This window comes from Gavia stellata, chromosome 27, assembly GCF_030936135.1.
Source record: "Gavia stellata isolate bGavSte3 chromosome 27, bGavSte3.hap2, whole genome shotgun sequence".
Lineage (NCBI taxonomy): Eukaryota > Metazoa > Chordata > Aves > Gaviiformes > Gaviidae > Gavia > Gavia stellata.
Genome location: NC_082620.1, coordinates 2,458,091 through 2,512,773, shown reverse-complemented (window position 1 = coordinate 2,512,773; position 54,683 = coordinate 2,458,091). Strand labels below are relative to the sequence as shown.

The 54,683-nt window shown below is 44.9% G+C and overlaps 2 protein-coding genes across 2 annotated transcripts; one reads left to right on the top strand and one right to left on the bottom strand.

Moving 5' to 3' along the window:
- Window positions 1-7,521: 7,521 nt before the first annotated feature.
- On the top strand, window positions 7,522-44,607 carry TMCO4 (transmembrane and coiled-coil domains 4). Its single transcript, XM_009810418.2, has 13 exons — window positions 7,522-7,715; window positions 8,152-8,326; window positions 13,002-13,029; window positions 15,018-15,150; window positions 18,865-18,962; window positions 19,680-19,823; window positions 20,342-20,461; window positions 22,511-22,675; window positions 23,237-23,373; window positions 24,879-24,963; window positions 28,747-28,864; window positions 31,875-31,992; window positions 44,219-44,607. The coding sequence occupies exons 1-13, from the start codon at window positions 7,537-7,539 to the stop codon at window positions 44,549-44,551; spliced, it is 1,833 nt and encodes a 610-aa protein (XP_009808720.2). The 5' UTR covers window positions 7,522-7,536; the 3' UTR covers window positions 44,552-44,607.
- Window positions 44,608-47,883: 3,276 nt separating this feature from the next.
- Window positions 47,884-51,130, bottom strand: HTR6 (5-hydroxytryptamine receptor 6). The gene is made up of 3 exons (XM_059830096.1): window positions 50,402-51,130; window positions 48,573-48,731; window positions 47,884-48,303 (listed from the first exon to the last, which is right to left on the bottom strand). Exons 1-3 carry the CDS (start codon window positions 51,128-51,130, stop codon window positions 47,884-47,886), a joined length of 1,308 nt encoding a protein of 435 aa, XP_059686079.1.
- Between the last annotated feature and the right edge of the window lie 3,553 nt (window positions 51,131-54,683).

Here is a 54,683-nt window from a genome sequence, read left to right as displayed (position 1 = left end):
TGACAGGAACTACCGCTGAGAAAGCATATTAGGGAATCTGTACAACTGAGTTGGCGAGTAAAGCAAAGAAGTAATGTGCTGGTTTTTTTCCTTGATTTAAAAAAATACTTAGTTGCTAAGAAAATATCCTATAACCCAACTAAAATTAAATTGGAAAAAAATTAGGAGTTTGCTCTAGCTAAGTTACATTTTTAAGAGTACCACCGATCTCAGTAGACCTTGAATCAGGCCTGTGGTAAATATTTGTGTTTGATAAGAATGGAAACTGATGTACTCCAGTTGCTCAGTATATAAATATACATAGTGTCTCACCAGGAGATAAACCAGATTAGACTAAGAGGGTAAGGAGCTGCTGTCCTCCTAGAGTCTTGGAAAAAACAAGTCTATTTTCTGCCTAAGAACATGAACCTTCAAGGGAAAGAAATGCTTTGGTTTTCCTAATATATTTGGACAGCAACTGACTTATTGCAAAGTACATATGTAGTAACATTTGCTAATAACTAACCAGAAAAAAGCTTTTCAATTGGGAAAAGGCAGGTAGTTTTAAACCCAAATACTGTATTATTCCAAATACAAAGACTGGACCAGATATTCAGCTGTACTGAAAATAATTTCAGAAACTCTTGCCAAGTCTTTCAGCTCATAGACAATTTTCCTGTCGAGTTCTCTTCACCAACACTAATGGGTGACTGGTACTGTAAAGGTTTGTAACAAATATATTAATACTGGCCTGAACGTAGTGTGCGTGAATGCGTCAGAGTAAGCTAGAAGGGTTAAAGGAAAATCATGTGCTAGTTGCTACAGAACACTGATCTCATTCAAAGGACCAGATAGCAAGGAAGAAATGGCTTGTCCTAAAGATAAGATGACAAAGATGAACTGAACTAGAGCCATAAAATAATCCTAATTAAAAAAAAAAAAAAAAAGATAAAAGGTGGGGAATTTTGCCTAAGAGGGGAAAAGACCAAGCAAGATACCCAACAACACCTACTCCAGAAGGGCGTATGTCACACCCAGTATCAGTTTGCCATCATCAGTCAAGAAACATAATGAAGATTTTAGAGGCTGCGTCCTTTGTCCTCCATATCACACACAATGGAGCCTGGCCAGCCCCTGTGGGCTTGTCAGCACATGGGTGTGATCAAATGAAATCAGAGAATGAATGTGAACAGGAAAAATCAGTTTGTTACGCATCACCCTGCCCTTCCAAAAGGGTGCGTTCAATTTTATTACACTAATTTCTACTGTGTCAAAAGATGGCCAACAGAAAAGGGCTTCCCTCAAGGCAGTATACACCAGTGGGAAGGAAGCATGCATGCTGTGCAATGACCAGTGAGAGACTGAAAGAACCCCGATGGATCCATACAGTAAGATCACCAGCTGTGGAAGTCCAGGTTTCCACCCCATTGCTTTGTATCAGCACCTTCCAAGCCTGCGTTCAGCAGTTCAACTGAGATGTGTCTTCCTATGAGAGCCACTAACAATCAGCTGATTCAGAGTTCATAGATGTTGGTGGGAGTCATTAGGCCCTAGAACCCGGTATCTTTATAACAGCTGTTGATTCTCATCTGACAAGATAAGGCTCAATGACAATGCAAACCTCTGAAGCAGCAACTACGTTTATGGAGGAAAGGCCAACAAAATTGTATTCCTATTCCAAAACATAAAGGGTTTGCTTGTACTCAGTTTTAATTCATGACAGTCTTTTTGGCAAGAAAGTTTCAGCTCCCAATTACCTTGCCCTGCTTACCTTATCTAGTTGGCTCCCAATTTTGGATAGTGATGAGGTAACACACTGTAGTGTGAAAGAGAAAGGTTCATAATGAGAAATAGGCCCAGGCAGTGATATTCAGCTGTACCTGACAAACGGCATAAATACCTGAGAACTGTGATTTACAAAGACAGAATCCCATTGAGACATTGGGAGCATGGTAAGACCCAACAATGGTATTTAAGGATTATAGTCTGTATAGACAGAATCCTGGACCAGAAACTTCAAAGGTGTTTTGTTTAACAATGCATGTACACAAGCCAGTTTTAATTTAAAAATATGCCTATCCTTTTGTCATACTGTGCTCCCACTCTGCCCCCCTACTCACAAGGCTCTTCCAAAAGTCACAACTTTCCCTATCCCAATCCCTTTTCAGGCTTCTCAACAAACACCATCACCATCGCCCACCACAGTCACTAGTTACTTATATAAGACAGCAAGACAGGTGCCTGAAAAATTTTGAGTGTAGGTGTTCTAAATTACTGTCAAATGTAGAAGTCTCACTTTATCTACAGAACTTTAAATTATCCATAATTGTGCTGGCTTTGATTACTATTAAACTATATAATGAGATCCCACGTTTACAACATCTGGTAAAACTCACTCCTAATTTTCATTCCACTCAACTTATGTTTTGGTCCACTTTTAACAGCTCTTTTGCGTTATCACACAGACACAAACAGGTGAAAATAAACATGGAATAAATAACACATTTCACACTTCCACATCGCTGAGATTCTGTACAAAGACAACTTTAGGTCCTCAAACACAGAACCGTCAAACCTAGGAGAATCTAATTTGCAGATTTTGGTCTGAGAGCACAGATTTGCATCCAGGTGATTCCTTGCTTGTTGTGAACCATTTGCAACTTGGCCACTGTGTTGTGAACCATTTGCAACTTGGCCACTGTGTTGTGCAGTTACCGAAGTCACAGGCAGAGTAGATACCTTCTGCACCCTAACTGGGATCAACAGAACTCACCTTCTGAACTTCAGCGTCACATTTAATGACTATATGATGATGCATAAAATACCTATGCGTAACATGAGTGTAACTTGTGTGAGTAAACCTGAGGGCATCTAGTATTAGTAACAAGCAACCAAGACAAGATTATTAGGCCAAACCAAAATCAGCTTTTAAACAGAACTTGTACCCAAATTTTTTAAAAAAATTTATTTGTTAATAAGTCCCACATAGCACATTTTAAAGCATAAACTGGTTACCCCAGCTACCAAGCAACCAAAACTAGTTTTGCTGTCGTGAAACGTGCTCATACAGAAAAAATGCTCTCCTTCATGTGCAAAAAACCCATATTTCTCCAAAAATTACTACCCATTGGACTTGAGGGTTCCAGCCTGAGACTGGTCTCAGAGCAACTGCATTTCTTAAAACCCCCAAAACACAATGCAAAAGTCTTACGCTCAGGTGGCTGAACTCCAAACCCTTAGGATTGCTGCAAGGCCAATTAACCACAATGGCGCAAAGCCTCCTGAGCTGACTGTGCCTGTAACCCCACTGCTATCAGAAGCAACACATATACAGCCCTTATATTTTCCTGATGAGTGCATATATATATGTATATACACACACTTCAGCTTCTGTTCATATGGCTTTGGGATCCCACCCAGTAACACAGCACAAAGTGCAATGCAGCACTGAAGCTTTAATTTACCTCAGGGTAACCCTCAGAGACACCAACCTGTCCTGCATTGGAGGAGGCAAAGAAGTCTTGGTGCAGCAACCTGAGAGCAGCTTCACCAAATGCACACCGCTAACTCTCTCTGTAACCCTCCCTCAGGGAGGGAGGAGTTCTCACAGGGGAAGTAGGGCTCTGAAGGGAGAAAAAAGGCCGGTACCCACGTAGGCCTAAACCCCAAGCGATGCACCAACAGGGCGGACAAGGCCCAAGACTGCAGATAAAGGTAGGCAGCGAGGAAAGAGCAGCTGTACCCATCTCATGGTGGAGATGGACCATGAAAGGCCCCAGGAAAGGGCCGGGAGCCGGGTAAAGGCCGGCCCGGAGCTGACCGCCAGCCCTCGCCATCACCTCAGCCCAGCGCGGCTCCACCCTCCGCTCCGCAATCTACGCGCCTCGCTACGCCAGTCGCGTAGGGAAGCGTAGAGAAGCAGGACCGCTCAGAGCAGCCTGCCAGCCGTACGCAGATTACGTAGTGGCGGCGGGAAGGGCAGGAAGGGGCGGGCGGGCGACGGCGGAAGGGAGCGCGGCGGCTCCTATTTGAGGCCGGGTCGGCAGCAGGTTGGGTCTGGGCCGGGAGAGGTGGGGAGAGGGGCTGGGGATGGCTGGGGTGCAGCTCCGCGGGCTGAGGGGGCGAGCGGGCGGGACCCTCTCCTCAGGCCGCTCCCTGAGGGGAGGGCTGTGGTGGCGTCCGCCTTGCTTGCTGAGGGCTGGTTTCCTCTCCTCAGTGGTTCTCAAAAGTGCTACTTTCTGTAAAAAAAAAGCCTGTATTCTATCAGCAGAGGCTTCAAACACAAAGGACTTGCCATAAAAGTGAATATCGGCAGCTGTGGAGGTGTTGGTCCTCACAGCTTTCCCAGTTGAGGTGGTTTCCTTCACGTTTTTCCCGCTGGCGATTTCTCTCTGCAGCTTTGCCCATCCTCTGTGTAATGAAACCGCTTCTCAGTCACTGCTGCTACAAGCGTCCGCCTTCACCGAATCAAATGTGCTCGGTTTTGCAACTACTTAAGCTTTTAGCTTTTACATGTCCCCGTCCCCTCAGTCTCCATTTTACGTGTAGCACACGTTTCTGCGGTGACCGTCTGTATTGCATTTGTATGTTTTTGTGGCAAGAGGCGATTTTATCTGGGACTGAATTGCATTCCATGTTCATACTTCGTATCTACTGATTAAAAGCGAAGGGCGTGGTGCCCCCAGCATGTAAGTATGTGTGTGGCTCTGGAGCCCCGCACAAGTGCCCAGAAAAACTCATCTGCCCAAATGTTTCTGCAGTCACGGTGTTGTGTCCGATGCTTAACCGCAGTTTGGCCATGCCGTCCTCTGGTGTGCCTTGCTAAGGGACTTTTTGGCCAGCCCCATCTGAATATATCTACAGCTACTTCTCTGAAGTCGATGAGATGCCTTTTGAGGGTCTCTGAGATTAACGTGTCAGCAGTTTGGTCATTTTTGTCATGGTTTAGGACAAACGCAATGCCAGCATCTCTGTATCTCTTCTTCCAGCAGTAGGGAGCACGTGTGTATTGTACAGCTTGAGATCCACAAAAGGATTATCTTTCTGCTTTCCAAATAGGATTGTGGGAGCCACTATATAGAATACACCACATCTCAAGAAAACAAAGGGCTTTGTGTGAAAAGTGTGTGCTGGAAGTGATAAAAAATTTCTCTTTCAAGTGACATCAGATTATGGCAATGCTACTGATTGCTGAATCACATTGTTCAAGACAGAGATGTGAATTCCAGTGCCACAAGCTGTAAATAACTCTCTGGATATATTTCTAGCTCTCAATTTCCTCATCTTGGATTTAGTGGCAAAACTTCTTGGCCCAAGTTTTCATTACTAAATCACATGTTGCCAATTTTTTATGCTGTGTGTCTGAAAATCCAAGCCCATTTTTTCCTAGATATTTATGAAGAAATAGATATCTGTGCTGGGGAACATCCATCGAGCGTTCTGATCAGAGCATCTTCAGAGTAAAGAAAAATATTTCAAAAACTTTCGCAGGGTATTCCAGATGCTCAGCATCATGAATTGTTTGTTGCATAACGGCAATAAAGTTGCATGTGAGAAGCCACTATGGTGTCACTCCATAATTGGTCACATCTTTTATGTTATTGGGAAACAAGGTTAAACAGTTGTACTGTTTCTAGGTCCTTTTTAGTAGCTGCTTCACTTTTCATATGAGCCTGTGTTAACAATAAATCTATTGCAGTGGGGAAGGAGATTTTATTTTCAATGCTGTTTCACATAATAAGCTCATAAATCTGTGTCCAGAGGTGAGTAGACATGCCAAGTAATTGTAAAGTTATTGAAACTTTAAGCGTTAGATTATTTCTGGGCAAATTGGTCCTTAAATCTGGACGTTTTAGGAAGATCAGAGCCTAGTGAGAGATGTGAAAGGGGTTTTGGGGGTCCAAATGAGGTCTTTGGAGCTCCTGAGGTAATAAAACAATCTTGGGATTTTGTAAGAAAGTCCTGGAAAGCGTGGGGACGTGCCTCACGCCACTTTCACAGCTGCAATTCAGCAAGTGTAAATGCCGCCCTGTGTTGAAGTTGGTACCAGAGCGGGCCCGCCGGGGGCGGGATTGATCCCAGGCACCCGCTCGCCCCGGGGAAGCATAATCTGGCCCTTCCCTTCTCTGGTTGGTATGGAAATAACAGAGTTTATTTATTGCTGCGAACTTTGTGCTCCCACGTTGCTGGAATGTGACGTTTCCATGGAAACGCACCGAGATGCCTTAGACCGGTGTGCTCAAGCCACGGATGGCATCAGGAGATACGTGTTGCAGGGGGGCTGAGCTCTCCCGGGGAGAGAGGTGCAAGTTACGATAACCGTCGGCCCTTGAGTGATGAATTTTCCTTGCGTTTATACATCAGCAGTTAAACAGTGCAGGCCTTGAGAAATATGCATTCCCTCAAATAAATTTGTGATTGGCAAGGCAAGACAGACACCTTTCCTGGAAGACCATGACAGGCGGCACGCAGATAATAAAATCTCTTTAAGAAGAGCTGCTCCTGTGCTGTATTTCTTTCTTCTGGGGCTCTAAAACTATCCCATAAATGGTGTCTGCATCCTCTGAGATTCAGTACTTGGTTAAATCCACTACAACAGGTTGTAGTGTCACGGGCTCCTAATTCCTATTTCGCCACCTTCCTTTCTACAGGGTTTAGAAGAAAGGAAAAATTTAAATAGGAAGTATATCACGAAATAGGTGGTTTGGGCCCCTCAGAAACTGGTTGAATCTTGATGAAGTCAGTAGAAATTTCAGGTAATGTAAGCGAGCTTTGGAGCAGGTAGTTACCCACGTTGAATTGTGAAATGTGCTGTTGCCACGTCTGCTTGATTTCAGTCATCTTGGTTAGTTGCTGGTATAATCGGAGCTCTGGGGAGCGGTTGTAAGGCGTTCAGCTGGAAGCGTGCAGTCGAAAGGTGCGTACACATCTGCGCTCTAAAAAATAATATTTTGGCCCAGCTCAAGGTCCATGTGGCGCAGGGATCTTATGTTTAGGGAAAAAGCAGCAGCAGGTTGTATATAGGAGAGAATGTTGCAAGCAAAGCTTAGCAATCTCCATGGGACACATTAAAAGTCCTCCTCGTCAGAGGCTGCATCTGGACTCAACTTTCTTAACACTGTCAGCAAAATGAACAGAGGAGCAATTTGGGTTGAGGATGAGAGAGGCAAATTATTTCCCAGGCAGCTGTACTGGTCCCTGCACCAGGTGCAGAGCTTTTATTCTACATGTTATTTTTGCGGTAAACATGAATGATATGCCTGAGCAGAGCCCAGTCTCTTTGCATCTTGAAGGGGACTTCTCCTTTTGCTGTGTGAAGTATTGTCCGCTCATTTTGTGCAAAACTTTTGAGAACTGGTGAACAGAAAGTCTCCTGTTGTCTTCTTTGGTCACAGCACCATGTTGTGGGGGGATACACAAGCTGGACCTTGGTAGACTTGACAATACAGTGAAAAAACAAAGGCAATTTGTTTTCTTGCTTCCTGTTTGTTTTCCAATTGTTGTTTGTTTTTGTTTTTTTTTTCTTCTGCTTTTTCCTCTTTGAACTTGCAGGTAAAAATGGCTGCAGAAGAGAATTGGAAAGGTTGGGCTTGGAAACAGCAGAGCAGGGCTGAACACGCGGGTGAAAAGGAACCACGTGTGCTTCTGGGCCAGCAGCTGGGTGAACCAGGAAGATTTGCTTATGCAGCGCTTTGTGGGATATCCCTAGCATGGCTGTTCCCTGAAGAAGAGCAAAGGTACTACACTGGGTAGCAAGGGGTGAGCAAAGGAGGTGGCTCTTGGGTAGCAGCTCAGACAGAGCTGTATCAGACTCTGTGTGGGTCTTCTGAGGTTAGGGAAGTGGAAGATCCTTTTGACATTAGGTGTTTTCTTAACTGTATTGACTTTCTCTCTTACACCTGTAAGAGTTTCATACTTCATTCTGCATTCCTTAATTCTGCAGACTTCAGAGCATGTATTGAAGCAAGGTCTAGCTCCATTCAGATTGCTTGCTTGTTTGTTTAGCCAGCCTGTGTAGCAACTCACCTTCTGCTGACTTCTGACGATGCTGACTTCTGACGATGCTTTGATTTTTGTGTCAACAGCAAGAGACTGACATTTGAAACCAGGGACCACACAAAGCTTGCAAAAATACCCAGTTACAGAGCCTTAACTGCTACTGTTGCCTTACAGCTCCTTCAGGACGGAATTCATTGAGGGCTTTGTGAAATGGCTGGACCTGCCTGAAGCTGTCTTACCTGCCATGACAGCATTTGCTAGCGGCTTAGGAGATGAGGGCACAGAAACTTTTGCCCAGATTTTGCTGAAGGATCCCATCTTGAAAGAAAATCCAGTTGTCATTACCCAAGTAAGTTCATATGCTCCCCTCGCCCTTGTTTGCTTTTGCAAAAGAGATTTGTCATACGTGTCTGTCTGCAACTGAAGTTCTGTTTGTACAGTCAGGGAAGTAAAATCAATATTTCTGATATGCATATATTTCTGAGCAGCTGTGTGGGTGGCTGGCAGTCTCTCTATCCATTAACAGCTCGTGGAAGTGATGAACGTGAGGCATGGTTACTGTCTGTGGAATTAACATTGTGTCTTTGATGCTTTTGCTCTACAGAACAGAGAACTATCAGACTTTTTACTTTGACTGTATTATTGCAGTGGTTTTGATTCATATCTGTGTTCTACAGATTTTGGTGAAACATTGAACCTGATAGGCCTGATTTTCATTTGTTTCAAAGCCCTTTCACTATACTTGTAGTACGAAACACCTCTACATACATGTTTCAAATAGCACAATTCCCAGAGTCTTTTTCCCAGAGTCAGCTTTGGCTAGAAGGAAATAAGTTATTGTGACTTCGTTTTCTTTCACTGAGAAAGTATTAGTGAGACTGGGACTACTCTGTAATGTTCTGATGTAAAAGCTGATGTGAAGATAAAAGAGGTGAAGCATTTTGGTGGCGTTCACCTTTGCTACAGAGCCTCAGCTGGGGACGATAGCTCCTCATCCAGCCTCGAGTTATGCCATGCAGGGCGAAGAGCACAGTAGGCTGCTGCTGATGCCAGGCGTAACGTGGCCACTGTCGTCTCGCACCCTTCGCTGTATGCTGCACACAAGGAAATAGCGAGGCATCCTGCGTACAGACAGTACTCTGGTATTGAGTAATAGTTACCACACACTCACCTTTAGCAATTGCCTGACAGAACAGCAGATGTGAGAACACAGCTGCGTAAGTAAAGATATGATAGGAGTGAACTTTCTTGGTCATCATGACCAGCTCCTATTATCTCAGCCATCTTTCATGTCTCCTAGTCAGTCCATAAAAGGCCTCAGAGGATCTGCTCCAAACATCCAAATGTTACAATGCCCAAAGTCCTGTAACAGTATGAGTACAGCGACAGAGAATCTTAAGCTTAATTAATAAGTGAGGACAGATCTTCTAAAATAAGAGCAGCTGTTTTGATGTTGTTTGCTCAAAATCAGTAAATCCACACTCTGTTCTTTCTGCATTTAGATGGCTTGGTATTTCCTAGGTTGTTTCCCTCATTCTCTCTGCTTCAGGATGGATTCTCTAGAATTAGGCAAGTTTTCTTGCATTGCTGCTGAGTTTATTAAGGGTGAAATTTCGGTGAAATTTAGCTTGTGCTTGCTCTGAGCTTATATTGCATAAGGGCTCCATGTGCTTTTACAAAAGCAGCTCTGGATCAGTGGGAGCGCACGGTATTTTGCTCTGAGCCAGAGAACTAAGGCATTTATCACCGGATTCAGGTGGAATACAGAAGCCGTAGATGACAATTCTTTGATTAGTTGAAAGAAAAGATCAGGAATATCTCTCAGTGTAATGCCACAACATCAATACCTTATGCAGTCATGTATATGGGCAAGGTAATTGATTTTGTCAAAGGAAAGATAGAATTAAAGGTTGTTGTAGAGCAAGGCAGCAGAGGCTTGCAAGGGTGTCTTTGCGAAAGCATACTGGCATGTGGGAAACTTCACTGTATCAAGCTTTTTCCTTCTTACGTGAAAATAAACAGGCTACAGGACAAAGCTTTGTGAATTCTTGATATGTTGCTTTATGGTCCTCTTGCTTCTTTGTATTCAGCTGCTACTGACACAACATTTACTGTTTATTTAACAAGTACACACTTTAATTGCTCAGTGTGTTCAGTGGCAGGGTCCTGTCGGCACTAGTGCCTGCATTTTTGAATGCCCTCCATTTCAGCGGTGCTGAAAGGATGATACATGAGGTCAGGAGATTAGAGGTGAGCTCACCATTGAGTCAATGAAAATTTGAGGATTATGGATTTTTATCTTTGTTTGCATTCATTGCAGATGACTAATACAGGCAAATGTTAGTTAACTGAATCCTTTAAAGACAGTAGTCATAACACACAGGCTGTGGGTGCGGTGTGAGAAGGCAGTGCAACAAAAAGAGGTGAAGAAGTGATGATAGGTGAGAAAATGTTGAAAGTTCTTGTTATGAATATTTTTTTTTTTGCTCTGAACATACTTAGAATGCCCATTTCCCTGTGTTTTTCTACACGTATCCACTGCAATGTGGATTGGATGCTCTCTCTTGTTGAGGAAGTGGGTTTTGAACTTGCTGCAATTCATAAAAAGCTGGCAAAGACTCTAAATAAAGATAATTTCCCTTCCTTTGTAAGGTTTCTCAATCACATGGGTGGGAGTCTTGTGCACAGAGTTCACAGGGAGATTCAAAACACCAAAATAAGACTGAAATATAATAACTGCTGCTTAGAGGAGGAAAACAAACTACTTGTGAACTAATCTAATCAATGCTGACTGAATTCCAGATGACTGCACAGCAGTACATGCAAAGCCTAAACCAATTAGAAGTACTTGGGAATGCTAAATGGCATAGATGCAATAAAAACAGTAGTTGCAGTTTATCAACTGATACCTGTATCCATCCCTCATCTTTTGAAATATGTGTATATAAATGCTTAGGCCAGATTTTTAAAAGAGATTATTTGGTATTAGATGCCACAGATGATACGGGGCATATCGTACAGGACCCGAGTCAAGACCCACGGCTCCCTTTGCAACACACAGGGAGAATTTATTGCCTACAAATCGGCTCTGCACAAACCAGTAACGCTGTTCAGGAGGCTGCTTACATTAGTCCATGGAAAATGATGGCAACAAGTTCACAAGCTTCACCTTATTCTAGACTTCAGGCTCTTTTTTTGGTCAACGTTCTGCTTGGGACTTCCAGCCCTGGACCTTCTGCTGGGCTTTGATACCTCTATGCCAACCCTTCCTCACAAAACTGCAGCCAGGGAGGAGGTGATGGTGCCCATGTATCTCATACTTGGGTAGTTACAGTGCTCGAGCTCTGGGAAACCTGAGTTACATTCCTCCCTCTGCCTATGGGGATTAATGTTTCCAATTCCCACATCCCACCAGCCAGCCTGGGGAACAGTCTGCAGCATGTGTGCATGCACAGAATACTAATCGTGGCTGGACCTAAAAAAAAAGCCCTTTTTTTTCTGCAACATGGTGACTGGGGGAACAGAGGAGACCTGATTCAGTGATTAACTTAAATTAAAAGGGTTATTCACACACTGGAGATAGCAAACCAGGACCTTACTTTTCTCGGGTTAGCACTCTGGCCATTGGGATGCAGGGTGAAGGAGCAGTGATGACTGCTTTTGCAGAGCCCAGCCCAACAGATACCTTCTGGAAATCCTTATCCCATTAGGATTTGCAGGACAGGCAATTAAAAGCAGGCTTCTCTGTGGATAGGAACAGCCACCCTGATATTCAACAGTAGAGGCAGGGGTGTGAAAACATTAGGCAGCAGTGGAGTGAAAGTTTTGGGGCTATACCTTGTGAAAAAGCACCCACAGGTGGGAGTTCAGCTGCCCTAATCGTTTTGTTTTCCTAGTCCTATGCAAAAGCTCTCTTCTCTTTTATGAAATAGCAGACACTTCTCATGTTAAAATGATATTCAGAGTCCAGGCACCTTCTTTTGCCTGGATAATATCTACAGGTTGCCCCTTTTCTAGTAGGAGCTGGTTAAGGATGGCTTGTTCTCAGTTCTACACTTCTCATGAAGCAGGGAAAAGATTAGAGACGTTTTTACGATACAAATTTTGCTTAGGAGCTTACGGGACTAATAATCATAAACTCTTTGGCAGCATCCTACATCTTTGGCTGCATTTTTTGTGTTCCCAAAGGGCTGAAGGATTCCCTGTAAAATTCAGCTGTGCTTTATTTGTGTGTAGAAGAGGGAAGTAGCTAGACTGAGCTAATGCTTAGTGTTGTAGTTACATAAAGAACTTAAAATTTATCCAGTGATAATAAAAGAGGAGAACATAGTAGTAAAAACACTGGTGTCTTTTTTCATGGATTTGTCCATAGAAACCATCTGGATTGATCTGTTTTTCCGATTTTTTTATGATGAAGAGCCAACACAGAAGTCAAGTCCCTCAATCTTGACAGATGGCCATAAATTCTGAGTTTTCTATTTTTGAGCATTTAATCCAAAAGAACTTCTTGCCAGTTCAGCCTTACCGCCTAGAGCTATGAATTCCCAGAATGCCAAAGAAAATAGGGGCCAGTCGTCCATTAGAGTAGCGTTCAAATGTGTTACTCATGTTGAAAATGGGAGTCTATATGACTATATAGCGAGCAGAAGGCATTAGAGTGGTAGGATGATTACAGCCCTGTTTCTCCAAACTTTGAAGTACGGTGTAATTGTGTTGCTTTCAATTGCAACAGGATTGCTAATAACAAAAAATATGGGATGCTTCAGCGTATACCAAGCAGGCGCTGCCCTCCCATCCTGTGCTTATCTACTTCTGTCCTGCAATTTGTACCTGCATATGGAGAATTTTGTACTGGAAGCATCTGGCTTTGCTCTGTGCTGCCCAACTAAATTGTAGCTTGCTGGCTTCCCGTGTTTATGAACTGATTAATTAAATCATAGTCCAGTGGGTTTTCATGCCTCCATTTTGAGACCTATGGGCATATGTCATCAGTTTTAACCTGAATGTACTTTTTTTCTTTTTAGGATCTTCTATCCTTCTCTCTTAGAGATGGTAAGTTTACCTAGCATTTGTTCTTTGTAAGAATAATGTAGATGAGTTTACATCTGATACTTTAAAAAGCTCAAAAAGCTCTAGGTACCATCCTATTTTATCTTAGCTTCCTTTATAGCAAAAGCAGCACACTCTTCCCCTGCATCCACTACGGGAAAAGCAACTATTGTATTAGGAATGATTAATAATACCTGTTAAAAACCTGAACTGTTCACCTCCTTACCTTCACGTCGTGTATTGGCATGCAAATGTATGTGATGGTAGAACAGTTCTGAACTGAAATACCTACAGTGGGGTGGGTTTTATCCAACATTTCCAGGGAAGCAGGTGACCTCTTCCTTTAGGAAGCCAGTGAAACTGTTATGAAAATCTCAGCTTAGCACAAGATAGCTTGTTGCCTAAAAAGAAAAAAATATATTCAGGGAATAAACTCCAGAGTCTCCTGTGAAGCCTATTATAAATAAATGTGATTTTACTCCTATGTTATATTACGCATAAAACAATTTTCTGGTTTACAATCCATAACATGGATCAGTGTGATAAAATTAATGAAATAAAGACTGCCTACTGCACAAAATGTTCATTTCTAAAAGAAGCTTGTTTTATATCGCTACTAGCATTTTTTCAATCTCTGTGTTTTAACATGTTCTCACAGGAAAGAACTCACCGGTTGCTGATTAGCCTGTTTCACTGCAGAACAAAGTACCATTTTTGTTCGTGCTTTATTTTTAATGGAAAATTGACAAGTCAGTTATTGCAAAACTGCTTATTTTGCTAAGCTGGAATTTAAAAGAAATATATTTTCAAGCCTTCCTGACTTACTGCCAAGCTGGCTAAGTAAAAAGCAAAGTAAGTTGTGTATTAACAGACAGGAAGCAAGAAGGCTACTCATTCAAACACCTGCTTGGGCTTGCACGATGTGGCACATATCAGGGATAAAGTGAAGATAAATACTATCTTTATTTCTCAACTAAGCACAAATTTAAAAAGTGGCGTCATTAAAGCCTACTGAAGTAGCATGGTATCTTGGTAATGATGGTAATAAATAAATAAACTTAATAGATTGCCAAATGCCATATTTGATCTATGTGCAGCGGGTATCAGAAACATACTTTGTAGTTGAGTCTTGCTGGTATCTTCACCCACCCCTAGAAAAGCAATTGCATTTTTCATCCCAGAGTGCACCAAGAACCCTTTACAAAAGCCTACCATCAGCAAGCAGCAAGTGCTACTGAGAGAAACACATTAAAAAAGAAAGACTTGGCACAAATAATTTAAAATCTATTAAATTTAAAATGTCTTTTCTTTAAGAACACCTGCTTATAAGCCCAGGAGTAATCATTACTCCTATCGTGCATTGTCTGAGTGCACTGTCCACTCCTGATCTCCAGCAGTGAAGTATAAATGCAAACAGTTGTCACTGGTGCTGCTAGATGAGCTGGTGTGTAGTTTTAAACTCCAGAGTCCCTCCTGCTGCCAACAAGATGAATTGAATAGAAAGGTTTTGTATGGAGGTGCATTTTTATAAGATACTGTATCTTGCATTGGGACATAGTTGAGGTGTACTGTGTCGTGCTACCTATATATATATATATGTATGTATTTATATATAGCTGATATTTCCAGTTAGGACTGGTCTTGCTGCAGCATTTCTGTGTTGAGGAGAAAGATGCAGCCTATCCAGAGCCAAAAGGCCTCTGTCACAGAGGGTGAAGACCGAAGGATTTGAGATCCTTTTTCTGCCGTAGAGACAATTACCTGGTGTAGTGACTCTGTTCACAGGATGAGGTTTGCAGGGATGAAGCATTTATCACTCTCTTCTCTAGATAGTAGGAGCTGTCTTCAAACACATGGAAGATGAAGAGGGCCTGAGGGAAGGAGCTATGCTTGTATATAACATAATCCTCTAGCACAGCTGAGTGCACCACTCGCTGTTTAATCTGGTGCGATATAGACTGACTGATTTCCTGGGCTTCCCTCTGTTTAAGGGTACTATGATGCTCGAGCAAGAGTGTTGATCTGCCACGTCACCTGGCTGCTGAGAATCCCCTTGGAGGAACTGGAATTCCTGGAGGAATCTCTGCTTGAGAGCCTGAAGGAACAAAAAGAGGAAGAGTCAGAGTAAGAACATTTGGGTTGACTATGGGATGAAAAAACACTGCCGGTGCTTGAAAGCTCAGCAGTAATTACTTGTGCCTAAGTCCAGTCTCTGATCATTCCCCCCATGGCTCTTAGCGTAATCATTTATGGCTTGATTAGGGTTGCAGAGCCCTCACAGCACTTCGACTGCACTGAGAAGCAGGAAAACTCAGCATTCTTAAAATCACAGCTGAGACCCAACCTTGCAAGCTGGTAAAGGCTACTCCACACTGAACTCCCTCATTTCCTTGTTCCAGTTTTTCCTCCTAGACTGTAGATTATGCTTAAATACATCAGAAAGATCTTGTGTCTCTTATCTCTTAGCCCAATATTCTTCAGATAGAACTGCCTTTTGCAGAATGAAGTTCCTATAAATGTCAGGATTAGATCCCCAGGTGCTGATTTTCTATGGATCTGTCCTTCTCTGTATCCTGTTTAAGAGACAGCTGTCTAACTCCTTTTGAAGGTGGATCTCTGAGGGCAACAATCCGCATCTTTAGCTACCTATGGACCTGACTCCTAATTCTGTGTTATTAATAGAAGATTAATTCTCTTAATCACCAATTCTTAGATGTGAAACAGTCAAAATGTTGGTATCTATAAGAAATGTGGTATTTTTACATTCCACTTATCAGGCAGGAATTTTCTGAAGGTTTAGCAATATGTAAGGCAGTAAACATATCTGTAGTGGACTTTCAAGGGACAATTTAATATTTTTATCTGTCAACTCAGCAAACAGGTTTTGAGATTAACCTGAGTGCTAATAAAGGCTTTAATCAACGTCTATGACACAGTACAGTTCAGACATTACCAGGGGGTTCAGCATGTGATGGGTATCTTTCAGTTATAGCTTTATTTAAATAAAGCTTAACTTTATAGCTCACTATAAAAAGGGAAAGACAAAATAATCTCAAAGCTCAGGGACTGCTAAACAGGACACCATTTGGCATGCAGGAGCAAGGGTTGGTATTAATGGGGACTGTTCTGCTGTGACTTGTGGAAACAAGCTCAATCCTGGGCCTTTAGCACAGGAAAACACCGATGCTGAGGGTGGGGTGTTGCTTGCAAAGATGATGCTCCAATACCTAATTCTCTATCAACTGGACTGTGGCTCTTGAAATGCGCTGTAGTGCAACCCAAAAAGATAGCAGTGTGTCTGATAATGGCAAGAGCGACCGTAGAATTACACTGCATACTTCCAAGCCTGGCCTTCAAACATTGCAGCTAGCCCAGTGGGTTTTGTGCAGAGCTGATGTGGCAAAAGCCATGGATTTCGATCTTGTTCTTTGCCCAAGTTGCAGCCATGGAAGTAAATACCTATTAAATAAAAGGAAAAAAAAATATTTAACATGAGAGCAATGCAAGACTGCACTGCGAACACATTTGTTAGTGCAGTGCTAGAATGAGCACAAGTCTGAGATTTGTGGGGAATCGATGACCCTTTGTTTGTTTTAAAGTTAGGAGTCAATGGGGAAAGGAAGCAGAATATAAACCTGTCACCGCTTTGACCTTGCAGACTTTTGGTGCAGGGAATACATTAACATCTGCTTAGGATGCTTCCAGCTTTGACCATCCACTGCAAGAGGTTTTGGAACAGTAACAACCAAACAGGGTTTTGGCAGTTTCTGCATAGGCGTTTTTTATTGATACTTGTGAACAGAAGGTTTTGCTCCTGCCTTTGCTGCTGTGGGTGTGTTGGCCTGTGGCCCAGAATGTGCAAGGTTAAATGTACAGTATGGCCATCTATAGAACAGTGCTCCAAACACTTAAATCCATCTTACTAGCACCAAATATGTCCTGACTTGCAAGTGTGAACCTCTCTTTTGTACACGGTTCTGTAAGAAACTGGAAAACATGATGTCAGTTGCTCACTAACGTGTACTCCTGCCACTTTTCATCATTGGAAAATGACCTGTAATTCCACTTATAAAATCTCTCTGAACATAATTTGTGGCTCAGGGAAGAAGCTGCACATCCAAGATCACTGAGGGTAGAGAAGTAGCAGAAGAGCCATTTAATTACCATAGTGGATAAAAAGCAGTCTGGTAATCAAGTGATAATTGTAATGCAGAAGCTATTAGGAAAGCAACAGTCAAAAGCAGTTGCTAGCAGCTACGGAAGGAAAGCAATGACAGGTAAAACTTCTCATGGCAGTAGTTTTGCTTACTGCACCTTCAGGCAGGCTTTAGCTGCAAACTATCTTTCTACCCACATAACTCAAATTGCTCATTATTGCAACTAAAGCCAGGTTAGCCGTATTTCAGCTCTCTCAATGTCATTATTTTCAGCCCAAGACAACAGCATAAACTACATAAAAGCATATACATATAGCATAAATTATAAAAGCTGATGAACCACTATGTAGAACAGAACTATGTAGAATTGCTGGATATTGCCAACTTAGGTATTAACAGTCAGACTGCAGCACTTACTTAAAGAACTCCAGGAGCAATTTTTTCCAGGCATTCAGGTTGGTGACTGCATGCACAAACTAGGGTATATCAAAAATACCGCTTTGACCATGGGGTTGTAGAAAGCAAACTTGGTTATACAGAAATTGCTGAAGAGGTAGCCATTGCAGGCAGCACTGTTGTTCTCTGCAGACAGCTACATTTGCTGCTGCAGCAGGTAATACACAATGTTTTTCAGAGGATCTCTGTGGACACAAAGTCTCCATGCCATGTAAGTCAGTGCGAGTTCTGCCATTGACTTCAGCGACACAGGGATTTCACCCGCTGTGCTTCATTCTCCTCCTGCTGCGTTTTACAAAGCTGCATATTGTTTGGGACTCGTCTAAAACTGTCTTTATCAAAATTACAGTGCGCTTAGGGGGTTCCAGGAAGGATTAGGCAATTATATGGATAATGAAAATCCACAATTAGGCTAGGATTAAGAGGGAAAATATCCAAGTTTGGAAGCAAGATAAATTCTTATGTTTCAAGGCCCAGATTAACTGCTGTGTGAGCAGGCTAGAAGGAACCTTCCTCTGTAAACAACTTATTCCCGTATCCTCTGTTTCTTGCACTTTCCTCTGAAGTGGGAAGTATTTCTTGTAAGAGAGAGAAACCAAAGACAGTGGAGAGAAGACAAAAGTAGTGCCTGATAAGTGATATTTGTTCCTTTTAGGTTTATTTACCTGTTTCTGATAAGCTTGTTAAAATGTAGCTTAAGCACACACAGACAAATAAACTAACGACTGTGTTTAATACCTATTATATTATTATATTGTGATGTGCAATTATAAAGGGGCTCAATAGAAACACTGTTGTTGGAAAATAGTTTAATTCCATCTCTTTGTTAGCACAATTTATCCTTATTCCCTTTTGTTTCAAACACTTTTCCCTGTTTCCACTTAGCTTGCTTGTGTTTTTTCAAGACACAGAGGCAGTATATAGTTATTGAAATGCTTTTGACTTTTTGTTTCTTTTTTTACAAGCTTCAGCCCTATTAGGAAGGGTTTTCCAAGTAAGTAACATCTGTTGGCTTTTGTCAGCAATTAAATCGTTTCAATTTAAATCTGTGGGTTTATGTCCATGCTCATAAATCTGAGTGTGTTGTCACAGTCCACACCTGCATGTTACTTTTTACTGTTCCCGGTAGGCAAATTACACTGAGGAGAATAAAAGCAGATTCTGATGCAGCACTGTTATCCGTCAAGCTTTTCTGCAAGTTTTTGTGCTTCTAATCCCCCCACAGAACTGCAGAAGTATCAAGAAAAAAGAAGGAAAGAAGAAAAATGCTGAAGAGATACCTGCTGATCAGTTTGGCAACCATTGGGGGCGGAACGGTGATCGGTGAGGCTGCCCTAGGCATTTTGGAGACTTGCTCCTGAATTGCATGCACAGCACTAGGGGCAAAGTGGGGGTGTCTGAATTACAGATTCAGCAACAGAAGCCATCATACCTTTTAGCCCAAGCTCTAATTTTAAAGAGTTCCCTGCTTTTCTTTGCCAGGCTGAAGACAGTATGTCACTTCAGATACAAAAATCAGTCCCCCCCCAAAAAAACCCACCAACAAAAGAAACCCCAAATCCAGGAAAAGTATTTTCAGCTACACGAAAATAAAACTGAAAGAATTAGCTAGAAAAGTTATTCCAGTGTAGCTTCACCGGCTGGGGGAAGTAACAAACTGAGGTCATCACCCTTAAAAAATGTTTTCTCCTCTTTTGCTCTTGTGTTATAAGAGGATCAGATCTTCAGCTCTAAATTCAAAATAGTGTGAGACTAAATCAATGTTTCTTAAGCAAATAGGACATAGCTCACCCCAGCCTACCACACATTCTTCCTTTGACTTTTAAATTATTCTTCATTTTTACTGAAGTCAGTCAAAGAATCTGTGCAGAGATTCAGGGCCTGGGGAGTGTCTCAGAAAGCCTCTTTATTGGTGATGCAAAAAAGACCATCATTTGTACTCTTTCAGTAGCATTAGCACTACTCACACAGCACAGGGAAATGACTGTCTGTTTTTTTAAAGTGATAATAGTTTGGTGATATTACTTGTTGCATCTTCAGGCTTGACAGGGGGTCTTGCTGCCCCTCTGGTTGCTGCGGGAGCTGCTACTATCATTGGAAGTGCTGGAGCAGCTGCTTTAGGCTCAACTGCTGGGATTGCTGTCATGGCATCCCTTTTTGGAGCAGCTGGAGCTGGCCTTACTGGTAAGAGAGTGACCGTACATTTCTCAGCTACTGAGGCACAGGATCATGTCTGCAAATGCAGAGCTAATGACTTAACTGAGCTCTGCAGAGCAAGGGAAGCAACTTGAGGTGTGATCTTACAACTGTGACATTTTTATTTCAATGCTCATTAAGATACTGTGTAGCCCCTGATGACCAAGTAGGAAAAGAATATTTGGTATGTGGCTAATGAAGGACATGAAAGCTTGCTGCTTTGCATTAGAAACATGCTGCCATGGAGAGGAGTGGCTGTTACAGCTGATGTCTGGTCTGCAGCAAAAAAGCCTTCTGCTGGGATTCCCTCAGATCACACAAGCTCAGAAAGATCATGTTGGCTCCATACCAAGCTCTAAGTAATGCATGGACTTCCTGAGGGTTTTGGAAAGGAAAAAAACCCTATCCAAATTACCCAAGTAATTTCGTATGAACTTCTACTGTTAGCAGAGTCTGTCCTTGCTGGGCAATTTCTAAGACTCGTGTTTTTGCTTTGCTGTGTGTAGGATACAAGATGAAGAAGCGTGTGGGAGCCATAGAAGAGTTTGAATTCCTCCCACTTACTGAAGGAAAGCAGCTTCATATCACCATAGCAATTACTGGATGGCTGTGCACGGGCAAATATGGTAAGAACAAGGCGAGGAAATGGAGAGGAGCCTGGAGAGTCATGTCTGTGTTCCACTCCAGGCAGTGTTTGTGCTCTCATAGCACTCTGTCTTCCCCACACTTGGATGGCCTGGTAACTAAAACAGATCGACTCTGAACATAAGACTTTGTAACCCAATCAAAACAGAGGAAAGAGAGAGGGCAGTAAATTGGCAGTGATAGTAGGATTGGTGGTACTCATAGCAGGATTGTTTCTGTTAATAAATGCTGTATCATTTTGCTAGGAAAGGTCTGTTTGGGATGGGTGATTTACAGCACTAGTACAAAGTGTCTCACCTATCTTTGAGACCTTATATTTATCCTCCAGCAATTAACAGAAAATAGTGTCTTTTTTCTTTCTCGGTATCTGCCAGCTAATGAGGTTTATTGGCAAGAAAGTTCTGTCAAGTAAATCCTGCTAAGCACAGCACCCAGGAGGTGAACTTACAGGCAGCAACCTTGAAAGGTCTGTAGTGTTTTATTTTCCAGTATAGCTTGTCGTAGAAAATATGTCAACTGTCTGCTGATGTGTTCAGCAACCTGACTGAACAGCTGCCAATTTATTCAGAAGCATCATAATTAACACTGGATATCATTAATGCAGAAGGATGTCTCTGTCCTGTTGCTTGTTAGGTTGCAGCTTGCTGTCAGAGCAAGGTTATTTTCACTTTGCAGTACCGCACTTTGGCTTTTCTCATTGTCTGCTAGCCAGGGGTCCAAATCCTTGGGGTTGGAGGGCTCCCAGGCACTGTTACAAAGACAAGTGTGTCCCTTCAGGAACCTTTTTGTGGCTGTTTGCCCTTAAAAGGGAGTTACAAATGACACACATTCTTCTTCCATAACTAGCAATCTGCTATAATGTTTAAAAAAGCAAAACTAGAATTGTCATCCATTTTCCTCCTTACAGGCTGTGTCTGTCTATTTACACACTTGCATGACTCCTTAGAACAGAGAGTCTGAGGACAGGATTTTTTCACCTTGTGATTTTTGAGCTCCCGGTAGCTGCCTATCTGTACGTTCACAAATCTGACAGTACACTGTGGTACGACCTGGCATGGGGCTCTCTCATGCCAGATCGCTCATGCTCAGGTCAGCAGCTGCCTCAACCTGCCCTTCATCATTTGGGGAAGGAACAGTGTGGGAAGGGTTTTAGTTAATTAAGATGAAAATTCTGCTCTGCCCTTCAGAGTTCATCTGCCATTAACAGCGTTGCCAGGCCCCTCCTGGCCACTTAGTATGAGCTACACTACAAGCAGGAGAGAGAATATGGCTTAAAAAGTGTTCTTTCAGGCAAAAATTAGACTTGCACAGTGGAAATTATCCGTTATCTCTCAAATATCCAGGCACTGCTTTTGATTAGCACCTGGAGGGAAAAAATAAACTACAGTGGCTAACGAGGCTAGATGGCAAAGTAAAAATAATTGCAGTCTGGATCTGCAAATGCAGATTCCTTGTTTTCAGACAGGGCCATTGCTGCAATCCTTGCCCATCTAACTGAAGTGCTGGGAAGATGCTCTGCGATAGATTTTGACAATATCTTACATATTTTCTGTGCTTCTGGTCCCATTGAACTCAGGCCGTGCAGCCGTTCAGCACTTCATCTTTCTCAGGACAGGCCCTCCTTTGGTCTATATGAGAAGATGGAGCTGCAGGACTTGGCCTGATGTCTGATGACAGGAGGAATGTCCTTAATTCCTGACAAAATGAGTGTTAATGTCCATCTGCCTTGGCAGTCTCTGATGCAATTGAATAGGTCATGAAGTCTGAGCCTGTCCACACTGAAGACTCTTTGCCAAGGCAGCTAAAGCTTCACGATTATTTACAAAGCCCAAATTTATTGTAAAACAGTGGAAATACAGAGTCTAAATCTCACAGTAGTTTCAAATATGATTCCTCGTTATCATAGTATATTAGTATATTCCAGTGTCCTGCTGGTTCTTTTCCGATTCTTTGTTGGACTCATCTTGCCAGGAGTCAGCTGTTGTTGCATTTTCTCTGAACATGAATTCCATCTTTGCAACCTTTCTCAGGGAGCTTCACAGCACCATGGAGCAGCATGTTGCAGTCGAGTGAGCAGTATTGTCTGGCCTGGGAATCCAAGTACTTGATGGAGCTTGGCAACACCTTAGATTCCCTGCTGAATGGTTTTGTGAACATGATGGCTCAAGAAGCCCTAAAATTCACTGTCTTGTCAGGTAAGAACCTAAATCGTATCAGATCTGCTTGAGGGGCTCTTGTGCAGTTTCACTGTTGGTGTCTGTTTAAAGGAGCTTTCCTAAACAAGGAAGATTTCTGAGAAGGCATCTCCCTTGGCAGTATTGGCACCGTCCTGCAGAAGGGATCTGAGAACCTTCTCTGCCACACCTGTAATTTAGATTTTCTTTCCTGGGTTGCTGTGCCTTTGTGTCATTGACTCGTTCATTTAAAATTACAGCTGGAAACACCTTCCTTCACGCGTGACTGTGTTTATTTCTCTATGTTATTACACTGTGTTTTACTGCTTTACATAAACCTTTCAAACATGCAGGTTACATTCATGCATAGCGTCTGTTTGCCTCCATATCAGAACATCAGATTCTTTCTTATCTTCAGTCTAGCAAAACATTTCTCAGATCAGCTCTTGAGAAAGACGAACTGGAAATGACAAAAGGTCCTAGGTTTAGCTTTTAACTTCAGTGAACCATCTTGCTTTTGATGTTTCCTAAGAGCAGCCCAGATTTGTGACTGTGCCGCGCTGTTTGCTTTGTGTGTTGCAGGTATTGTGACGGCCTTGACTTGGCCAACTTCGCTCTTGACTGTTGCCAGTGTCATTGACAACCCCTGGGGAGTGTGTCTCCATCGGTCTGCTGAAGTAGGCAAACACCTAGCACATATCCTGCTCAGTCGACAGCAGGTAATCGGCTAGAAATTATTCAGGAATAATGGCTGGAAGGGATTTGACCCATGGAGGTTAAGTTTTATAGTCATGCTAGTTAACTATCAAGTGGTATCTTTCCAGGGAGACAAAAAGTAAACTGAAAAATGAAAAAATGCTGCATGAAGGTGACCAGCAGGTGTCTGCTTCATTGGGGCAAAATAGGAAGTCCCAAGGGAATCAGAGAATTCCTGCTAAGATTCGTTCCATTTAACCTAAAGCTTTTCTAAATGAAGAAGAAGAGATCCAGGTCATAAATGACAAGTGGCTTGACCATGTCACAAAACAGCCAGGCCAACTCACCTGGTGGACATTTGAGAACAGAAAGTAAGGAAAGATGAAAAGAAAAAGAGAATACAGAGTGTTAAAAATATTCACTGATAATTAAGAGGCCCTAGCAAAACAACATAAGAGAAGACTGTGCAGCAGTAGATGCACCACGAGCCATGTTTTTGCCTACAGAGAAGCGGAATGGGCTGGTACCTGAAAGAAGTGATAAAAGTTATTCAGCCTCCCTGAGAAGGGTTGCAAAAGATGTTTCTGCCCACCAAAAGCCTGCTTTATTTGCTGGGCTATCACTGGCATGGAGGGAGGCCACTTTTTGCTGGTCACGCATTTGTCTCACAGGCGTGCTAGTCCGGTATCTATTATAGAGGAGCCCTGTGGGAGCCGTGACCCCAGAGCTGCATGTCATAAATAACAATGTGAAACAGGAGAGTAGAAAACAACTAGATTTCTCATAAAAATACAATCCCAGGAAAGGCAATAAACTTTATTTCATACAAGCCCTTTGTTTTGCTTGAGGGCATTTGTTACTGCTTTTAAGCATTCGCTATTGTGAAAACACACATTCCAATGTGCTGGAGCGTCTAAAACTAGTTAGTGTGATGTCTAGGGAGTCCATCGCACACCTGCTCCCTGGTTACTACAAAGACCATTTTTCATTGTTGAGATTAGGATCTCTTTGATCTTATAGAAAATCTTATTAGGCTATTCAAACTAAAAGCCTACCCCACATCATCTTTTATAACAGCCACACAGTGCTGCTGTCATTCAGTCTTAAATCTAGAAGCGGTCAATACTTTTGTATTACAGCTTCTTCTTCTGTTTATTGAAACATTTCTAGGAAAATTTTGCTCCTTGAATTACGCTTTCATTTGGAAATTTCAAAACAATGACAGCATCTGTTTTCTTTCTGTTTGAAACATCTGCTTTTTTGTAACTTCTGATCACTAGATTCTTTCAATTGATTTTCTGAATATCAAAAAATCCAAAATACTCAGATATGCAGTATTCTCAATATTGAACTATGCATAACTTGGAGGATATGTAATCCTTTTGAAATCAACCAAATTGCTCAAATGTTTAAAAGATCATGCACAAGCATAAGTGCTTTGTGTATCAGGGTCTCAGGGATGCTGCGGCCAGTCTCCCTTTCTAGGTCTAGAACAGTATTTGATGGCGTTTTCTCCTTTCCTTCTTAGGGCAAGCGACCTGTCACTCTGATTGGCTTCAGTCTGGGTGCAAGAGTCATTTACTTCTGCCTGCAGGAAATGGCTAAAGAAAAAGGTAAAATTCACCTTCTAACGTTTTTCTCCTTTATTTTCCTTACTGGTGGTAGAGAAGTTTTTCTTCCAAGAGGAAGAGTTCTGGAACAGAGCTTGGGTCTTTTAGGATAGGACAGAAACCTAAAAAAATGGTTTTGAAATGCGTTTGGAGCCAAATTCTACTGTCATTTCCACCAGTTCAGTGGATTAAATCTGCTGTCTTCACTTGAGGTGCTCCAGTGTGTCAGTTTGGTCTCCAGTCTGTAAACAACAACTTGACATTTTGTGACATTCGACTGCTAGATCAGTCTGTGAGCTGCCCACGCGCCACTGTGATCTTGGCAGAGGATGCTTTGCCTTTATTGGAAGCTCTCTGTAGCTATTGTATCTGATTCCCTGAGTCCTCCCTTCCATTTAAGTCACTGAAATGCCACTGTCATCTGCTATTTTCATGGTAATTTTTCCCCAAAGTCAAGTATAAAACCATCTGTCAATTTATTACCCGTTGTGGTTCTGTTTATTAATAGATTCTATTTTTAATTTAGAAAAAGAATAAAATCATTATGATCAGTTGATGTAAATTGCATCTTGGAGTTGAGTCAGTAGTGAGTGTGTGCGTGCAGCCTGCCTTCCCCCCTACGTAGCTAATTTAATTCATTAACCATTTAGCCTCACAAAGAGTTGCTAATAAATAAGGAGCTTTATAAAGGAAAATGTTCAATAAAGTCCAAGAAGGTGGGAATAGAGTCAAGTGAGGACGGAGAAGGTCAGCATTTTTTCTGTTGACAGCTGTGTACCAGAACCTCACTTCTGGTTTAAGATGGAAGTCCTCAAATACAGGATTTCTATTCTCAAAATAAATCTAATCAAATCCAGAATGATCCTAATGAAGTTACACTGAAGCCAGAACCCAGACCCTAATCTGGCCCTAGATCTACTCTTTTTGTGTCCTAAGAATGCCAGGGGCTGAGATATTTTCAGGCTTTTATTTAATGGTCTGCAGACTCTCGCTGGAATAACATGGGACTGTAGCTAAGTAATATGTGAAAGGAAATCATTAGGGGTCTTTAAGGTTGGCTGCCATTCTAAAGAAATGTAAGCATCGTAATTATGTATCATAGCAGCTCCCCACTGTACACTAATTTTTCAGTTCCTTAATTGAATTATGAAAGCTGAGCTGTTTGCGAGATGAAAAGCAGCATGGTTAGCGCAGATTGCCGAGGCGTTCTTCACATGCGCATTCCAGCACAAGCCACAGAAGGAATGGAGCTGGGACCTGGGACATCTGAGACTGATTTGGGTGTGGACTTGGATGTCTCACACAAAAGAAATACAAGGCCTAGTCATGCAGGCCTTTTGTGTCCAGATGGCAGTGGCATTTCTGGGGATAAATAACTAATCATGGATTATCCAGTGAAACACCATGGCAGAAACTCAAATTCTGTTCAAAGAAAATACTCCTCTGCAAAGCAATTAAATAACCTTTGGGATACTTCGTCACAAATAACTTTGGAAGCCAGAGCTTAGTAGGTTTCCAGAAAATGACATTATAGCAGAAGATGTAGTAGTGACCCATCAGAGACAAGTTACTACATGAGAAGATCATTGGTCTGATTCCTTCATCACGATTCCCATGCATTTCAGTAAATAAGAAGTGTAAACTAATGAAAATTGATAATGGCCTGAACCTGAACCTTGAAGCCAAACTGCGCTCAATAGGAGTGAGTTATCACACATTATATATTTGTCTAATACTGATCACAGCGTCCTACAGAATCGCATGTGTGGCCAGTATCACCACTGGGTTATCATCTCTGCTGTGGTTAGGTACCAGGAACACAAACTCTGCCATGAAACACTGTCCTTGGCACTGCATCTGTACACTGCCCAGAGAGTGCTAAATTCCACCCCTGTTCTCTTTTCAGTGAGGACTAACGTGATGAGATGCTTTCCTCTTTGCCCAGTGAGTTGTACCCTAAAGGCACACCAAAGCCCAGCTCCCGAGGACTGGTAATGGCCTCTGGGTCAGCTTGTGTCTTCTGCAGGTTTTCTGGACAAATCATCTTATCAGTTTTTAATTTTTGCCCATCAGTATTTCCTTTTTTTTTTTTTTCCCCATTTTCCTGCTTGTGCAGACTTTATTGTTCTTCATCATATAAAAGATTTTCAAACTGTGAAATACATTTATTTTATCTACAGTGTCAGCAACTATGGAGGCCAGCAATCTGTTCTCGGATTTCCGTCCCCCTTTGTCAACATTGGAAGAAAATGAGTATTTTCCAGCCAAAGCTGAACATTTTTGTTCTGAGCAAGAACTAAGCTGTACAAAGGACTGGAGAAACAAAAGCTTCCAATACCTTACCCAAATGTTTGGGATCCCGATGAATTAGCTGTTTGTTTATTCAGTTGGCTCACACTGTGGTCATGGAATTTAGTACCTTGGTTGGAACGAGCTCCCAGTTCGCAAGGCTCTGGCTTTCTTTTTCATTCCCCATGATTATGGGAACAGGACTTTATAGCTCACAGATTACACTAACAAAATTGAATTGCTTTTTGCTGTTCTCTTGATTGGTGGAAAATTTGCTTTGCAGTAAGAAATAATACCACGAGAGTTCTTTTGGATTGTTGTCAGGCGCTGGGATTTACACTGCAGAGAAAGCTGCAGGCACTGCAGGCAGCTCCAAGTCTTTTACTGCTATTAGGGAAAGGAAACCAATTGATGTACATTTAAAAAGTCTAGCCAGGCAGCACCTTTCCATCGTAACTTGATGTGGTATGCAGTCATTCTCACTTTCATTTCCCCGTAAACTTCAGCATATTATTTTACAAACTGCGGACGCCAGCCTGAGAATGATTTAGCTCACATCTTGTACGCACTGGTCTCCCAGAGGTGGAGAGTAGGGATTTGGCATGCTATGCCCATGAGTCTCCCAAGATGTGCGCTGCTGTGAATTTCATTTAACTGCTATGGCATCAGGTGCTTGATCTCTCTTTACAAAGGTTTATGAATAGATATTAAGATATTGTTTAGGAGTTTAGGAAAGTAGCAGAACTGTCCAATATTTCTCATTCAATAATTATTTCTACTGAAGTTCCCCAGCTGCAGTTGTCTGATAAGAGACGAAGATTTATTATGCTTAAAAGTCAACATTCCTTTTCAGCAAATCATGCCCTGGGCATTCAGGTTAAAGTACCCTTCAAGGAAATCAAACCAGTTTGATAGATTATCACTTCATGTTGGCAAGTGCCTTCATTGTTGCTAGTTCCCAATCAATATAAAGAATTTGGGGGGCTTTGCTGCATGTACAGGTCATGTTTTTCACGACCTCAGCTCTAAGGACTGGTTGTGGGAAGGGTTTATTGTGCTTAATATATGACAACGTTTGCTCACTATATGGAATGTCAGTCCCTTTCACCTGTTTCAAAGCATAGTATTTCAGCTCTGTGCAAACGCACATGGATGGGTCTGTGGAAAGAACTTTCCACAGGTTTACTGCTTGAACTGCACCTTTCTGGACAGAGGCCAGGCCACTTCTCCATCTTGCCATCAGCCTAGTTCCTTTCACTGTCTCAGGATCTCTAATTTTCACATTTACTGATTCCAGCTGGAACTGCAGACACTTAACATTTACTCAAAATTATGTTTAAGGTCCTCCTTTCCATTGTTTCTGTCTTTAAAATTTAAACCACAAAAATGATGATTTTTCTGTAGTGCACTTCTCAACGTACCCCTCCTTCATGTACGTGTAGATATATTTTCTGATCTGTCTTCTAAATCTGAGCTGTTCTGCTTTCATCTTAATAGACTCTCAAGGGATCATTGAAGATGTGGTCTTACTGGGAGCTCCAGTGGAAGGAGAAGCCAAGTACTGGAAAGCTATCACAAAAGTGGTGTCGGGCAGGATCATAAATGGTTATTGCAGGTCTGTACGTGCTCAGTCCCCTGCTTCATTATCCTAGTGTCACTTTGAAATGATTTTTTACATTTATCCCTTTTAAACATTTTGTAAGTGAATATTTGTTCAGCTGCTGAGTACATTGATTCAGTAGCGCCAGAGGCAGCAGTGCCAGAGCCTCTTCCCTCCGGAGGTCTCTCCCTCAGATTAATTGGAGATGACAGTCTTCAGGAGACACTTGAAGGCTGTTCTGTCTCCAGCTCTTGGCTGTTTGCGATGCATAGTTACACTGGAAGCCTGAGGTGCTCAATACGTAGTTCCTGTTCATACGGTGGCAGTGTTATATCACCCTGGCAGCTTAAAGCGGGGTCAGTGTGTTTGTGTGCATAATTTGACATATTCTAAGGCCCCTTTTAAGTCTCAACTTTATGTAAAGGACTATAAATACGACCGTTAAGTTCACTGACAGTTAAAGAATGCCAATGAAAATCTATAAAAGCTTTGAGACACAATTCACTAGGGGCTGCTTATGGGGAACAAGATGTGAAAATTGCAATGGAAGGGAAGGAGCTCAAGCAAACTGAAGAATTTTTATATCTAGAGTCAGTTTCTTGTCAAGATAGTCCATGTGAACAAGATATTTTACTTACAAAGGAGGTATAACTGGAATAGCTGTAGCAAATTTACTAAGGATGTGAAAGAATAGAAAGGTTACCTTGAAACCAAATACCAGGCTTTTAAAACTGTGCAGACAACTGCTATGCAGAGTTGGGAGAGCTGCTGGGTGAAAAGAGGGAGATTCGGAGGCACAAAACAGCTGAAGCAATCTTGTAAAAGCTATTAAGAATTCAAGTGACAGTATCAAATCCAATGACTGTCTATTGGAAGATAATAGTGACAAGAACACTACTTACCAGCTCAATTAGAAGAGGGGAAATTAAAACGAAGGAATGAAGCAGGGAAGACTTAAGAGCACAGGAAAGTAAATTGAGAAATAACCAGGCAAGAAGATTAGCAAAGAACATGTAACCGCAAGTCAAGACAGCTTATAAAGCCATGAGCCCTCAGGTCAAGGACAGTTGAAAATGCTGTTGGTACTTTCCATACGCACATACATATGTATGCCTACATACATACGTATAAGATGAGGAAGTATTGTATTACTGTGCAGCTAACATAGTATATTAATTTACAAAGAAGAACTGTATAAAAGAATTAAAAGCATTCAAGATTAAAACAACAAATTACTAATCCCATCTGTCAGTTAGGCTGAAAATTGTTGCTTTTGTCCTTTTTGGATCCCAGGAGGTTTTATGGATACTGGATGTGCACACCAGTTACAGTATTTCTTTATCTGACATAAGGAAAAAGCAATTGCTGCCTCCTTGGGAGTGCTTCTGTGTTCCTCCAAGAAGCCATAAATGATAGCAGTTGTTGCATATAACTGAATTTGCCCTGCCAAATATCGTTCCTCCCTGTGTTATACAAAAATCAATTTCACTGCAGAAAGCTCAGTGTGTTAATTTCCTATCATACAGAAAAATAATAATCTTGTTACAGTTTCAAAGCTGTGCTGTTGGAATAAAATAGTATGTGTGTTTGTGCCTCTGTATGTGCAGTAATTTGGCTAGTCTCTGCTTTGGCAAGCCGTGTCTTGAATGTTGAATGAAAAATGATGTAGAAATTGTAGCTCGTGGCTCACAAATAGGAAGAAGCAGGTGAGGAGACTGTCAGGAAATATTCCACTACGCTGGTTCTCTACTTTGCCCTCAGATGCTGAATTTGAGGTTTATTCAGTTAGCATGAGGGGCAGCTAGAGGAGGTAACTGAGAGATACGGAGAATTTATATGAGGATATTAGATACGAGAGAAGGATTATACAAACATTTCGTGGTAAGACCTCACCTGATTCTGATTTCTCTGGTCTCTCGCCTATACAAATTGTGGCCTCGTTCTGTCACTTTAGGAGTAACTCTATTTAGGTCAGATGAATGACATTGAATAGAATTCCTGCAAGATCAGATTTGGGCCCAATTTGTTGAGCTTCAGTCCAGTGTAGCTTGTCTCCTTCGGCTTTGAAGTCTGAAAGGACACAGAGAGTGAAAGCCAGCTGTCAGAGCTGTCCCATCCGATTTCACAGCAGGGTTACAAATTCCTAGTAGGAAACCTTAACCAAATTAGTTAGACTTGCTCAGCTTTTGAAAGAACCCATGTCTGAGTAGCGTGGATGTGTTGCAAAGATTTTGCAGAGCTCTGTGTAGACTTAAAAACTTCTAGCATAGACCATTTTGGAGTGGACAGGAGCAGTCAGAAACGGCCACCTGTGCAGGTGCATTTCACCTGTTACCATCACAGGGTACAAACACCACTCGCATCCAACTTACATCTACTCTATAGAGTGTAGTGGCATTCAGGTGCCCAGATTTTATGCTCAGCGCAGGAGAAGAGGTTGTGTATTTCCAAAGAGCACATTGCCTTCTCTCATCATGCTATAATCTACCCTGAAACTGTCACAGTGACTTATGGCAATACTTTACAGTGGGGACAAACTCTTCCTAGTTATGTCTTTGAAACCATGTATTTATACAGTACCTATAAATCAGGAGCACTCCGAGGAGCTTCACAGTCGATATTTAAGTCAGCAACATCGGTATTGTAGGCCTCATCACCTTTACAGCTGTCTACAGGCTGGAGAACTTCTACTTATTAGTACATTAAAAAGATTAAATATGAGAATGTATTGCAATCTCTAAGCAAACAGAGAAATAAATAGAAGGGTCAGATTTTTAAATCTGCTGCACGTAAGAAGACTACACCCATGAATCAGGATTAAATTCAGACTTCCACTACCATGTCCCAGGAACCTGCCCTGAATTCGGCAACTGCTGTGATTCCTACATCAGACAAAGCTGCAGCAGTTCTTGGTCCAGACATCACTGTGCTTCCTGTCCCTTCTACTCTTCTCATGGTCTGAGTAGTCACATATTGCACTGGTTTGGCAACAGGATTTATTCATGCTCTTCTGCTCTGCTCCTAGGGGCGACTGGCTGCTGGGGTTTGTGTACAGAACCTCTTCTGTCCAGATCAACGTTGCAGGCCTCCAGCCAGTCGACTTGGATGACAGGAGGATGGTAAACATGGACCTTTCGTTTGTAGTAAGTAGTACTTATATTCTCAGTTTTTTCCATCTGTACTTTGCTTGCAGCACTGTAGCCTCACGCTCATTGATTAAGGGAAGATGGGACACTGAGGAGAGCACCTCTATGTACATTGTCCCTCTTTCCTTTCTTTGAGAAAACTCTCATCTCAGACTTCACTATAGATTTTGCTGGCCCAACCAGTGCTCAGTATTGAGCAAAATAATGAGAATTTGCCTCTCTCGTTGGATGTGTTTGGGTTTTTTTGGTTCTGAACTATCTCATACTGGAGACAGAAAATGCCATTATTCTCCAAGAAAGACCTTGCTGTCTTGCAAGCCCCAGATCAGCAGGTAGGTGGGATCAGCAGCTGGGAAACCTGGGGCTCAAACACACAACTGTGGAGCAGGTGCAACTCGCAATCTTATCTTCGTGGAGCTTTCAACACTGTTCAGGTTCGTACAGGGACAAGTTCATAGGCCTTGTACCTTGGTCCCCTGGGCTGCGTTGATGCTATTGTGCAGGAAACGGTTTGTAATTACAGAAGCTCTGTGATATCGATGGCTGGTTTGCTAGGTCCAGACCTGGGCTGCAGCCTTTTTGGGGTGTAGGTCTCCAGGAAGCAGGAAGAGATTCACCTGTCTGTCTGGTAGACATTTAGTTTCCTCAAAGCTATCTGATGTCATTAATGATAAGCCACTATATTATATACCTAGCAACATTCAACTCAATTACCTTAAGCAACCTAATGATCTCATTGCTCTTCCACAGAAAATCATGCAGAACTTAGCTTGTGTATTCATATGCACAGTAATCTTGGACATGCAATCTTGGTTTTCCATATCTGAATGTTTTAACTCATTTTTCACTCTCTGCAAACTGGACTGGAAGATGCTCAGCACAAAGCTCAGGATGCTTCCATGGTCATTGTTCCTGCCATGACTCCTCCCGAATGTCCCCACAAGCTGGTAGGGGTTGTCAACGTTGCTCTGGAGACAAAGGCACTTTTAAGTGCTGTCAGATTTTTTGGAGCACCAGCCTGCTGACCCTATAAATACCCAACTGTTACCAGCTCATTTCATTCATTATAACTGAGCTATGTACAGCCCTTGCCAGAAAACACAGGGCTTAATGCTCTACAGATAAAATAGAGACTTTGCAGAACAAAATATAGGCTTCCCAGAAGGAAGTGGTATACTAGAGGCTTTTAAACATGGTCCAGCACTGTAGCTGTTCTTGTATCTTTGCATCTTACTGGGTTGTCTTGGTTAGCATTTCCACCGGCTCCCCCATCCATTTTTTCACCGTCCCCAGAGCTGCCGTTAGTCGCTTGCAAGTAGTGACATCTGTTGCTGGCATGAAAAGAAAAATGGCCAAAGATGTCAAGCAGTGGTGGCACTGGGGTGACTTTTCCTGTTAGTTCAGTCCGTGTTACTCTCCTCTCTTCGACTTCTCTTCAGAGACCCTCTTTCTGTTGACCTTCTGCTTCCTGAACTTTGAAACCCCCTGGAGTCCTGCAGACTTTATCCTGCCTGGCTCACAGCAGCCTCTCCTTTTTTCCCCCAGAGGAGCAATATTTACATTTCAGCTAAATGAATAATGGTTGCAGAGCTGCTATCTGCTAAGCTTCTGTTGTTGTGCATCTGTATCCGTGCTGCATGATGCCAACAGACAATCCCAGTGCTGTTCTCATTTCAGAAAGAGCTGACACTTTCACTTGCTTAATCTTACTGCGAAGCATTGGGGAGAAAAAAGAGCAACCCCCACAGGGGGAAAAACCTGTATTTAAGTAGGTCTCATTCTCTTGATCTATTTCCCAGACCATGGAGCTTTATCAAAAGAGATACAGGGCATTCTGATGAACATTTTAAAAGTAAAAGGAGCAAGAATGGGGAAGGAAATATTCAGGGGCAATATTTTTTAAAGCGGCAAGAAAGCAAAGATGGATTTTGCTGCAAATACAGTAGCATAACAGAAATATATATAGAGAGATTTTCTATGATGGGGACTAGCTCCATCCCTGCAGGTGCCCTTGCTGGAGGTCCCTGTGAGTCTCCTGCCAGGAGTAAGAAAGGACAAGCTGTGATAGAAGAATAAAGCATAGAAGATGCAAAGGTGCTGCTCAGTCTGCAAATATTATGCAGGCAGCCTCAGTATTTTAGGCATCTCCCAGTCCATCCGTGATGAAAACTGGACTGGATCCACAGGGCTTGGTTCTCTTTGCTGTGGTAGCATCAGAATCCTCAAATGACTGGAAGGCTAAGAGACCTCAGTATAAACAGGAGTTCACCTCCAAGGCATTTATTGCATGTCTCTCTTGATTAGTGTGTTTTTTATCTGACTGTCAGTAAAAAAACTGAGGGAAAAATGTCCTCCCACTCAGCAAATGCAGTTATAAAAGCCTTCCTAATGGTTACAATGGGACTGATTTATTCAGTAGATTTATTTGACAGCACCTGTTACAGAGACCAAGGAAGTAATTGAGCTGTAGTGTATTAGATTGATTGCTGTTTGTTCAAATGGGACATTGTAGATTACATTTTGCATTAACATTTGAATATTGCAGAAATGTTCAGAGTCAGAATGTAGGCAGAGCATTTTCATGGAGGCTCACAAGTCAAGAAGGGTGCTTAAGTTTCTCTGGGCAGTTTTACCGCAGCAGAAACCAGGGATGAACTTGCAAGCTTGCGGACAGTAGGAATGCCTGTCTGGAAGTCTAGTAGAGAGCGTGGATGGATCGTGAGAATTATTTCAGAAGTCAGTACTGTTCTCTCATTAGTCCAATGTGAAAATTGTCTTAAAGATATTTAGACTATGACTAAGTTTTGCATCAACTTTAAAACTCATTCCTTTCCCATGCTTTCGACGGCAGCTAAATTATCCTTTTCTTATTCTTCATCAACACGTTGACTGGATGGCAGCTGCCTACCTGCTGCTGGTGCTCACAAATTCCTGTAAAGGCAACACCAACTGAGAGTAAACCCCTCCTTATTCAAACAGCTGGAGCACCAGAGCTGTGGTCTGTACAGCCCACAGACCAAAGATACAAAGTACTCTTCTCTCTAGAGCAGTCATTGCAGTGGTACCTAGAGAAAACATGCTGATGCATTTCACAGACGTGTTCTTCCCCTGCAGCATCTCTGCATAATGGAAGGCAAAACAGCAGAGCTGCTTTTTAGAATAGTCTCTATCGCACATCAGTACACCTTTGCTTTTTCCCCCTGAGATACCTCAGAAGCTTTTTTACTTCTTTTCTTTGCTGCTGTAACTGAGCAGTGGGAAAGCTCTCTTTATGACAGTGATTAAAACCCAAGAATAACTGATCTCTCTTTCCAAAAGCTGTCTCAGAAGAGGGGCCTAGTATTCCCATTATGAGGAGAGGCAAACAGATTCAAGGAAGTCTGGCCTTCAGCCAGGCAGGTCCACAATGTACATAAATATAAGCAGATCAAAAGTTCGAATTTTGTGAAATCCAACTGATTTGGCACTTCTGTGAGTCAGGCTTTTTTCCCAAAATGCATTAAACTGAGGTTTTTCCCCCTATGTTCCCAAGACTTGTAGCAAAGAATTCATTGTGGTTACGAAATGTGGCTTAATTAAGAGCCCTGGGGAGTTCAAAAGGCAAAAGGTTGCCTATTCTCATTACACCTTTGTTTCACTTGTTTCAAATGAGCAGTGCCACCTCCCACAGTGACAGGCATTAACAGGATCAGAAGAGCAACAGCTAGGAGCAGAACTTGGCTTCAGGCAGCGGCTCGAAGGAGCCTGGAGAGGCTTTTCTCACATCAGGGGGACATGCGGGTTTCTGTGGAAACAAGTCTATTTGTCTGCTGGACTATAAGGTCACAGGGATGATTTCTTCCTTTTTGTATGTCCCTGCAACACTGGAGTCGTCAGTGGCTTAGTTTTCTGTGATCCTTCTTGCTGTTGATTTGGGAGCTCTGAGAATCGCACATTAAATACATATTAAATACATTTTTCCCTTTGGGATGCAAGCAGAGGGTGCTGGCAATGTCAATATGTTAGAACAGAGGAAGAAACTGAAAAAGCTTTTCCAAAAAAGTGCAAATGGAGCCATTAATAACTTGCAGTTTGTTTTTGCTTTATGGCAAAAACTCAAAGGCTGGTGTCCCTCCTTGCTTCAACACAGATGTATTGCTTGATCCTAACATATTCTCTGGAAGGCTGGGGATATTTAGCTGCTTCTAAAAGGCAGAGAGAACTATTTTATAGCACTCCTTGAGCCTTTATTTCATAAGTCTGGTGCCAAAATTCACATACGCACTGCCACTCAGAAGCAGCATGGTGCCATAACAGTGTGGCCTTCCTGCAGATTTATAGAAGTAATTTTCCCATTTCCTCCACTGTGCCTGGAACATGTGTGTATCATTTCACGGTGGGTTTCCACAACATCTGTTTGAGTGCGTACAGTGTTCGGACACCCCGAGTACCCTGGGCAAAGCTGAATTTCTGGGACTGCACCTCTCTCCTTCAGAAAAGCTGAGTTTACCAATTGCCACGTTTTAGAAAGATTCGCAGGTAGTTTACGTTTACATCTAATACAATTCAACATATAAAATTTTGCTATTCCATTTGAGTAACCAGCCAGGTTTTTATACCATTACATTTGTCCCATGGACCGTAACAATTTGCATCGCTTACCACCTTTTATAGATTTTCTCTTACACTTTACACATTAAAGCACCTTGCATTTGAAAATAGGACTGTTCTTGCGAAGCCAGACATTGCAGACTCCCATTCTTGACAGGTTTGCAGTGAACAGGTTTGTAGCTGTTGACTTTGCAAGCAGCTATCCCAATCACGCAGATCTTACTCGAGCAAAAACTGCCAGCAAAAGCAGTGGGAGTTTTCCCTAAGTAGTGTTAATAATGTTTGATTCTGCAAGAGTGACTACACAAAGCACAATAAGGTGAATTAAGGATAGATAATTTAGCTTTCTAGTTCCTGTCTTATCTTGGAACACGAACGCTAATTCTATATAATTTTTGTGTTCAGTTTTGAGCTTTGTTTCTAACCTCTTCAGCTAACATGGAAAGAAAATTCAGTTGCAACATCCAATTAAAAGTGTTAATCAAGGGGAAAACTGACTTAGCTGGCACATTGTATACGTGAGGTTTTCTCCTGTAGCACAGTTTCAGCTAATGTGTTTGAGATCTTGCAATTACAACAGCATATATTATTGATATTAGCTGAATGGAGCTGAAATACCATGAAGCTTATCACTGCCTGCTGCCCCAGTGACATTAGGGTAGGGTAAGGTCTTAAACTTGCTGCAGATCCCAGTGTGATGGATTTGTAGATCGCATTGCTAAGGAGAGATGTTGCACTACTTGATAGCTGTTGAAATTTCCCAAATGGCCACGTCTTCTTGCCCAGATAAATTATGACCATCAACTCATAAAGGAGATTAAGGGGTGAATAAGCTGAGAACAGGTCATTGTCCCCAAAGATGGCAAAAATTCCCTTATTTAGCCAAAAGTGATCTTGTTTCGTGGTGTTGGGCTGCGAAGCTGGTTTGAAAGCCGCAAAGATTGGTAACATTTCAGCTGCCAAATCTTGCATATTCCCGGAGCAGGATGGGGAGAGGAAGGGTGATCAGTCCCTTTCGGTGTTACAGAGGAGTCATCCTGTGCTGCGGGCAGGTCCTATTATATCATCCTGATTATGGAGACCGAATCTCATCTCAGTGTTTCCATCTGGACTCTTGAAAAATTCTCCATAATCCTGGCTTGATCAATATAGCAGATATATTGGGTCAGTAGTGGACTGCTGTAGTTTATATTGTCAGATGTCTGGGTCCCCCAAGCTACTTTTAGGAACAGTCCAGTTTGATGTATCAATCCAGTCTTTATTTTTGGGGATCTCTTCCTCTGAGGCCCAAGAGATTGTGTTCAAATTACTCCACAGTGATAATTATATGCACAGTTTATGCTGGGGCTTTTAAAACGTTCTTTATACCATCTAATTTAAATAATTTCCACTTGGTTTAGCACAGAAAAATAAGTATTTGATTATAGCCACCTTAAAAGTGAGTGGCATGTTTTGCAACTTTGATGTAGCTGGAAAGACTCTTGAGTGTTCAGACACCAGCCTAACAGCTAAAGAAAAGAACCGATTCTACTTCTGGCAGTCATCAGTGAGAGCATCAGCAAAAAAATAGTCAACAGCAGCTCCTCAAACAGTTGAAAAATCCATGGAAGGAGCTGTTGCTTTCAGCTGGTTGGCTTGGTGTGTGGAGTGCAGCACCTGTCAGCAGAAGGCCATTTCTCAAGGCACCTTTCCCTTGAAACTCTTTCAAGGGCTCTCTTATTAATTCAGAATTTAGGAAGCTCCCTCTTCCTGACTTTGTCCTGCCTGTCATTGCTGATGTACAGCTGCTCTCCATCTCGCCCCCTTAGGGCTTCAGGCTTCTAAAACTTATTTCCTCCAGTTACTTACTCTGTTTTCTTGTTATATTCTGTATTTTACTTCTCTCCCTCATACAGTCCTCTTGGACTTGGTGAAGGCAAATTGAGAGTAAAGCTGGCAGAGTTTTTCAGCAGTGGACGACTCCAGCAAAAAAACAGTGTTTGCTCTGAATTGTCAACATCGACATGTTCCCATAAAACAGATCAAACTTTGATGGAAAAAGTCCTTGGAAAAAGTTATTGTGCTGATGTGAAATTGCCTGAGCACTGTCTGAGGGTAACATCCCTCAGTATCGTCCCAGAGGGGAGAATGACTTGATCAATAAGTTGCAGCTGAAAGATGACTGCATGTAAAAATTGCAGTCTTGCTCAAGAAATGTCGCTGTAATTAAAGGAGAACTTTTACCGGTCAAGTTAGTTTTTAAACGAGAAGAAAAATAAGAATTGAGTGACTTATTCTATTCACAAGAATTGTAATTGCGTGAAGGGATGATTTAGAAGCAAAGTCTATTAGCTTCAGCTGAATCATGCTCCAATCTTTATTCCATCAGTTTTTCAGAGCAGAAATAGAAACATTAAAGAGGAATAATGCAAATTACATTGACAGTATTTTCAAAATAAATTCAGCTCTATAAAGTTTTCCTCAAATATATTTTTATTAGCTTCTCCTCTGCTGGAAGCCAGGACCGCTAGTGCTCAGGATATACCTAATGCAAGGGGGGACTTGCCACAGATGCCAAATTCACATTTTTTAATAAATCCATTTAAATTCCAGCTTCTGAATTAGTGGACGTGTTCACTGTCTTCAGTTTTGGAAAACATTGTTTCCTAAGAACCCAAACAGAAGAATTTTATTTCTATTTTAACTTCATTCAGCCACAGCCTCTTTCAAGGTTCGTTTAATGTTCTTCTGGTTCTCACTACGGGAATCTGCTCTGCCACTGGCCTTCGCCAGGTCCAGCCACATTCCCCTGCCTGGGCAGCGTTAGGTCTTTGCTGTAAGCTTTCAGAAAACTCTGGAAAACAGATAGGACATTTTCTGCCAGGCTGAATGCCCTCTATCATGTGAGACGTACCCAGCACTCTGAATTAAGGCTTATGCTGACATGTGGGAATAACTCTGACCAGAGGAGCCTGCCAGCTTGGCAGAGATGACTGCATTTTGGGTGATAACCTGGCATAGCCTGGGGGTCCTCTAATCAATCAGTCTATGCCACCGTCTGGAAGAGGAGGGCTGCACGGGTTTGGAGGCAGTGTCCAGAACTGAGGATATTTGGAAAGCAGTAGTGGCATTTGAGTTTCTTCCCTTCTTTACCAATGCTACCCCAAAACTGGCTGGCAGTTTGTTTCAGAGCACAGAGTTGCACTCTGATTCTTTCCCTGAACGACAAATTCACTGCTGCTTTTGGAAACGGAGAATAAACCCAAGAGCTGAACTGGCAATAACAGGAGTTGCTGAGCTGGCTCTATTGAGATATGCCACCCGGAGGCAGTTTGCATTTCATTATGTGTGTACACAAAGTGTCTGACACACCGCAGGAAGAAAGGGCTGCTGGAAAGTGAGGTGTGATTATTATCTGAGCTTCAGAAACTGCAGCTCACTCTATTAACTCTTTTCACCCCACGCAAAATACCGTTTTCTATTAAAACAGATAGTATTTCTCAAAAGGATATCCTGAAACTGTGATGTCCTCCAAGGTAATCATTACTGCTCCTGCTGAAATAACAAAGCTCTGGAGAGATGTTTTAACTTGAGGGTATCTTTTTCCTGCATGATAAAGTTGCTCTTTTAATGTGACGGGCTCAAAACAAATCAAAGAGGTGAAATTCTCAGCCATATTAATGACCTGCGCTCTTGTGACTTGCAGAGGGTGCCTGTGCATCCTCCGCTCACGTTGCATGCCTCCCTTGCTCCTCAGTAATTCTCTGTGACGCCATAGGGTGTTTGGTCAAGGAGAGCAGGAGGAAGGCAGAGCCCAGCTGCTCTGTCCTTTATCTCTCCCTGCAGGTAGCAGAGAGGCCAAGGGACTTTCAGCTGAGCTCCTGCAAATTACACAGCCCTGCAAAGCAAACAGCTCTGCGAGCTGCGCCGGGCTTTGGAGCCGCTGTGCACTCTTTCCATTGGCTGCTTGGGATCGGTGGAGGAGTTCTTTCTGAAGGAAACTGGACAGGATCTTAAAACAGATGGCTCCGGAGCGAGCAAGGACTTCTGCCATATCGAGCAGAGTAATGTCATCGTGATACCCAGTGTTGTGGTGGAGTAAGTCTTGCCTGCGCTCATATCAGTCCGCGGCAGAGCCAAGATCGTACGTAGTACCTCCTTTCTCCCAGGTCCTTTCTCTGTCCACCACTTGGCAGGCTCCCCAAGCATCCCCTCTGGGCTATGGGGTACACCTTGGGTTCCTGTCCTCAAAACCTGAGAGAAGATGGGGTTCTTCCTGTCCTAAAGAGCTGGATGGATCCTGTGTTGGTGCTTTAGCTGTTCTTTCACAGAATCACAGAATTGTTACGGTTGGAAAAGACCAATAGATCATCAAGTCCAACCATTAACCCAACACCACCATGCCCACTAAACCATAACCATTTCGCAACGCTGGGGAAAACCAACTGCAAAGGCAATTGAGTGGAGCTGTGGAGATTACACCAGCTTACCGCTAATGGAGAGAGCTATGTGGTAACTGCAAATTGATTCCGTTATCATCTCACACACGCTGATCTCTGTCCCCTGTCCCTCTCCACCTAGAACTGCTGTCATTAATACAGAGAGCAGCATCTGTGCTGCAGAGCTCACAGCTCGCCTTGGTACAGCGACCACCAGTGGGTTGGTTGCAAGGCCCAGGGGTGGCATTATTTGTTTTCAAAGCTGCCGTAAATTGAACTGTGTTTTTATGACACTGTAACCAGAGGCACTTATTGTACCAAATAAAAAGACTTCCATTTGAGTTTAATAGACGCAGCTGATTAGGCTCAATGACATTTTTGACGCTTTTGGGTGGATTTGAACTTGAAAACCTTTCCAAACTTACTGGACTGACGGCTCCTTTCAGCTGACTGATCGATCCACCTGAGCAATGCTATCATCTGTAGCCCTTTGGAGATCTTCCTGTGCAGTGCCATAGTCCTGCAGCAGAATTAGTGATATAGGCAGCTGGCTTGTGTTTTGCAATGAGTCAAAGCAACCATAAAATCAGATATAACATGGGAGAAGTCACCTAAGCACACTGATAAACCTACCCCACGGCTTTCATTTCCTTATAACAAGCATAAATAAATTTGCTTTGGTTACAAGAACACTTTTCTATTCTATTTATTTTGAAATTCCTCCTGTACTTTTTTTCTGACAAATATTCAAACAATTGTTTGTTTCCCTTTGAAGTTTTTATTGTCCCTTACAATGTTTTAGATGTTCCCATCCCTTCTCCAGCACAGCCTACCCAGCGGAGGAATTCAGCTTTTCAGCTTGCAGATGAAAACAGGCTTTTCAGAGATGGAATTGCTGAATTTTCCCACCAGGATGGCTTCACAGCTTTAAAGTGGCAAGGCAATTTGTTCGCTGTTCTTTTGCTGACGGCTCAGTACTTCATGTCACAGTATAGCAGAAAAAGAGTCCTACCTCCTCTTAGGCTTCTCAGGGCTTGCATCGGTCTGACTTTATGGAATCCCCTCCTGGGCTATCCTGGAAACAGAACTGAGTTTCCTTTGAAGAGATTCAGTGGTATTAGCAGACCTGCAGTAAGGGACAGACTTTCAGGAGGTCTCAGCGTCTCTTTTAGCTGCGTGAAGAAAGGCTCAGCTCTTCAGAATTGCTCATACCCAGCGTCTCTCAGTGATGGTGGTGCTCAGGGAAGAGGAATTCCCCATAGTTTTTGTGGAAGCTGCTGGATATTGAGGGGTGATGAAAATCTAGTCCTTAGGGTGGTAGAGGAAATTTGTTCTCTCTGACTAATGATGAGGTAACCTAACAGGCTGAGAAATCCCCGGGCGCTGACCAGGGCAGGTAGGTTGTGATGACTGTAGAGGTTTCAGAATACAGCAAACCAAGAGACTTCAGCAACTCCTCCCAGGACGTCCATTTCCTTCTTGTTTCTCTCCACCTTGTCCAACGCTCATTTCTTTCTTTAGCACCAAGCCCCCCTGCTGAGTAGTAAAAGGTTCATACTTTTCCAGGGAACAATGTACACATCTTAACAGCCAGTCCGTTAGTCCTTCAATGGTTATTTTAATTAGCTAATCTGTTCAAAACATCAAGAGCCTGTTGAGCCATCTGGACTGATTAAAGTCACATATTGCATTACTAACATGCTGATTAAATCCTTCATTTTGCTCCAAGTCCTAAGTGCATCCAAATGTTACCACTCAAAAGCTGCTTCACACAAACAGCTAGGAGGTTTGAATTTTGCCTGTGCGGGAGAGGAGGTTTACTTTAGGTTTGCGTAGAGGTGGGCTGGTAATCCTGGTTGCTGGCATAGCGAGGAAGGACTGCCCAGACATCAGCCAGCCTCCCAGACTGAGCTAGCAGGGCAGTGAGCAGAGGGTGCACGGCTGGATTTCTTTGCAGAGCTCTGCAAAGAGCTCTTACTGTCTTGTACGAGCAGACAGCTCCTTCCTGGGGCAGTCGTACACGCGCTGCGAAGCAGGAAACCTGGGACTGTGGTGTCGGGTATTCCCTGCTGTGGAAATTCCCTAATTAGTAGCAAGATTTGGGAAAATAAGAGGTGGTGTTGCCTGAGACAGCCTTCTGGCTGGGTCAGGAAGGATTTAAACTGTTAGAAATAGAATTTACCAAAGAGGCTAAAATATTGTAGGATGCAAATCACACCCCTTAATCTTTGCTGAAATCTACAGGCCAGCTGGTGAGTGTACCGCGGAAATAGCCTCGACTCAGCCTGACCGCACTTTCCTCTCCACAGAAAACCCCACTATAAATCCACCTTGTGATTCTTTGCTCCCGAGCGCTTCCTCCCATTTCAGCTGTGAGTACAACAGCAAAGGGGATCTGAAGGCTGGTCTCTAGTAGGATCTCAGCTGTTGTTACTTCAAACAGTCAGCTTGCACAGGCCACCTGAAACAGGGAAGGTGGTTTCTGTCTTTCCAGCCAGGTAGCCTTTAGCATATGACAGCAATAACCCACAGAGGAGGTTTTCTTTCCCTCCTGTGCCCTGACTGGAAGGGTGCATTCCAACATCCGTACCAGAAGGGTTTATCTTATCATGGAAATTACCTTACAATAAAAACGTGGGGGGTTTTGCACGTATTGTTGACTTTAATTTGGTTTAGGAACCCATAACTCTCAGGCTCACAGTTTTATATGGTATGGGATAGAACAGTGCACCTTCCAGCTGAGAACCTTAAACACACTTGGTAGCTGTGGTGAGATTTAATGATTATATGCTAATTTAAATAAGATAATCTTTGCTTTTACAAGGGAGCTAAGGCACAGGGAGGACACATGATTTAGTAGAGAACAGGGAGTTGAACTAAGACAACCTGCCTCCTACCTGGGCGTTTCTCACCATGGCAGATCACCTCCTCTCTTACCCTCACGGCACCCAGAATCTGGGGTTTTGTAACTCAGCAACATCCAAGCATTTAAACATACACCTGTCAGAGCAAAAGCAATTCAGCAGCAGTGTGTGCCACAAAGGGTGCAGCCAGTTGGGGTTATTCAATGGACAACTGCATTTTTCAGACCTCGCTCTTTCAGCCTTTCAGAGCTGAAACCACATCTCACGGCAGCGGTGGCTTTTGAGATGGACTTGACCAAGCTGGGCTCCCCACAGCTTCCCCACTAACAGGACTCTTCTTGTTGCTTGCAGGTAAATGGCCACCTGGACTACATGAAGCAAATGGACACGATCCTGAAAGCTGTGGGCATTAAAACCAAGGACTGTTGGCTGGAAGAGAAGGGCAGTGGCAGTCTCTTCTCCCCTCTAGCCAAGAAATCACAGCGGGCAGCAGGCAGAGAGACTCAGGAAGAGGAAAACGCCGTGCGAGAGGAGGGTGCAGCTGACGGTGAGGTTCTCCCAGCCGGCCGTGCTCACCGCCGTGATTCCCCCAGCTGTCTCTTGGGAGAAACCTCGCTCCCCAGCCCAGACTGCTCAAACAACGGGGACAGCAAGAAACAGGCAGCAGGCAAAGGAGCAAATTAGAGCTCTTTGTGTTGGGCAGAGATGCTCAGCCAGCACTAAAACCGCTTTCAAAGCACCATCCGTTGCACTGGGATTCCCAAAGGAGTATCGGTAGAGCCAGCAGAGCTGTAGCTGCAGTTTTCAGACCCTCCTGAGAGCCTGGAGCGTGGCACTGGCGTGGCACTGGATCAAAGCTTTCGGAGCAGCTGCCCACGGCATCTCCCATGGACAAGAAAGGGCTGATTCCTGCCTGAATCAGCTTTGCTCCTCGGGAAGCGGCGGCACTTCCCTCCTCGCACAAACTGGGTTTATTCTTGAGGGAAGCAGCTGTCACCATTAGGGACTGCATCTCTACTATATAACTCCTGGGAAAGCAGGTGGCTCTGGGGGTATTTTTAAGCATATCATGGAGCGGGGCACTAGGAAATTAAAAACAAGTTTTCCACCAGTGGTCAATTCGTTTTTTTGGTGTTCACGTGAGCAGGTGTGGTGCAGGCTCTGGCTGCCCAGCTATGTACGTCCCAGCGTCCGCGCTTCGGCTCTGCTAACCGGGGAGGCGAAAGGCTCAGGCTACCTGGCTTCTTTCCCCCGTCTGCCGCCGGTTTGCTGCCAGGGCTTGGGCACTTTCCAATCACCAAGACTGTTTCCCTATCTGCAAGCTGAGGGCGATGAGTGTTCGAGGCCTCATTACTATTAGAAACATGCTTTGAGTCCCTAGGTGAAAGACAGCAGAAGAAACAGAGTGGGCTTTTTATGATTTATTACTTTGTGAAACTTCCTCCCAGGCTGTGCAAGCCAGCAACCCACAGAGACTTTAGTTTTGTGTCCCACACACATCTCCAGCCTTAAAAGCCCCCTCTAGACATATTTTTAATTGGCTTAGAATAAAACCAATACTTGGCATAGGATAAACACAAATCTGTTTGATATCTACCTCCTTCCATAAAAGCAACTTGGCATCCACTCTTTTCTACCCCCCCGTCTCAAGCCGGAGGAGGGAGGGACCCTGCTTTACATCCCCTGCCATGCAGTCTCCCAAAACCGTATGGGAAGATCCACATCTTCCATAAAAGGTCCTTTTGTGGCCAATTTTGCTGCTCAGCCCAAGAAAACACAATCTAGCAGGAACACGGCAGCAGGATAAACCCCCTTCTGAGAACACCTCTGTCTTTTTCTGTTTTAAAACAAGTGCCGGTTGGTATCAATACCTTCCCACATCCAGGTCTGGAAGGTCTCGTTGACTCACGAGGCGGGAAACAGTGCGATTGCAGCTTCCGATTTCGGTTCACAGGGAGTCCTCCTCCTCCCTCCCTGTTCCGGCAGCTAGTTTAATAACCACCTCTCCTTTCTTTCCCCGGCTTTCTGCAAACCTTACCTCCAGATTATTTCTCAGGAAGATGAAAATGCGGCTGTTTCTGGGGGTGGCACTGTAACCTGGCAATGCACCGCAGCTTCGGGTACGGTGTCCCGTTCTTTCTCTCCCCGATTCCTACCGCTGAGGGGGGCTCAGACCTGCTCGGCTCTGATTCTCGAGCGGTGCCTCGCTGCAGAGCCATGGGAGACGTCTCTGAGGCAGGCTGTGGGATCCCACGGGGACAGGCCTGTTTCGCAGGTCGGCGTTGATGCCGCTGGCTGCAGGAAAGGGATATGATTTCTCCACCGCATCAGAGGATTTGTCCACAAGCAAACACCTTATTACAAAGAATTGGCTCGAAGAGATTAACGTATTATTGCTTTTGAGCATTTGGCTCGAAGAAGCAGTCACTCTTTGCCCGTCTCCTGAAGCCTGTGTCTGCTGACTTGGTTACCTAATGGACTTTTGGAGTTCATTGTGTATTTTTCCACTCCTTTTTAACATATTTATCTTTGCGCTTGATCCCAAACCCAAGCTATCTGTCCACAGATAGGTAGCAAAAATGTATTAAAGGGTTTGATGTTTGAACCTGTGCTCAGTCCTCTATTTGTCACGGTCATTTATCATTGACCGCTGTGCCAGCCGTCGGTTGCAAGGGGATTTGTAGCAAATAAATGTCAAGTTAGTCACAAAAACGCTTGTTGTTCGGTTCTGGAATATACGTGGGCAACGTGGAAAGAAAACTGATGAGACTCGCGTGGTGCGTGGCTGCTGCTTCCAGCATCCCGTATCCTGGGGATGCTTTGTACGCGTTGGTATAATCGTGAGCTTCGGGAGTACAATCAAACTCGTTAGTGTGAGCTCAGAAATAGGCAGCAAAGTTTGTAGGGTACGCGTCCAGGGAGGGCACAGCAACCGACTACCAACCCATCTCTGCCTCTGAAAGGCACCTGAGGAAGAATTTGCTAAAAGCATTTGTTGTTTTGGGTTTTTTTTAAGTGCCCACTTACCATATTACTCACTATTCTCTCGGCTTAAGGCTATGGGGGGGGGTGGGGGGGGGGCTGGCCTGTCATTTAAAAGACAATATTCGTTTAGATTCTTATTTGAAGGGGAAAAACCAGTATGTTTTCTAACTGCATCATCTAAAAATTGACGGATTGTCAGAGCAAAGTGTGATGGTCATACGCCAAAAATAGGAAGCTGTAGGGTGAAATCTAAAGGGAAGCTTACCTCGTTACTTACTACTGTCAGGATACCCATAGAGCCACAAACAAGTTGAACGCCCACACCCTTGCTGAACATCCAAAAAGCAGCGCTGAACATTTTGCATCAAATTTAATCCCCCGGAGTGCAGGCTGTTCATGATTAAACACGATGGTTTCACTGTGTTGCAACTCGCTGCTTTCTCAGGAAACTGAGACAGATACAGTCCAAATCAGGCGAGGAAATTAAATTCCGAGAAGACGTGATGTTCCATGGACTGAAACAGCCCCAAACCTCTTGCCCGTGAGTCACGGGATGTGGTTTCCACTGTTCCTCTCGGTGCACTTGGTGGGATAGAGGTGATCTGCTGAGCTGTGCGAGTGGAAGCTGAAAACCAAGCCTTGGTTTAAGTTTAGGGAGACATAGGCTGTCGGAAGGGTCTGGAGTCCGAGGTTCAGACTAGCCGGAGGTGAAAAGGCCATGAGAAGCAGATCTCGGAGAAGGGTGAGGGATTGGTGACGGTGAGCAAAGGAGGGATGGGAAGAGAGAGAAACAAGGCAGATTAATTCAGCAGTAAAATGTGGCTTTGCACTGTTTAAACCTACCCGCAGAAGTGCTCGGTGACGACGTCCTCTCCAAGGAGATGCGCATTGCGTTTGAAGAAGGTATCGAGCAGCAACTCATGGGCAGGGAGACGTCTTGCAGCAAATCAGCCCTCCGGAGAGTTTGCATTGTGCTGGGGGATCCTTCCCAGCACACAGAGGTCCGTAACCCCCCGTCGGGACGCCCTCACTCAGGCCACGGGGGTGCCGAGCTGCTTGGGCTGCAGCTCCGCGTCCGGGGGCTCCACGTCGAAAAGGTTGACCAAGCGGGCGCCGGGGGCCGGGAGAGCCGGGGGGCCATCGCCGGCCGGCAGCAGGCTGCGTTCGTTCCCCAGCGCCCCGGAGTCAACCGAGTCGGTCTCAGCCTGCAAGGTGAGGACGTTCTTGAGGGACGTGGCGGCGCGGGGTCCGCTGTTGGAGTTCCTCATGGAGAGGGAGATGGCGCTGGGACGGGGCTCTCCCGAGCGCCGGCAGCAGGGCAGGTATTTGCCCATGGCCCTCTTGAAGTCCCTCATGAAGAGCGGGTAGATGATGGGGTTCATGGTGCTGTTGCAGTACCCGAGCCAGGTGAGCACGTCGAAGAAGCCGGCTGGGACACAGCCGCAGACTGCCTGGCGGGGGGACACAGCAGGGATTAGCAGCGTCTCCCACCTCGACCCCGATCCAGAGCGGTTTCTCAGACATGCCAACATTTCCCTTTCAAAGGAACCCTCCAAAACCCTTTCGAAGGGTTTTTCCTTGCCCTTGCTCCCTGGGGAAATTGCATCTTTGGTCACAGAGGCTTTCCAGCAAGACCTGCAGGTGCCTAAGATTGAACCCAGCTGGATTCAAAGTGAAAAGCTTCTGAAAACCCGACATAAAAAACCCCGTACGTGCTTACCTGTGTCACGTTGGTGACGAAGAAGGGAAGCCAAGCCACGAAGAACATGCCCAGGAGGATGCCCAGCGTCAGGCTGGCCTTCAGCGCCTTCTTGCTGTGTTTGTTGGTGAATCTCCTGCTCTCGCTGCTGGCCGCGGGCTGGCTCGGGGCACGGGGAACCTGCAGCGGGAGACGGGACCATGAGCGAGCGCTTCTCCCCAGGCCGGAGCCGCCGGCAGCGGTGCCAGCCTCCTGCCCGAGAAAAGTGGCGTTTGGTGCTGCAAATCCTGCAAGAAAACCTGCCGTTATTTCCTTTCTCGCAAGGGGTGGGTGGATGGCACACACTGCAGTCCCTGAACCATAAATCGGGAAGAGGAGGCAATAGAAACCCTCAACATTGAAAGGATTTTATTTTTTTTTAGTGTAAAATAGGGGCTTTATCATTAAGACGCTTCTCTTACAGAAAAATCCAACTCAGTCAATGTTTTGGTGAGGATAAAGCATGCCCTAAAGAGGCAGCTCCAGCTGCTGATTAGAGCAGCAAACTAATTACATTTTTAAAAGCAGGACGTCAAAATTTCAGCCTACAAACACCAGAACTCACTCAGTCCTCTATCCACTCTCGCAATCTAAAATTAAGCTGTTATCTCAGCCCTCTGCTGTAATTAGACGAGGCCCCGTTGCCGCTCAGCTTCCTGCCCAAAAAGAGAACAAAAATCTGGTTAGACAGATGAAACCCAAGGGCTCCCTGGCTGACACCTTGTTTGCAGCTCGCCCTCCGCCTGAGCCGACTCGGGGCTCCCGGGAATCTGCCGGGACACTGAACTACGGGGGGGGGATGCTGAGTTTTCCACGGCAGAGCGAAGCACCTGAACATCGAAGCACCGGGGCAGCAGCGGGGCCGCAGGGCTGCGGCAGGTTGTGTTTGTAGAGTCCAAAAACCTGACATCCGGGGAGAAAATAAACATTTTAGAATATTGCCTGTTTATTCTTTGATTCTCATTTTCCTTTGGAAAGGCTGGTACAGCTGATCACGTGCGGGAGAGCTGCCGAGTCAGAGAGTCCTGGCTCCTTTCTTAAAAGAGAGAGAACAACAAACTAAATCAAGGTATTTAAAGGCAATTAAGTTTGTCTTTTCCCTGTAGGATATGAGGTCAATAAAGCCTATTACGGGGAATTAAAGCTGTTAGATTTAGTGGCAATTACCTTCTCCCGGAGAAATACAAACCAGTGCAGCCACGTTTTGGTTATAAAAACCACACACACCGGTTTAACCAGCAATCGAGTAAGGAGGTACTTTGCGGTTCCCATTATAGAGCAGGTAACAAAAATAGAAGCTGGCTCTTCAAAATACGGTGCTCTCCAGAATTTGGTATTTGCTATTATTTCACAGAATCACAGGATCATTAAGGTTGGATTTAAACTCCTTCTCCCCCATATGTCTCATGCCCACCATGGCCAAGATTTACGAGTGGAAAGTCAGATAAGATTAAAACCCTCTGGGATGATGCTAGCCAAGAGGGGGGCGAAACTGCATTTATTTTGCGCCGCTGAGCATTTTCACCTGTATCTTAATTCATTTCTCTGCTGCTGCTCGTGCTGTTTCTGTGCTCCTGAGCAGCTTAAAAGTGCTGCATCGCTGGGACAAGACACGGGGCACCTCCGAGGACACCGCGGAGCAGCCGTCCTCCCACCATGGAGGCGGATGTTGCCCAAAATCTCCCTCCCTGCGGTCCGGTTGCCAAAGCCCTTTGCCAGCTCCAGCCCCAAGGCCGTCCGGAAGGCAGGAACGCCCCAGGCACCCGAACCACGGGGGTCTGCAAGGAGCAACGTCCCCGTGGCCACCTTACCTGCGGCGTGGTCTCATCGGTGGTGGCGGTGGCCACGTTGGAGGCAAGGGAAGCCACCTGCACCGCTTGCTTGCGGGCTGCCAGGAGGATGCGGCAGTAGGTGAAGGAGATGGCGGCGGACGGGAGGAAGAAAGTCAGGCAGGAGGCCACCAAGGCGTAGGGCAAGCTGACCAGCAGCCGGCACTGGTCCTCGTCCCCCCGGAAGGTGACATTCGGGGACCGGACCTCGAACTCCAGCTCGTGCCAACCCATCTTGATGGGCAGGAAGGAGGCCAGCGCAGCCAAGGTCCAGGTGGCCAGGATGAGCCAGAGGGCTCTGCAGGAGGTCATTCGCAGCTTGTATTTGAGGGGGGAGATGATGAGCAGGTAGCGGTCCAAGCTGATGACGCAGAGGTTGAGGATGGAGGCACTGCAGCACATGACGTCGAAGGAGTACCAGAGGGAGCAGAAGTCGCCCTGCAACACCCAGCGGCCGTAGAGCTGGTTGAGCATGGCCGGGGGCATGACCACCAGCCCCACCATCAGGTCGGACATGAAGAGGGACACCAGGAAGTAGTTGGAGGTGTTACGGAGGGAGCGCTGGGTGACGATGAGGAGGATGAGGAGGAAGTTTCCCGCCGTGGTTAACAGGATGATGAAGCAGAGGAAAGCGGCCAACCAGCTGCTCCCCACCAGCAGCGAGCGCTCCCCCAGCACGCTGGCGTTGGGGGACCCCAAATCGACCTCCATGAGGAGCCGGGCGGCAGGGCTGGCTCCGGAGCTGGGGGGTCCTTCTCCGGCCGTGACCTGTGCTAGGTGATCATCGCCGGAGCCAGCTCCAAGGGGAGAAATACCATCTCTCTGTCTCCTCTCTGTGTCCGTCCTCCTTCCTCCTCTCCTCCTCCTCTCCCTCTCTTCCCCCACTCTCTCTCTTCACTGGCAATCAGGGCAGAGTGACATTCCCAGGAGCCGATCAGCAGTAGCAAGGTTTCCCTCCCCGTTTCTCACAGCCAGGCATTTCCTTGTCCCTGCAAATCCACCGGCGCCGGGATGTCCCTGGACAGTGCTTCTGGATGCCGGGGATGCTCTGGACACCGGGGAGGCTTGGGATGCTCTGGATGCCAGGATGCTCGAGATGTCAGGGATGCTCTGGACAGCAGGATGCTCTGGATGCTCTGATGCTCTGGATGTGCTGGACCAGGGAATAATCTGGACCCCAGAATGCTCTGGATGCTCCAGATGCTGGGTTGCTCTGGATCTCAGGATACTCCAGATGCCAGGGATGCTCTGGAGCCAGGATACTTCAGATGCTGGGGATGCTCTGGACCCAGGATACTCTGGATGCTGGGGATGCTCTGGACTCCAGGATGCTCCAGATGCCAGGGATGCTCTGGAGCCAGGATACTTCGGATGCTGGGGATGCTCTGGACCCAAGATACTCCTGATGCTGGGGATGCTCTGGACTCCAGGATGCTCCAGATGCTGGGGATGCTCTGGACCCCCGAGGCTCAGCTCTTGCCCCCCAGCCCCGCTTGGCCACCTGCAGAGCTCTGTCCCCTGGGCCCCACTGAGCAGCTCAGTGCCTGAGCTCTGCTGCTGCTGCGGCCAGAGACAGCGCGGAGAGGCAGAGCAGCCCTGAGGCGAGTACGGGGATGCTCCCAGCCAAGCTCGCCTGTGAGGAGGAAGATGGAACATGCAGGAGTGTGGGAAGGTGTCTCTCCCCCCGCAGAGGTGCGTCCAGCGTGCAGGGGTGCGTGTGTGAGTGTGGGTGTGAGTGTGGGGGGGTGTGTGCCGGTGCCACCCAGACTTTTACCTGCTGCTCTGTGATGCACAGAAAAGGATGCAGAAATGCCGATTCGGAGGAGGTGGGGCTGGGGGGGGAGAGGAGGAGATGAAATGAAATGCTAATGAAAACAGGGATCTGGACGAAACTCCACAAAGTGGCAGCCAGAGAGTTCCCTTTATCCGCTTAAAGAGACAGCCAGCACCGCGTTCGCACTCTGCCTCCCCTCCGCCGGCCGCCTCTGCCAACGCCGGAGACCCCACGTTCGCCTGGCAGGTAGGTGGGCAGCAGGTCTGCGGCTAAGCCCAGCCGGCAGCACCGAGCGCCAGGCTCCATCCTCCGCACCCGTCGATAAAAAGCAAAATTTTGCAAAGCCAAATAAAAGGCGACAAAACCTGCATGCAACAGCCCACAGTTGCCTGCTCCGAAAGCAGCCAGAGGCATGGAAAGGACTCGCTGGCTCATTTTCCAGCAATCTGCAGCCAGGGATGGAGGGTGTGAGCAGAAGCCAAGGGAAAAGCCTGCGCCCACGCCGGGACAGCCAGGGGTCTCGCCCCTCCGCTCCGGGGTTATTTGGGCTGGCCTCGGTGCAGCCAAGGGCTCTGCCTTTGCAGGGGCAACCCCAGATGGACCCATGGCAAGTTGCCCTTTGGCAAGTGGGAAGCAGCATATCAGAGGACCCAGCGGGTCCCACTGGCTTCATCCTTTCATCTAGTTCAGAAGACACTTCTGAATCTTTAAGCGCCGTTAGGTATCCTGTGCTACCACCTCCACGCTTCAGGGCCAATACCTCGGGGTGCTTGGCAGGGAGTGATTATTTTTTGTAATTACCCAGCTGCCGAAAGGGGTTTTTTCGTCCAACAAATGGCTGCAATTTCTGTTTGGGGGAGACCAGAGCTGAGGGCACTGACTCCAGTGCAAACCGGAGCTCTGTGTGTGTCTCCGTTATGCCGCTGGCACCTACCCCTGTGGCCACCAGCCCAGACATTGCCCTTTCCTCCCTGTGCCACCACCAAAGCTGCCGTTAACACGCTTCCCTGGGGAAAGATGCTGCTGCAGATGTGCGGGCAAGTGCCAGCTGTGCACACCCCATCGGCCCCGTCCCTCTGCACCCCCAGTGCCGGCAGCGCTGCCCCAGCTGCCCACCCCGGAACAGAAATTCGTCTCTTTACCAAGCTCTACTTTCCTAATCACCTTTTTAACAAATTTGTCGTGCTTTTCCTAGGGGCTGATTGGGCAATTCAGGCCTGGAAGCCATCTCTGAGCGCGGGACAGGGGCGATGCAAAGCAGGGCTCACCTCCGTGCACGGACACAGCCCATACGCAGCCCCTAATCCCCCCAGGATCTCCGTGCCACTGGAAAGCTGTTCACTGGGAAACAGCTGCCGTCGCTCGCACCAGGACAAGCTCTCCTGGGAGCTTGAGCACAGCGTCTGCCCTCCCTCTGCTTCCCCAGGACCCTCTCCTTGGATGCTCCCAGCCAAACCTCCTCGGCCACCTCTGCGTCACTCTGTCCTGGCAGGCGTCCCAGGGCAGAGCACACACACGCGAGGCTCTGATCGCAGCAGGAGGTTTCTTTAGAAAAGCGCTTGTACCAGGAAACCCTCACTTCCTCGTCCCATCTGTGCTGGGAACAAGCAAGAAAACCCACCCCAAGCCCACACTGCCGCAGCCTCCCCAGCTCGGATAAATCAACGCAGCGGCACAGATTTATCCCAGCTGGGTCCACGCTAGCGCTCAGCGAGGAAGCCATGCCACAGTGCAAAGCCATGCTTCCTTCTCAGCCCTGCTGCACCCCAACCTTAGGAGCACCTCGGGTTTATCTCCGGAGCTTTTGCTTCAGAGGAGATTGGATCAGGAGTGTGTCCTCCACGACTAGGTCCGTGGGAGGTTTTGCACGCTCGGTTTGGATGCGTTTGCTGGGGAAGTGAATCTGAATTGATTCATTGATTTTAAACACAAATGTGTTTAAAAAAAACCTGCCTTAAAATGAGCTCCAAATCCTACCGTTGCCCCTGCAAAAGCTTCTCTGCTCCGGCAGTTCTGCTGACCTCTTTGTGCTCTCTCCCCTGCGCTGCGTTTCTGGCCACATCTGCAGGGGATCGTGGCTTCCACCAGCTCTGCTCTCCAGTACCGCTAGCAGGGAAAGCAAAACCAGGTTGTCAACAGCCACCCAAGTGTCAACATGGCAAAAAAAGGGCTGGTGAGACGGAGTGAGTAAAACTGGAAGGCTGAGAGACCTCCCTGAGGACATCCAGGTGGTCGCGGGCTTAACGCAGCGGACTCCAATAGTGCAATCTACTCTCAGGATCTCATTCCATCCTTCAACCGGGATGGCTCCTTAGGGCTGATTTTGGGCAGAGCCTGGCTAGCTACCTTTAAAAGATCTGTGGTTTCATCTGCAAAACAGCCCTCCACTGCCTCCGCTGAAGCTCAGGTTGTGTTGAAAGGAGATGGAGACATCCCGCTCTGAACAGCCTGAACTGCAGCTCCTGGAGTTTATAGAACAGTCCCCCTGCG

Excerpts from the sequence above, each read along its gene's own strand:
- HTR6 (XM_059830096.1), bottom strand. The coding sequence starts at position 51,130 with ATGGAGGTCGATTTGGGGTCCCCCAACGCCAGCGTGCTGGGGGAGCGC. Across the intron at positions 48,732-50,401 it reads CCGATGAGACCACGCCGCAG|GTTCCCCGTGCCCCGAGCCA; the intron begins GTAAGGTGGCCA and ends CTCCCGCTGCAG. Across the intron at positions 48,304-48,572 it reads TCGTCACCAACGTGACACAG|GCAGTCTGCGGCTGTGTCCC; the intron begins GTAAGCACGTAC and ends TCCCCCCGCCAG.
- TMCO4 (XM_009810418.2), top strand. The coding sequence starts at position 7,537 with ATGGCTGCAGAAGAGAATTGGAAAGGTTGGGCTTGGAAACAGCAGAGC. Across the intron at positions 20,462-22,510 it reads GCTGTGCACGGGCAAATATG|GGAGCTTCACAGCACCATGG; the intron begins GTAAGAACAAGG and ends AACCTTTCTCAG. Across the intron at positions 24,964-28,746 it reads GGAAATGGCTAAAGAAAAAG|ACTCTCAAGGGATCATTGAA; the intron begins GTAAAATTCACC and ends TCATCTTAATAG.